Genomic DNA, 69,142 nt, shown 5'->3' on the forward strand with positions numbered 1-69,142 from the left:
CTACAACACAAATACAACATTGAAGCAACATGCTTTTTGACAACGTTTAGTCAATGTTGGGTTCTGACTTTGATTTGATCATTGAAATTTGGTCATTTCTCAACCAATATTCTACAACACAAATACAACGTTGAAACAACATGCTTTTTGACATTTAATCAATGTTGGGTTCTGACAACAATTTGAGCATTGAAATTTGGTCATTTCCCAACCAATATTCTACAACATAAATACAACGTTAAACCAACAAAGTACTTTTTGACAACGTTTAATCACTGTTGGGTTCTGACACTTATTTTTGATTGAAATTTGGTCATTTACCAACCCATATTCTACAACATAAATACTAGGTTAAATCAAAGTACTTTTTGACAACGTTTATTTAATGTCAGGTTGTGACGTTGATTTGATCATTAAAATTTGTTAATTTCCCAACCAATATTCTACAACACAAATACAACGTTGAAACAACATGCTTTTTGACGTTTAATCAATGTTGGGTTCTGACAACGATTTGAGCTTTGAAATTTGGTCATTTCCCAACCAATATTCTACAACACAAATACAACGTTGAAACAACATGCTTTTTGACGTTTAATCAATGTTGGGTTCTGACAACGATTTGAGCTTTGAAATCTGGTCATTTTCCAACCAATATTCTACAACACAAATACAACGTTGAAACAACATGCTTTTTGACGTTTATTCAACGTCCGGTTCAAAAGTTGATTTGACCATTGACATTTGGTCATTTTCCAACCAATATTCTACAACACAAATACAACATTGAAGCAACATGCTTTTTGACAACATTTATTCAATGTTGGGTTCTGACTTTGATTTGATCATTGAAATTTGGTCATTTCTCAACTAATATTCTACAACACAAATACAACGTTGAAACAACATGCTTTTTGACATTTAATCAATGTTGGGTTCTGACAACGATTTGAGCATTGAAATTTGGTCATTTCCCAACCCATATTCTATAACTTAACATAATACAACGTTAAATCAAAGTACTTTTTCACAACGTTTAATCAATGTCAGGTTGTGACGTTGATTTGATCATTAACATTCGGTCATTTTCCAACCAATATTCTACAACACAAATACAACGTTGAAACAACATGCTTTTTGACAACGTTTATTTAATGTCAGATTGTTACGTTGATTTGATCATTAAAATTTGCTAATTTCCCAACTAATATTCTACAACACAAATACAACGTTGAAACAACATGCTTTTTGACAACGTTTAATCAATGTTGGGTTCTGACAATGATTTTATCATTGAAATTTGGTCATTTCCCAACCAAGATTCTACAACTTAAATACAACATTGAAACAACATGCTTTTTTCAGAAGTTGATTTGACCATTGAAATTTGGTAATTTTCCAACCAATATTCCACAACACAAACACAACGTTGAAACAACATGCTATTAGACATTTAATCAATGTTGGGTTGTGACGTTGATTTTACTATTGAAATTTGGTCATTTTCCAACCAATATTCTACAACACAAATACAACGTTGAAACAACATGCTATTAGACATTTAATCAATGTTGGGTTGTGACGTTGATTTTACTATTGAAATTTGGTCATTTTCCAACCAATATTCTACAACACAAATACAACATTGAAACAACATGCTTTTTGACAACGTTTATTCAATGTTGGCTTCTGACTTTGATTTGACCATTGAAATTTGGTCATTTCTCAACTAATATTCTACAACACAAATACAACGTTGAAACAACATGCTTTTAGACATTTAATCAATGTTGGGTTCTGACAACGATTTGAGCATTGAAATTTGGTCATTTCCCAACCAATACTCTACAACATAAATACAACGTTAAATCAAAGTACTTTTTGACAACGTTTATTCAATGTCAGGTTGTGACGTTGATTTGATCATTAAAATTTGCTAATTTCCCAACTAATATTCTACAACACAAATACAACGTTGAAACAACATGCTTTTTGACAACTTTTCAATGTCAGGTTGTGACATTAATTTTACTATTGAAATTTGGTCATTTTCCAACCAATATTCTACAACACAAATATAACGTTGAAACAACATGCTTTTTGACAACATTTATTCAATGTTGGGTTCTGACTTTGATTTGATCATTGAAATGTGGTCATTTCTCAACTAATATTCTACAACACAAATACAACGTTGAAACAACATGCTTTTTGACAACGTTTATTCAATGTCTGGTTCAGAAGTTGATTTGACATTGAAATTTGGTCATTTCCAAACCATTTTTCTACGGCACAAATATAACGTTCAAACAACGTGCTTTTTGACAACGTTTAATCAATGTCAGGTCCAGACGTTGATTTGACCATTAAAATTTGGTCCTTTTCCAACCAATATTCTACGACACAAATACAACGTTGAAACAACATGCTTTTTGACAACGTTTATTCAATGTCTGGTTCAGAAGTTGGTTTTATTATTGAAATCTGGTCATTTTCCAACTAATATTCTACAACATAAATACAACGTTGAAACAACATACTTTTTGACAACGTTTAATCAATGTCCGGTTCTGACGTTTATTCAACCATTCAATCTTGGTCATTTCCCAACCAATATTCTACAACACAATTACAACGTTGAAACAACATGCTTTTTGACAACGTTTATTCAATGTCAGGTTTTGATGTTGATTTGACATTGAAATTTGGATCATTTCCCAACCATTTTTCTACGGCACAAATATAACATTGAAACAACGTGCTTTTTGACGATGTTTAATCAATGTCGGGTTGTGACGTTGATTTGACCATTGAGTTTAGGTCTTTTTTCAACCAATATTCTACAACACAAATACAACGTTGAAACAACGTGCTTTTTGACGACGTTTAATCAATGTCAGGTCCTGACGTTGATTTGACCATTAAAATTTGGTCCTTTTCCAACCAATATTCTACGACACAAATACAGCTCGATGTTTATTTAATGTCAGGTCGTGACGTTGACGTTGATTTAACATTGAAACTTGGTCATTTCATTGGACACCAACGTTGTCTCAATTTACAAGTACTATTTTGCAACTGCCAGGTTCAAACACTGATGACATCTAATAATCAGACAATCTGCGTTCCTTCCTCTTGTCCTCGGTTCCCCGTCAGTCGTCAGATCCCAGCCCGGGTGAAGAAAAAGCAGCTCCTCAATGGGAGATGTGGGTGCCATGGTCTTCTGATTTTACTCACCCGGCTGGAATCATCAGACGTGTTGGAAATCCGGCTCGAAGGACCAAGAAGATGTCAGGTTCAAACACTGATGACATCTAATAATCAAACAAGAAGCAAGGAATCATGCAGAGACAGAGTTCAATTTAGCTCATGAGGAGACACATGTGGCTGTGTTCTAGTTACACAGTTCAGCAGGGTGTAACTGCTGTTGTTGTCGTTGTTATCTTCTATTTTGGTTGTTACAGATTGTAAAACAAAAAACATTTCAGGTCTTTGTTTTTTTGGGACCCTTTTTGATCTTACTGTTGGTTGTTCCGATACACTTTCATTGTATGGCGGTGGATTTTTTAATTTGTTTAACGCTGATCTATGTTTTGTTATTTTTGTAGCGCTGGGTGTGGTGGCTTCTGTCTGTACTTCTTCCTCACTATCTTCCCCTACAATTTGCCTATTTCTTCTCCTAACTGGGCCTATCTCATAAGCTTTTCATCTCTCTTAGGCCTTTCTTTTTGTTCTTCCTTTCTTTGAGCCATCCTCATCCAGCACTCCAAGTATTCCCACCCCATTCTGGCCAGTTTTTGTTATTTCCGCATTTTTGTACTATTGATTCCCGCAGCTTTAATATATCACCTACTTTGAGGCGTCCGGTAAATTCATGTTTTGAGATTGAGAAATTTCAGTAAGTCTGGATTTGTTTTTTCTGCTGCTTTCCAGTCTTTACATTTTAACTCGTCTTTTGGACTAACCTTTGGTTTACTTGTCCCTTTTACCTTTTTGAGAATTCGGAGTGATCCGTCGTCCCCTACAGAGCCGAACTTATAAGGACCACTTTTTCTTTGTTGTAAGATAGTGGTTTAATTTATTATTGTGGTACACGTCGCTTCTGCTGGAGGTTTTTCCCCCAGTGGAGGTGTCTTGCCTAATGCATCCACAATAACCCACTATTACTCTCACGTTCACACATTTTACACTCGTTTTACGGAAGTTTCAGTTTTCGCGGACTCCGGCGTCCTTCTGTGGCCTCTGAATTTCCGGTCCTAAATTTGGCTTATTTTCAATGTTGAATTTTACGGAAGTTTAATTCTTTGCGGACCCCGCCGTCCTTCCGATTCTGGCGTCCTTCTGTGGCCTCTTCTGTTTTAGAATTTTCGGTCCTTAATTCGGCTTATTTTCAATGTTGAATTTTACGGAAGTTTCGTTCTTTGCGGACTCCGCCGTCCTTCCGATTCTGGCGTCCTTCTGCGGCCTCTTCTGTTTTAGAATTTTCGGTCCTAAATTTGGCTTATTTTCAATGTTGAATTTTACGGAAGTTTAATTCTTTGCGGACTCCGCCGTCCTTCCGATTCTGGCGTCCTTCTGTGGCCTCTTCTGTTTTAGAATTTTCGGTCCTTAATTCGGCTTATTTTCAATGTTGAATTTTACGGAAGTTTCGTTCTTTGCGGACTCCGCCGTCCTTCCGATTCTGGCGTCCTTCTGCGGCCTCTTCTGTTTTAGAATTTTCGGTCCTAAATTTGGCTTATTTTCAATGTTGAATTTTACGGAAGTTTAATTCTTTGCGGACTCCGCCGTCCTTCCGATTCTGGCGTCCTTCTGTGGCCTCTTCTGTTTTAGAATTTTCGGTCCTTAATTTGGCTTATTTTCAATGTTGAATTTTACGGAAGTTTCGTTCTTTGCGGACTCAGCCGTCCTTCTGATTCTTAGGCCTTTTTACCTGTTAGAGCCTAGGATTCACAGGGTTTGTCTCTGCGTCGTAACCCTTAGTCACACGCTTTTTCTATGCATCGCAACCCTTAGTTACACGCCTTTTTTATGCGTCGTAACACTCAGTCACACGCTATTTTTCCTTTGTAATTCAAAACGTACTCACTGAAATCTGCGTTCCTTCCTCTTGTCCTCGGTTCCCCGTCAGTCGTCAGATCCCAGCCCGGGTGAAGAAAAATCAGCTCCTCAATGGGAGAGGTGGGTGCCATTGTCTTCTGATTTTACTCACCCGGCTGGAATCATCAGACGTGTTGGAAATCCGGATTGAAGGACCAAGAAGATGTCAGGTTCAAACACTGATGACATCTAATAATCAGACAAAAAGCAAGGAATCATGCTGAGACAGAGTTAAATTTAGCTCATGAGGAGACACACAGGAGTCCAACTCAAGGCCCTTGTTTTCAGCAGGCTGCATGGCAGAATGAATAGCGGCAGATCCACTAAGGAATGGGGCCCGTATCGATCCCTTCACTCGTGTACTTCCAAGTTGTTCCAAATTGAACTTTAATATCTGCTTAATTCTTGTTTTCAAAGGCAAATCAATTGATTATTTTTCATATGCCAAACTATATAGTTCATAACTAGTATTTTAAATAAAAGTTAGAATTTCCAATCCATCCAAAGGCGAAATTGTAAAAAAAAAAATAATTAAAAAATGATTAAAGTAGGGATGGGATTCATATGGCCCCCATTCCTGGGTGGATGTCGTCTGACAGGAAGAGGGGGATGGGGGTGTGTTAGTTTTGCAATGCAGTCTGCTGAAAATTATGGAAAGTGCCACTCTACATAGCAACTGATGCGGTGGTCGAATTTGGAATTGCCACAAAACACATTTTAGGATTATTCAACATTTAAAATGGATGAGTCCCCTTCCTACTTTAGTGTTGGAAGACTTCAGCATGTACAGTAACTTTTAGGTGTGTTAAAAATTAAAAAAAAAAAATTAAAAAAAATATAGTTTCGAATTAATGTCGTTTTTAATTTGATACGGTTATTTTTTTAAAATACATCGATTTTTATTTGTATTTTTTTTTTAAATTTTTTTATCTGTCCTGTCCAGCCACTCAGGCAAATCCAATTGTTGATATAGATGATCTATATCTGCTGTACACATTTACTTTACAAAAGAGAAGTGTTGGGTACTTCTCCTGTTGACTTTATTACATGTTTGGGTAGCATTTTATCAAACAAAACCAGTTTTCTTTTAAATAATGTAGATCTTGATCATACCTATTTTAGGGAGGAATGTAGTTCGTCATAGAACTGTATTAAAAAAGTATTGATTTTAAATCGAGATTTGAATTGCGACTCGATTCTGAATCGAATCGTTACCCCCAAGAATGGAATGGAATGGTGCGGTGCCCAAAGACCCACAGCCCTAGTAAGTGTGTAGAGTAGTTAGTACCAGCCCAAAATTTCTCTTTAGGTTCCTTGCTGCAGTTTTGTGTTGGAAATCCGGATTGAAGGACCAAGAAGATGTCAGGTTCAAACAACTGATGACATCTAATTATCAGACAAAAAGCAAGGAATCGTCCTAAGACAGAGTTAAATTTAGCTCATCAGGAGACACGTGTGGCTGTATACTAGTTACAGATCCGAAATATGTTCTAAAAATCAAGCCCGCGTGCCTCCTCTATTTATTAGGAATGGCCCTATTACATCACTGTCGCTGAGGGAGAGGGGGTAATCTCGACAACTCCAGTTAGACACAATATATGATTATACAAAAATGCAAATATGTTGACACTTGGTGCTATCGCCCAGTCTCTGCTTTGTCTGCGTCCCGGTACCCGATGTTCGGCCTTGGCAGTCAGCAGGCCGAGTCTGGATTGCTAGCTCTGCACAAATACAAAAATACCACTTCAGCATAATTGACAATGCTTTATAGCAACAGCCCTTAAGCATAAAGTTATGATGATAATACAGGTAAAAGCCAGTAAATTAGAATATTTTGAAAAACTTGATTTATTTCAGTAATTGCATTCAAAAGGTGTAACTTGTACATTATATTTATTCATTGCACACAGACTGATGCATTCAAATGTTTATTTCATTTAATTTTGATGATTTGAAGTGGCAACAAATGAAAATCCAAAATTCCGTGTGTCACAAAATTAGAATATTACTTAAGGCTAATACAAAAAAGGGATTTTTAGAAATGTTGGCCAACTGAAAAGTATGAAAATGAAAAATATGAGCATGTACAATACTCAATACTTGGTTGGAGCTCCTTTTGCCTCAATTACTGCGTTAATGCGGCGTGGCATGGAGTCGATGAGTTTCTGGCACTGCTCAGGTGTTATGAGAGCCCAGGTTGCTCTGATAGTGGCCTTCAACTCTTCTGCGTTTTTGGGTCTGGCATTCTGCATCTTCCTTTTCACAATACCCCACAGATTTTCTATGGGGCTAAGGTCAGGGGAGTTGGCGGGCCAATTTAGAACAGAAATACCATGGTCCGTAAACCAGGCACGGGTAGATTTTGCGCTGTGTGCAGGCGCCAAGTCCTGTTGGAACTTGAAATCTCCATCTCCATAGAGCAGGTCAGCAGCAGGAAGCATGAAGTGCTCTAAAACTTGCTGGTAGACGGCTGCGTTGACCCTGGATCTCAGGAAACAGAGTGGACCGACACCAGCAGATGACATGGCACCCCAAACCATCACCCAACCATGCAAATTTTGCATTTCCTTTGGAAATCGAGGTCCCAGAGTCTGGAGGAAGACAGGAGAGGCACAGGATCCACGTTGCCTGAAGTCTAGTGTAAAGTTTCCACCATCAGTGATGGTTTGGGGTGCCATGTCATCTGCTGGTGTCGGTCCACTCTGTTTCCTGAGATCCAGGGTCAACGCAGCCGTCTACCAGCAAGTTTTAGAGCACTTCATGCTTCCTGCTGCTGACCTGCTCTATGGAGATGGAGATTTCAAGTTCCAACAGGACTTGGCGCCTGCACACAGCGCAAAATCTACCCGTGCCTGGTTTACGGACCATGTTATTTCTGTTCTAAATTGGCCCGCCAACTCCCCTGACCTTAGCCCCATAGAAAATCTGTGGGGTATTGTGAAAAGGAAGATGCAGAATGCCAGACCCAAAAACGCAGAAGAGTTGAAGGCCACTATCAGAGCAACCTGGGCTCTCATAACACCTGAGCAGTGCCAGAAACTCATCGACTCCATGCCACGCCGCATTAACGCAGTAATTGAGGCAAAAGGAGCTCCAACCAAGTATTGTGTATTGTACATGCTCATATTTTTCATTTTCATACTTTTCAGTTGGCCAACATTTCTAAAAATCCCTTTTTTGTATTAGCCTTAAGTAATATTCTAATTTTGTGACACACGGAATTTTGGATTTTCATTTGTTGCCACTTCAAATCATCAAAATTAAATGAAATAAACATTTGAATGCATCAGTCTGTGTGCAATGAATAAATATAATGTACAAGTTACACCTTTTGAATGCAATTACTGAAATAAATCAAGTTTTTCAAAATATTCTAATTTACTGGCTTTTACCTGTATATACATAATTATTCTTGTTTCAAAGTCAGTTCGAAAGGACATTTCACGTATGACCAAGGTTGTATCAAAGTCAGCTTGGAAGTATTAACATACTGTATTTATTACCATATCTCATCTTTTCTTCTCCTCAGTATCTGGGCTCTCGTCGGCCTGTCTTTTGCAGCCGTGGTCCTCCTTGCCTTCCTCGTCACCGTGTGTGTCCTTTGCTACCTCGTCATTGTAACCAAACCCAGTCGTCTTGACAACAACATCCTCTTGCGACCACCAGGTTTGTTGGCCCGCGGGCAGGGTACGCAATGTGACTCACGTATGTTGTCCCAATCCATTTCTCCCTTCTTTCCCCCTGTAGCAACCCAACGACGTACAGCGAACGATTCCGTTCGCAACGACCGCTGAAGAGAATAATGAGAATGTCTAAAGTCCCCTTTAAGCTCGGATATGCTTCTTCTGTGTGCGTTCACAGAAGGCGAGGGAGCCGGCGCGTCGAGAGCATCGTGCGTCTCCGGTCCACAGGGTTTCAGACAACACTTCATGAGCAGAAAGCTTCATTGTGACAACCAGTCCGCGGATCCGGAGCGCCTGTTCCAGAGATGCTTCACAGCGACCGCGACAAGTGTCAGAGTGGAGAGCCCCTCATAATCACCAAAGTGCCTGTAAATTCAAACAAAAGACTGACTGGTTGAGGAGATGTAAGTGTAAGTGATTGTATCTTATTATTGACATGCACCAAGCACAGGATATTTACAGTGGATGTATAAAAAAAAAATGGATGTTTGTCAATATTGTGCTGGTATCGGTGCAGAAGTGCCTGTTTACTTTTGTAGACGGGATGTGAGTGATGTCGTCTTTGTAAAGGGCAGAATTGCTGAAGATAATTTTGTGCGGGTGGAACTACCGATGCCTTTCTTTATCAACATTCACTCAGAGTTCAAACTCAAGGTAAAACGCCATTGTGCCAAAGGCCCCCGAATGTTCGCCGGTAGCCCAAGGTTTAACCGTTCAAGCCAGGGGTCGGCAACCCGCGGCTCCGGAGCCGCATCAGGTGGGGTGGCTTCTGTCTGTACTTCTTCCTCATTATCTTCCCCTACAATTTGCCTATTTCTTCTCCTAACTGGGCCTATTTCATAAGCTTTTCATCTCTCTTAGCCCTTTCTTTTTGTTCTTCCTTTCTTTGAGCCATCCTCATCCAGCACTCCAAGTATTCCCACCCCATTCTGGCCAGTTTTTGTTATTTCCGCATTTTTGTACTATTGATTCCCGCAGCTTTAATATATCACCTACTTTGAGGCGTCCGGTAAATTCATGTTTTGAGATTGAGAAATTTCAGTAAGTCTGGATTAGTTTTTTCTACTGCTTTCCAGTCTTTACATTTTAACTCGTCTTTTGGACTAACCTTTGGTTTACTTGTCCCTTTTACCTTTTTGAGAATTCGGAGTGATCCGTCGTCCCCTACAGAGCCGAACTAATAAGGACTACTTTTTCTTTGTTGTAAGATAATGGTTTAATGTATTATTGTGGTACACGTCGCTTCTGCTGGAGGTTTTCCCCCAGTGGAGGTGTCTTGCCTAATGCATCCACAATAACCCACTATTACTCTCACGTTCACACATTTTACACTCGTTTTACGGAAGTTTCAGTTTTCGCGGACTCCGGCGTCCTTCTGTGGCCTCTGAATTTTCGGTCGTAAATTTGGCTTATTTTCAATGTTGAATTTTACGGAAGTTTGATTCTTTGCGGACTCCGCCGTCCTTCCGATTCTGGCGTCCTTCTGTGGCCTCTTCTGTTTTAGAATTTTCGGTCCTCAATTTGGCTTATTTTCAATGTTGAATTTTACGGAAGTTTCGTTCTTTGCGGACTCAGCCGTCCTTCTGATTCTTAGGCCTTTTTACCTGTTAGAGCCTAGGATTTACAGGGTTTGTCTCTGCGTCGTAACCCTTAGTCACACGCTTTTTCTATGCATCGTAACCCTTAGTTACACGCCTTTTTTATGCGTCGTAGCACTCAGTCACACGCTATTTTTCGTTTGTAATTCAAAACGTACTCACTGAAATCTGCGTTCCTTCCTCTTGTCCTCGGTTCCCCGTCAGTCGTCAGATCCCAGCCCGGGTGAAGAAAAAGCAGCTCCTCAATGTGAGATGTGGGTGCCATTGTCTTCTGATTTTAGACACCCGGCTGGAATCATCAGACGTGTTGGAAATCCGGATTGAAGGACCAAGAAGATGTCAGGTTCAAACACTGATGACATCTAATTATCAGACAAAAAGCAAGGAATCATGCTGAGACAGAGTTAAATTTAGCTCATGAGGAGACACGTGTGGCTGTATTCTAGTTACAGATCCGAAATACGTTCTAAAAATCCAGTCGTCTTGACAACAACATCCTCTTGCGACCACCAGGTTTGTTGGCCCGCGGGCAGGGTACGACAGGTTATTAGATAACAAGGCCCACCTGGGCCATCTACTCACCCGTCGCTGTCTTCGAGGCCGGTTCTGGCACACCCCGTTCCGCGACAGGCCCGCAGGCCCCTTGCCTACCCCCCCCCCCCTCCCTCCCGCCCGATTTTCCCGTGAGACTTCCGGATTTCAGTGCCTCTTGCAGAAAACTCCCGGGATTATTATTCTCCGATTTTCACCCTTACATTAATAATAAGGGCCTGCCATGATGGTACAGCATTTAGTAGTGATGGGTCCGGCAACACCGATGCATCGGCGCATGCGTCGAGCTCATAGAGCAAAACCCTGTGTCGGTGCGCGTACCGCTTTTAGAAAGTCACGTGACCGATCATGAGCTGTTTTGGTCACGTGACCGATACGCGAACTGTGCCGCACTGACGCCTCCTCTGTGCCCTGTGAGCGTGTCTTTTCTACAGCCGGTGAAATAATAACTAAGAGAAATAGTCTAAAATGTAATACGTCGGAAAAACTTTTTTTTTTTTTTTTTTATAAAAATGTGTAAAAAAATTAAATTAAAAAAATTCCTGGTCCACAATCATCCACAACACGTTCTCTTAGATTTCCATGTTATGATACATGTTCACATTATTTATTGACTGTATCTAAAAAAGATAAAAAATATATTTTTATTTAAATGAAGATATGAAATAATCCTAAATGAAATACAATGACTTGGTTTATATTATTGTATATACTAGGGCAGGGGTCACCAACGCGGTGCCCGCGGTCACCAGGTAGCCCGAAAAGACCAGATCAGTCGCCCGCTCGCCTGTTCTAAAAATAGCTCAAAGAGCAGCACTTACCAGTGAGCTGCCTCTATTTTTTAAATTTTATTTATTTACTAGCAAGCTGGTCTCGCTTTGCTCGACATTTTTAATTCTAAAAGAGACAAAACTCAAATAGAATTTGAAAATCCAAAAAAATATTTTAAAGACTTTGTCTTCACTTGGAATAAGCGGTAGAAAATGGATGGATGGGTCTTCACTTGTTTAAATAAATTCATTTATTTTTTACTTTGCTTCTTATTACTTTTAGAAATACAATTTTAGAGAAAAATACAACCTTAAAAATGATTTTAGGATTTTTAAACAAATATACCTTTTTACCTTTTAAATTTCTTCCTCTTCTTTCCTGACAATTTAAATCAATGTTCAAGTACATTTTTTTTTTTTTATTGTAAAGAATAATAAATATTTTAGCTTCTGGTTTTTCGACGAAAAATATTTGTGAAATATTTCTTCAAACTTACTATGATTAAAATTCAAAAAAAATTATTCTGGCAAATCTAGAAAATCTGTAGAATCAAATTTAAATCTTATTTCAAAGTATTTTGAATTTCTTTTAAAATTTTTGTTCTGGAAAATCTAGAAGAAATACTGATTTGTCTTTGTTAGAAATATAGCTTGGTCCAATTTGTTAAATATTCTAACAAAGTGCAGATTGGATTTTAACCAATTTAAAACATGTCATCAAAATTCTAAAATGTATCTTAATCAGGAAAAATTACTAATGATGTTCCATAAATTATTTTTTAAATTTTTTCAAAAAGATTCAAATTAGCTAGTTTTTGTCTTCTTTTTGTCGGTTGAATTTTGAACTTTAAAGAGTCGAAAATGAAGATAAACTATGTTTCAAAATTGTATTTTTATTTTTTTCGTGTTTTCTCCTCTTTTAAACCGTTCAATTAAGTGTTTTTTTCATCATTTATTCTCTACAAAAAACCTTCCGTAAAAGGGAAAAAAAATGTACGACGGAATGACAGACAGAAATACCCTTTTTTTTTTATATATAAATTTATTTATTTAGCTATTCTTGTTTAAATCACACTTACGTGTAACTTACAAATGACAATATATTTATTTATTTAAGTGTGTATCAAACTGATAGCCCTTCGCATTAATCAGTACCCAAGAAGTAGTTTTTGGTTTCAAAAAGGTTGGTGACCCCTGTACTAGGGCATCAAATCAGTGTCAGTTGAGTCGGTCCATAGGTTGCCTGTAGGGATTTTTAATGTCCAGCAGATGTCAGTATTTAGTGACACAGTATCGACACAGTATCAATACAGTTTTGCAATGTGTCGAAACGCTTCATGACGCCTCATCAACCCATCACTAGCATTTAGCGCCCTCTACAATCTATATAAACAGCGTGCCTACCCACCCTCTTGTTATATGCATCTTCTGCTTGCACACGTAAGTGACAGCAAGGCATACTTGGTCAACAGCCACACAGGTTACACTGACGGTGGCCATTTAAAACAACTTTAACACTCTTACTAATAATGTGCCACACTTTGAAACAAAACCAAACAAGAATGACAAACACATTCCGGGAGAACATCTGCACCTTAACACAACATAAACACAACAGAACAAATACCCAGAATCCCAAGCAGCCCTGACTCTTCCGGGCTACATTATACACCCATGCTACCACCAACCCTGCTCTCTCACACATCAACCCCCCCCTCTGTGCGTCGGTTGAGGTGAAGAGTTAGGGCTGCATGGGATTCTGGGTATTTGTTCTGTTGTGTTTATGTTGTGTTACGGTGCGGATGTTCTCCCGGAATGTGTTTGTCATTCTTGTTTGATGTGGGTTCACAGTGTGGCGCATTATTAGTAAGAGTGTTAAAGTTTTTTATACAGCCACCGTCAGTGTAACCTGTGTGGTTGTTGACCAAGTATGCCTTGCTGTCACTTACGTGTGCAAGCAGAAGCCCCATACAACGTGTGGCTGGGCCGGCACGCTGATTTTAGTGGGCGCTAAATGCTGTACCATCACGGCAAGTTCAAGAGAACAGTTGCCTTGACAATCATAGTCTGCCGGAAAACTCGGGAGGGTTGACAAGTATGACGCTGTCACGCGCCATTCATATAAAACCCGCGGGCCGCACTAACATTCAATTTTCATATTAAGGTGTGGGCTGCGTGTCTGAGACTCTTGGTTTATACATAGCACAAAGCAAGAAAAAACACTTTCTATGCAGTGTTATTTCATTTTAAATTTCAAAATAATTTTGTGGCTCCCATTGTTTTCTTTAATTTGTGAAACTGGTCAAAATGGCTCTTTGACTGGTAAAGGTTGCCGACCCCTGGTTCAAGCCATCTACTCGGTGGCCTAGTGGTTAGAGTGTCCGCCCTGAGATCTGTAGGTCGTCAGTTCAAACCCCGGGCCGAGTCATACCAAAGACTATAAAAAAATGGGACCTATTACCTCCCTGCTTGGCACTCAGCATCAAGGGTTGGAATCGGGGGTTTGTGGAGGGGGGCGTGGCCTGCGGGCCTGCCGCGGAACGGGGGTGTGCCAGGACCGGCCTCGAAGACAGCGACGGGCATACTTGCCAACCCTCCCGAATTTTCCGGGAGACTCACGAAATTCAGCGCCTCTCCCGAAAACCTCCCGGGACAAATATTCTCCCGAAAATCTCCCGATTTTCAGCCGGAGCTGGAGGCCACGCCCCCTTCAGCTCCATGCGGACCTGAGTGAGGACAGCCTTTTTTCAGGACGGGAGGACAACAGGGTGACAAGAACTAAATCAATCAGACTAGAGACAAATTGTATTATTATGTTTATCTTACCTAAAAATAAATATATTTATTAATTTAAAAAAATAAATAAATAAATACATTTTTATTATATTTTGCTAAAAACATCAAAATGAATTGTATTTTTTTTTTGTATTTTTTCTGACTCCTTATTACATCCAGCCATTGAATTAAAATAAACATATTTGAAATAATTAATTTTAAATGATCATAATAATTCATTTAAAATGACCATATTTAATTATTAAAATAATTGCTTGTTTATCAACAACTTTAGCATTTTATTCATTACATTTTGAAGCTCTCAGAAGCCAAGTTATATTATATCCTTAAGATTTATTTATGCAAGTTTGAAGTATCAATTATCTAAACACAGTTTTGTTTGCATATTTTCAGGATGTAAATTAAATATATATATATATATATATATATATATATATATATATATATATATATATATATATATATATATATATATATATATGTATGAAATACTTGACTTGGTGAATTCTAGCTGTCAATATACTCTTAACCACGCCCCCAACCACGCCCCACCCCACCCCTGACCACGCCCCCACCATCCACCCCCCACCTCCCAAAATCGGAGGTCTCAAGGTTGGCAAGTATGGCGACGGGTGAGTAGATGGCCCAGGTGAGGCCTTGTTATCTAATCACCTGTCGCCTTTATTAGCAGCAGCCGGCATGAGACACGCTGTTGGAGTTGGAGGCGCTGCTGAGCGGACGCAGGAGAGAAAGACAGTTTGCTGGAAAGCAAAAGCCTCTGCACATTGATGAAAATAAAACCAGTGTTATGCCCTTGAATTCCGGGCTCTCCTGGCAGTGTGTGGTGGTCCGAAGAACCCACTATCAGAATCAGAATCAGAATCAGAATACCTTTATTGTCATTGCATGGAAACAACGAAATTGGACAGCAATCCAGCTCAGTGCTTTTAAAACAAACCTACATAAAATAGTCTTAAGACAACAACAATAATACAACTATTTAAAATTTAAAAACATAATAAAATGTAAAAAAAAAAATCCCAGAGGTATGCAAGTAATAAAGTGGTGAGTGTTCAGGTAAGACATCAGTGTGTAAAGGATATCACCACATGGGCTCAGAAAGACTTCAGAAAACCACTGTCAGTAACTACAGTTCGTCGCTACATCTGTAAGTGCAAGTTAAAACTCTACCGTTTATCAACAACACCCAGAAACGCCGCCGGCTTCGCTGGGCCCGAGCTCATCCAAGATGGACTGATGCAAAGTGTAAAAGTGGGGTCTGACGAGTCCACATTTCAAATTGTTTTTGGAAACTGTGGACGTCGTGTCCTCCGGACCAAAGAGGAAAATAAATATCCGGATTGTTCTAGGCGCATAGTGTAAAAGCCAGCATGTGTGATGGTATGGGGGTGTATTAGTGGCCAAGACATGGGTAACTTACACATCTGTGAAGGCACCATTAATGCTGAAAGGTACATACAGGTTTTGGAGCAACATATGTTGCCATCCAAGCAACGTTACCATGGACGCCCCTGCTTATTTCAGCAAGACAATGCCAAGCCACGTGTTTCATCGACGTGGCGTCATAGTAAAAGAGTGCGGGTACTAGACTGGCCTGCCTGTAGTCCAGACCTGTCTCCCATTGAAAATTAAGCCTAAAATACCACAACGGAGACCCCCGTACTGTTGAACAACTTAAGCTGTACATCAAGCAAGGATGGGAAAGAATTCCACCTGAAAAGTTTCAAAAATTGGTCTCCTCAGTTCCCAAACGTTTACTGAGTGTTGTTAAAAGGAAAGGCCATGTATCAGAGGTATGCAAGTAATAAAGTGGTGAGTGTTCAGGTAAGGGCAATAACAGCTCTAGAGGGCAACCTCTACATTTGGCGCCCAAGAAACCGGACAACCTGAGGAGATGGAAGCCCACCCCCGGGCAGCATTTATGAACATTCTTGCAGACCAGTCGCCAACAGCATGTCTCATTCCGGCTGCTGCTAATAAAGGCGACAGGTTATTAGATAACAAGGCCCACCTGGGCCATCTACTCACCCGTCGCTGTCTTTGAGGCTGGTCCTTGCACACCCCGTTCTGCGGCAGGCCCGCAGGCCACGCCCCCCTCCACTGGGTTAAATCACCAAAAATGATTCCCGGGCGCGGCCACCGGTGCTGCCCATTGCTCCCCTCACCTCCCAGGGGGAATTTTGTGGCCCTCTACTGAGCGTCATCGTTTAGTGCACAGGAGTCCAACTCAAGGCCCTTGTTTTCAGCAGGCTGCACGGCAGAATGAATAGCGGCAGATCCACTAAGGAATGGGGCCGTATCGATCCCTTCACTCGTGTACTTCCAAGTTGTTCCAAATTGAACTTTAATATCTACTTAATTCTTGTTTTCAAAGGCAAATCATTTGATTATTTTTCATATTTTTCATAACAAGTATTTTAAATAAAAGTTAAAATTTCCAATCCATCCAAAGGCGAAATTGTAAAAAAATTTTTAAAAATGATTAAAGTAGAGATGGGATTCATTTGGCCCCAATTCCTGGGTGGATCTTGTCTGACAGGAAGAGGGGGATGGGGGTTTATTAGTTTTGCAATGCAGTCTGCTGAAAATTATGGAAAGCGCCACTCTACATAGCAACTGACGCGGTGGTCGAAGCTGGAATCGCCACAAAACACATTTTAGGATTATTCAACATTTAAAATGGATTCGTCACGTTTCATATGTCAGGTAAATCGCGACAAATGGGGCCGTATGAGTCCCCTTTCCACACTAGTGTTGGAAGACTTCAGCATGTACAGTAACTGTTAGGTGTGTTAAAAAAAAAAATTAAATAAAAAAAAAATCAAGTTTCGAATTAATGCCGTTTTTAATTTGCAACGGTTCTTTAAAAAAAATACATCGATTTTTATTTTTATTTATTTTTATTTTTTTATCTGTCCTGTCCAGCCACTCGGGCAAATCATATTGTTGATATAGATGATCTATATCTGCTTTACAAAAGAGAAGTGTTGGGTACTTCTCCTGTTGCCTTGTTTGTATTTGACTTTATTACATGTTTGGGTAGCATTTTATCAAACAAAACCAGTTTTCTTTTAAATAATGTAGAACTTGGTCATACCTATTTTAGGGAGGAATGTAGTTCGTCATAGAACTGTATTAAAAAAGTAATGATTTTAAATCGAGATTTGAATTGCGACTCGATTCTGAATCGAATCGTTACCCCCTAGAATGGTGCGGTGCCCAAAGACCCACAGCCCTAGTAAGTGTGTAGAGTAGTTAGTACCAGCCCAAAAGTTCTCTTTAGGTTCCATGCTGCAGTTTTGAAGCCACATCGTTGACCTTTTTGCTCAGGGACTGAATGGTATGTACAGATTTTCTGTAAAGCCAGAACAAAAAGTGACCTGGGAACCAAACACTTTCTAATCAATTCTGTCAATTCTGCTTTTAAATTGTGCTTTTTATCTGCTTTGTCGTTCATTTGTCACGGGGAAACAGATACCATGTACTTCACACTGTGTGTATTCAATACACGGGACAAACACACCAGATGTACTGACTACAGCCAGTGTTCCAGCAAAGTGTAGCAAATCTATAACCCAGACCTGGGCAAATTAAGGACCGGGGGCCACATGCGGCCTCTCAATCTGGCCGGCCGGACATTCCCAAAGGACATTCCCAAATATAAAAAAGATGCCTCGGGCTTGGGCTAGTCTTCGATGGCAATAGATAACCCCCCTCCCGTCTCCTCCCATCGTACACAATGGAATTTTCCAAGCCTTTGCTTGGTGCAACAAAAACAGCCTCTTGTCTGTTCATTGGGAACTTAGAGAACGGAAAGTTTTTTGATAATTTACATAACATTTTTCTGACAGTTGGAATCTGCGATTTTGCACGATGCCCCAGTTACTACATACTTGCCAACCCTCCCGAATTTTCCGGGAGACTCCCGAAATTCAGCGCCTCTCCCGAAAACCTCCCGGGACAAATATTCTCCCGAAAATCTCCCGATTTTCAGCCGGAGCTGGAAGCCACGCCCCCCTCCAGCTCCATGCGGACCTGAGTGAGGACAGTCTTTTCTCATGACGGGAGGACAACAGGGTGACAAGAACTAAATCGTCCAGACTAGAGATAAATTGTAGTATTATGTTTATCTTACCTAAAAATATAAATATATTTATTAATAAAAAAATAAAAATAAAAATAAATACATGTTTACTATATTTTGCTAAAAACATCAAAATTAATTGTATTTTTATTTGTATTTTTTCCTGACTCCTCATTACATCCAGCCATAGAATTACACATTAAAATAAACATATTTGAAATAATTGATTTTAAATGATCATAATAATTCATTTAAAATGACCATATTTAAATATTAAAATAATTGCTTGTTTATCAACAACTTTATCATTTTATTCATTACATTTTGAAACTCTCAGAAGCCAAGTTATGTTATATTCCTTAATATTTATTTATGCAAGTTTGAAGTATCAATTATATAAACACAGTTTTGTTTGCATATTTTCAGGATGTAGATATATATATATATATATATATATATATATATATATATATATATATATATATGTCTTAATAAGGTTATCCAAAAAATAGTGCTCGATACCGTAGTAGAGCGCAATATATGTATGTGTGGGAAAAAAATCACAAGACTATTTCATCTCTACAGGCCTGTTTCATGAGGGGGGGTTCCCTCAATCATCAGGAGATGATCTCCTGATGATTTTTTTATCTTTATTTTTATTTTTTTATTTTTTTTAATACATACACATACACACATATACACACGCATGCATATACATATAAACATACACATCCACACATATATACACATTAATACACCCACACACATATACATAAGCCCACATATACACAAACACATACATACACAACACACACAAAAAAAAAAAAAAAAAAATCTCCTGATGATTGAGGGGAACCCCCCCCCCTCATGAAACAGGCCTGTAGAGATGAAATAGTCTTGTGATTTTTTTCCCACACATACATTTATATATATGTATATATATATATATATATATATATATATATATATATATATATATATATATATATATATATATATATATATATATATATATATATATATATATATATATGTATGTATGTATGTATGTATGTATGTATGTATGTATGTATGTATATATGTATGTATGTATATATGTATGTATGAAATACTTGACTCGGTGAATTCTAGCTGTCAATATACTCCTCCCCTCTTAACCACGCCCCCAACCACGCCCCACCACGCCCCCACCCCCCACCTCCCGAAATCGGAGGTCTCAAGGTTGGCAAGTATGAGTTACTATGGTCATCTAATCAGTTAGTATCGTAATCTACGTCACAGCAGCTCGGACGAGGCACCAAGCAGTGTGGGCGGGGAGCGTTTCCACAGAGTGTTTCCAGATGTATCCGATTGTAGGTGGGTTTGTTTTGTTTACCCTTTGCGTACATATCTCGCCGTTTGTTGCATTTTCGTTGCGTTTCGCTGGATTGTAAAATATGCCGATCGAGAGAGGGTGTGACGTCAATATTCAGTGTTTTATTGTTTATAGTTAATATTTATTTTCATGTACATTCTGGGTGTCTCATTCAGTAAAAAAAAAAAAAGTAAATTCCATTCCGTTTTTTCATAACGTTTTTAGCTTTCAATCAGACATTATTGGGAGGTTTTGTAGTAGTGTTCCGAAAAATACATATCGTGTCCCCAAACGCATTTTTTTCTCTAAATTTGGCCCCCCGAGTCAAAATAATTGCCCAGGCCTGCCATAGACCACCTCAAGATATGCAATGAAATGGTGTGGATTTTCCACAATGCAGTCTTTTTGACAACACCCGGATCATAAAAAGATAAAAACTACATCTCGACAATCGCCACAATGACGACGTAACGCATGAACCAATTTGCGCTACATACATCCTGTACATACTGTACATACTGTACGTCATGCAGCTGTGTTACTGACGACATGTGTCAACGGTCCGTCCTGAACCAGAATGTGTCTGCTTTTGTAACCTAAAACTGAACTCGGTTTTTCAATTGATTTAATTTGTGTTGTCACAGCAACCAACTTCCCATTCTAATCTATAATAATTAAGGTTTCCTCATTTTCGACATGAACGTTTCCAGATTGAAAAGAAAACGTGTTTGTCTGCAACAAAAGATTAAATAATGCATCTCGAAAGTTAATGAATTTTTTAGTCATGTTTTTCATGGGAACTCTCGTGGGTAGAATGTGGGCTTCCCAGGTAGAAGATATGTAAATGATTGGGATAATGAAATAATTACAGCATATGTATTATTTGGATGTGTCTGTATACCGAGTGAACCAATTACAGAACATGCTACCCATGTTTACATCGTACTCTTTGTGTTTATTCATTTTGAAATAGTCAAATATTTGTGTGAGCAAATTGTCCAAACAGTTTAAGAACAACATTTCTCAACCAGCTATTGCAAGGAATTTAGGGATTTCACCATCTACGGTCCGTAATATCATCAAAAAGGTTCAGAGAAATCACTGCACGTATGACCTTGGATCCGTCAGGCGGTACTGCATCAAAAAGCGACATCGGTGTGTAAAGGATATCACCACATGGGCTCAGGAAGACTTCGGGAAAACCACTGTCAGTAACTGCAGTTCGTCGCTACATCTGTAAGTGCAAGTTAAAACTCCTACCATTTATCAACAACACCCAGAAACGCCGCCGGCTTCGCTGGGCCCGAGCTCATCCAAGACGGACTGATGCAAAGTGTAAAAGTGTGGTCTGACGAGTCCACATTTCAAATTGTTTTTTGGAAACTGTGGACGTCGTGTCTTCCGGACCAAAGAGGAAAAGAACCATCCGGATTGTTCTAGGCGAAAAGTTGAAAAGCCAGTATGGGGGTGTATTAGTGCCCAAGGCATGGGTAACTTACACATCTGTGAAGGCACCATTAATGCAGGTTTTAGAGCAACATATGTTGCCATCTAAGCAGTGAAGTGAAGTGAAGTGAATTATATTTATATAGCGCTTTTCTCTAGTGACTCAAAGCGCTTTACATGGTGAAACCCAATATCTAAGTTACATTTAAACCAGTGTGGGTAGCACTGGGAGCAGGTGGGTAAAGTGTCTTGCCCAAGGACACAACGGCAGTAACTAGGATGGCGGATGCGGGAATCGAACCTGCAACCCTCAAGTTGATGGCACGGCCGCTCTACCAACCGAGCTATACCGCCCCAACGTTGTCATGGACGCCCCTGCTTATTTCAGCAAGACAATACAAAGCCACGTGTTACAACAGCGTGGCTTGATAGTAAAAGAGTGCGGGTACTAGACTGGCCTGCCTGTAGTCCAGACCTGTCCCCCGTTGAAAATGTGTGGCGCATTATGAAGCCTAAAATAGCACAACGGAGACCCCCGGACTGTTGAACAACTTAAGCTGTACATCAAGCAAGAATGGGAAAGAATTCCACCTGAGAAGCTTAAAAAATGTGTCTCCTCAGTTCCCAAACATTTACTGAGTGTTGTTAAAAGGAAAGGCCATGTAACACAGTGGTAAACATGCCCCTGTGACAACTATTTTGCAATGTGTTGCTGCCATTACATTTTAAGTAAATGATTATTTGCCAAACAAAAAATTCAGTTTTTCAGTTGGAACATTAAACATCTTGTCTTTGCAGTCTATTTAATTGAATATAAGTTGAAAATGATTTGCAAATTATTGTATTCTGTTTTTATTTACCATTTATACAACGTGCCAACTTCTCAAGTTTTGGGTTTTGTATATATATATATACAGGTAAAAGCCAGTAAATTAGAATATTTTGAAAAACTTGATTTATTTCAGTAATTGCATTCAAAAGGTGTAACTTGTACATTATATTTATTCATTGCACACAGACTGATGCATTCAAATGTTTATTTCATTTAATTTTGATGATTTGAAGTGGCAACAAATGAAAATCCAAAATTCCGTGTGTCACAAAATTAGAATATTGTGTAAGGGTTAAATTTTGAAGACACCTGGTGCCACAAACTAATCAGCTGATTAACTCAAAACACCTGCAAAGGGCTTTAAATGGTCTCTCAGTCCAGTTCTGAAGCCTACACAAACATGTGGAAGACTTCAGATTTGACAGCTGTCCAAAAGGCAACCATCGACACATTGCACAAGGAGGGAAAGACACAAAAGGTTATTGCTGAAGAGGCTGGCTGTTCTCAGAGCTCTGTGTCCAAACACATTAATGGAGAGGCAAAGGGAAGGAAAAACTGTGGTCAGAAAAAGTGTACAAGCGATAGGGATCACCGCGCCCTGGTCAAGATTGTGAAAAAAAACCCATTCAAAAATGTGGGGGAGATTCAGAAGGAGTGGACAGCTGCTGGAGTCAGTGCTTCAAGATCCACCACCAAGAGACGCTTGAAAGACATGGGTTTCAACTGCCGCATACCTCGTGTCAAGCCACTGTTGACCAAGAAACAGCGCGCAAAGCGTCTCACCTGGGCTAAGGAAAAAAAGAGCTGGACTGCTGCTGAGTGGTCCAAAGTCATGTTTTCTGACGAAAGCAAATTTTGCATTTCCTTTGGAAATCGAGGTCCCAGAGTCTGGAGGAAGACAGGAGAGGCACAGGATCCACGTTGCCTGAAGTCTAGTGTAAAGTTTCCACCATCAGTGATGGTTTGGGGTGCCATGTCATCTGCTGGTGTCGGTCCACTCTGTTTCCTGAGATCCAGGGTCAACGCAGCCGTCTACCAGCAAGTTTTAGAGCACTTCATGCTTCCTGCTGCTGACCTGCTCTATGGAGATGGAGATTTCAAGTTCCAACAGGACTTGGCGCCTGCACACAGCGCAAAATCTACCCGTGCCTGGTTTACGGACCATGGTATTTCTGTTCTAAATTGGCCCGCCAACTCCCCTGACCTTAGCCCCATAAAAAATCTGTGGGGTATTGTGAAAAGGAAGATGCAGAATGCCAGATCCAAAAACGCAGAAGAGTTGAAGGCCACTATCAGAGCAACCTGGGCTCTCATAACACCTGAGCAGTGCCAGAAACTCATCGACTCCATGCCACGCCGCATTAACGCAGTAATTGAGGCAAAAGGAGCTCCAACCAAGTAGTTGAGTATTGTACATGCTCATATTTTTCATTTTCATACTTTTCAGTTGGCCAACATTTCTAAAAATCCCTTTTTTGTATTAGCCTTAAGTAATATTCTAATTTTGTGACACACGGAATTTTGGATTTTCATTTGTTGCCACTTCAAATCATCAAAATTAAATGAAATAAACATTTGAATGCATCAGTCTGTGTGCAATGAATAAATATAATGTACAAGTTACACCTTTTGAATGCAATTACTGAAATAAATCAAGTTTTTCAAAATATTCTAATTTACTGGCTTTTACCTGTATCTATATATATATATACACACACACACACACACACACACACACACACATATATACATATACATATACATATATATATATATATATATATACATACACAGACACTGGCTCCCAGACTCATTTTACCGACAGTAACCTCATGACCAGACCTGGGCAATTATTTTGCTTCGCAGACCACATTGATCGGTAAAAGTTTGAGGCAGTTTTTCTCATACAATGTGACATGCGAGTCAAAATAATTGCCCAGGTTTATGGTCTGGAATCTAGGGGTCTATCCCATCCCATCAGGCTACGGTTTACTTACCTGCACCAGTGCAGATTTGGGCTTATTTTGAAAGGTTTAAAGGCAACTGTATAAGCGATCATGAAAAAAATTTAAACTATTTAAACTATTCATCATCACCAAGATGTTACTGCTCACTAGGACCTCACTTTATTTGGAGAACAAAAGATTTATATAGATAGAGAAAAATAGATTGGAGGAACACCTTGTCTTTACATCTGAGGGATACACAACTTAAGCATTAATCGGTGAAAGACCATCCATCTTCTTCCGCTTTTCGAGGTCGGGTCGCGTAGGCATCAACCTAAGGAGAGAAGCCCAGACTTCCTTCTCTCCAGCTCCTCCCGGTGGATCCCGAGGCGTTCCCTGGCCAACTGGGAGACATAGTCCCCCCCAAAATGTCCTGGGTCTTCCCCGTGGCCTCCTACCAGTCGGATGTGCCTTTGATACCTCCCCACGGAGGCGTCTGGGGGGCATCCTGACCAAATGCTCGAACCACCTAATTTGGCTCCTCTTGGTTGACAGAGGTTCTCATCCTATCTCTAAGGGAGAGGTCCGCCCACTGACGGAGGAAACTAATTTCAGCTGCTTGTACCCGTGATCTTGTTCTTATGGTCATAACCCAAAGCTCATGACCATAGATGAAGATAGGAACGTAGATTGACCGGTAAATTAAGGGCTTTGCCTTCCGGCTTAGCTCCTTCTTCACAACGGCGGATGGATACAGAGTCCCGCATTCCTTGACTTGGGGAAAGGTCTCCTCCCCAACTCGGAGATGGCACTCCAACCTTTTACGGGCAAGAACCATGGACTCGGACTTGGGGGTGCTGATTCTCATCCCAGTCGTTTCACACTCGACTGCGAACCGATCTAGTGAGAGCTGAAGATCCTGGTCAGATGAAGCCATCAGCCACAAAACCGGATCCCGTCAACGCCCTGAGTGCGTCTAGAATTTCTGTCCATAAAGATTATGAACAGATTTGGCTCCTCTTGGTTGACAGAGGTTCTCATCCTATCTCTAAGGGAGAGGTCCGCCCACTGACGGAGGAAACTAATTTCAGCCGCTTGTACCCGTGATCTTGTTCTTACGGTCATAACCCAAAGCTCATGACCATAGATGAAGATAGGAACGTAGATTGACCGATAAATTAAGAGCTTTGCCTTCCAGCTTAGCTCCTTCTTCACAACGACGGATGGATACAGAGTCCCGCATTCCTTGACTTGGGGAAAGGTCTCCTCCCCAACCCGGAGATGGCACTCCAACCTTTTACGGGCAAGAACCATGGACTCGGACTTGGGGGTGCTGATTCTCATCCCAGTCGTTTCACACTCGACTGCGAACCGATCTAGTGAGAGTTGAAGATCCTGGTCATATGAAGCCATCAGCCACAAAACCGGATCCTGTCAACGCCCTGAGTACGCCTAGAATTTCTGTCCATAAAGATTATGAACAGATTTGGCTCCTCTTAGTTGACAGAGGTTCTCATCCTATCTCTAAGGGAGAGGTCCGCCCACTGACGGAGGAAACTAATTTCAGCCGCTTGTACCCGTGATCTTGTTCTTACGGTCATAACCCAAAGCTCATGACCATAGATGAAGATAGGAACGTAGATTGACCGGTAAATTAAGAGCTTTGCCTTCCGGCTTAGCTCCTTCTTCACAACGACGGATGGATACAGAGTCCCGCATTCCTTGACTTGGGGAAAGGTCTCCTCCCCAACCCGGAGATGGCACTCCAACCTTTTCCGGGCAAGAACCATGGACTCAGACTTGGGGGTGCTGATTCTCATCCCAGTCGTTTCACACTCGACTGCGAACCGATCTAGTGAGAGGTGAAGATCCTGGTCAGATGAAGCCATCAGCCACCAAACCGGATCCCCTCAACGCCCTGAGTGCGCCTAGAATTTCTGTCCATAAAGGTTATGAACAGAACCGGTGACAAAGGGCAGCCGTGGTGGAGTCCAACCCTAACTGAAAACGTGTCCGACCTACCTAATGCGGACCAAGCTTTCCCGAGGGACACGGTCGAATGCCTTCTCCAAGTTCAGAAAGCACATGTAGACTGGTTGGGCAAACTCCCATGCACCCTCGAGGATCTTGCCGAGAGTACAGAGCTGGTCCACAGTTCCACGACCAGAACGAAAACCACACTGCTCTTCCTGGATCTGAGGTTTGGCTATCCGGTGTAGACTTCTCTCCACTACACCTGCATAAACCTTACAGAGAAAGCTGAGCAGCGTGATCCCACGATAGTTGGAGCACACACACTAAAAAATGCTGGGTTATTTTGGTAGCCCAATTTACGGGTTGCTAGTGTTGGGTTCAATTTTGCAGTTATTTTTATGAAGAGCAACCCATTTTTGGGGTTTCTAAGGGTATTATTTTAAATCAATTTCTGGGTTTTCAAATTTATGAACCATTTTTTGGGTTGTTTTTCAATGAGTAACCCATTTTTGAGTCAGAGGCTTTTTTTTAATGTTTCTTAAAAAGTTACTTTTCTCTTGAAGGGGATTTTATCACGGATTAATCTCATTAACAATATTCACAATCACACATTTTATGTACATGAAACGTGTCCTTTACCTTTTAAAGAGGTACTAAATATTTGAGCATGCTGTATAGCAGTGGTCCCCGACCTTTATTGCACCACGGGCCGGTTTAATGTTGGCATTATTTTCAGGCACCGCCTTTCCACTTGTGCCAGATAAATACAGCATAAGTACGTGCATGAAAAATACAACTCACTGTAACGCTGAATTATTGGTAGCCCTGGGCTTGTTTCTTTGCAATGACATGCAGATGGAAATCAGCCTCCGGCTACAATCTATCACGTTTATATTTTATATGTTCATTAATGTGCATTGTATCATGTCACAAAGTGACAAGAAGTCGATAAACAAGCTTAATAGTGTGTCTAGTGCAGGGATCGGCAACCCGCGGCTCCAGAGCCGCATGCGGCTCTTTGATCACTCTGATGCGGCTCAGCTGCATACTTGCCGACCCCCTCCCGATTTTCCCGGGAGACTTCCGGATTTCAGTGCCTCTCGCAGAAAACATCAACAATCCCATGCAGTTAGGGCTGCATGGGATTCTGGGTATTTGTTCTGTTGTGTTTATGTTGTGTTACAGTGCAGATGTTCTCCCGAAATGTGTTTGTCATTCTTGTTTGGTGTGGGTCCACAGTGTGGCGCATTATTAGTAAGAGTGTTAAAGTTTTTTTATACCGCCACTGTCAGTGTAATTGTCGGAGGCAGATATTTACATATATCCGAATTTAAGTTGTACTTCTTCCATTTCTTTGTCATATTTGAAAACAGCTCGTGTTTTCCATTTCTTCTCTTGATGCTCTGTCAGCAAGTATACTGTGTGTGTTAACCTTGAGTTCTTTGGAATGTGTTTTGACTAGCATTTGTTTTGTCTACAGAGATGGGACGAGAGAGAGGGTGGTGGGATCGGGAAGACAGACCATTTTGGGAGGCGCAATAGAATGTTCTAGGGTTAGACTGGTCTCAATCAATGTATATTGGCAAAGCTTTGAGAATATACAACAAAATACCTATTCTGTCTCTGGTGGTTTTTCAACTCAGCTTTAAATGTCGGAAAGAACTTGGGAGCGAATTGTGACTTGAATTCCCTGGGAGGAACAACTGGTCCAAAACGCAACAAACCTGTGTGGTTGTTGACCAAGTATGCCTTACTGTCACTTACATAAGTAAGCAGAAGCCCCATACAACGTGTGGCTCGGCCGGCACGCTGGTTGTGGTGGGCGCTAAATGCTGTACCATCACGGCACGCTCGAGAGAATAGTTGCCCTGATATTCGTAGTCTGCCGGAAAACTCGGGAGGGTTGACAAGTATGATGCTGTCAAGCGCCATTCATATAAAACTTGTGGCTCCCATTGTTTTCTTTAATTTGTGAAACTGGTCAAAATGGCTCTTTGAGCGGTAAAGGTTGCCGACCCCTGGTCTAGTGGGACAGGCGAACGTTAAGCCGGACAAAATGCAGTCGTTTATCAATTATTTATTGTTTCTCTGCGGCCCGGTAGCAAATGCGTCACAAACCGGTGCCGGTCCCCGGACCGGTCTTTGGGGACCACTGGTTTAGGGCCTCAAAAAGGCGATCCAATGTATAGAAGAAAAAACATAGCAATTTCAATAGGGCCCTTGCTTTGCTACTCGGGCCCTGATAAAAGTAAATATTATCAATCAATCAATCAGTCAATCAAATTTGACTTATATAGCCCTTAATCACTTATATCTCAAAGGGCTGCACAAGCCACAACAACATCCTTGGCTCAGATCCAGCATCAGGGCAAGAAAAAACTCAACCCAATGGGAACGAGAAACCTTGGAAGGGACCGGTGCAATGGATGCTGAGTGGATACAGTTAGTATAGTGACAGTCCAGTCCATAGTGGGGCCAGCAGGGTATCCTCTTGCATGTAGGCACGTCGGGGCGCAGAGACGTCACCCCGGGTCCCGACTTCATGTGAAAGTCCAGTCCATTGGGAGACCAGCAGGGGATCATCTTGAACTGAGACAAGTCAGCAGCACAGAGACATCACCGACTGATGCAAAGAGGAGTGGTCCATCCTGGGTCCCAACTTTGAACCGCTACCGCCTCATCCGTGGAGGCTGATCCGTGGTCACCTGATAACAACTCCACGCAGGAGAGGAGGACAGAGCAGAAAAGAGAGACAGCAGATCAACTGGTCTAAAAAGGGGTCTATTTAAAGGCTAGAGTATACAATTGAGTTTTACGATGTGACTTAAATGCTTCTACTGAGGTAGCATTTGTAACGTTCAAAAGCCTGCAGACTCTTTTTGGGCTCTGGGAATCACTAACAAGCCGGAGTTCTTTGAACGCAGATTTCTGGCCGGGACATATGGTACAATGCAATCGGCAAGATAGGATGGAGCTAGACCGTTTTTATACGTAAGTAGTAAAACTTTATAGTCGCATATTAAGTGCACAGGAAGCCAGTGCAGGTGAGCCAGTATAGATATATAGATAGATATATATATATGTATGTATATATGTATATAGGTATACGAAGGTATGTATATACCTATGTATATAAGGTTTTCATTTTTAGAACAAAAAAAAATATTTTTCCCAAGCTTTGAACCCTGCGATTTATACAAAGGTGTGGCTAATCTGTGGATTTTTCTTCGCCAAAGGCTAAAGTATGGAATGGATTCAGCCTCGAGAAACTGTTCCAACTCAAAGTGTTTACAAAGTACAAGAGAGAAGAATCTTGATAAACATCTTGAACCTTAATTAAAAAAAAGGATGAATAAAGATTTTTTTATTCTAATTTAAGTCCCATCTTAAAACTCATTTGTATACTCTAGCCTTTAAATAGACCCCGTTTTTAGACCAGTTGATCTGCCGTTTCTCTCTTCTTCATGGAGTGGGGGGACACAGATTCGGTGACCACAGATGAGGCGCTAGCTGTCCAAAGTCGGGACCCAGGGTGGACCACTCATCTGTGCATCAGTTGCTGACCTGTCTCCACTCAAGATGATCTCCTACTGGACTCCTACTATTATGTTAGATCCACTATGGACTGGACTCTCACACTATTATGTTAGATCCACTGTGGACTGGACTCTCACAATATTATGTTAGATCCACTATGGACTGGACACTCACTATTATGTTAGATCCACTATGGACTGGACTCTCACACTATTATGTTAGATCCACTATGGACTGGACTCACACTATTATGTTAGATCCACTATTGACTGGACTCTCACAATATTATGCTAGATCCACTATGGACTGGACTCACACTATTATGTTAGATCCACTATAGACTGGACTCTCACAATATTATGATAGATCCACTATGGACTGGGCTCTCACAATATTATGTTAGATCCACTATGGACTGGACTCTCACTATTATGTTAGATCCACTATGGACTGGACTCACAATATTATTCATTTCACAACACGGCGGTAAATATCTGCGGCTTGTCGTCAGTCTGGTGCGGCTAATCTATGAAAGAAAAAGAAAAAAAGGTGTGGGTACGGTTTATTTACCGGCTTATTACCTGTAATTATTATTGTTTGACGATGTGTTCTCACATTGGCCTTGATGGAAGGTCCCGCTCTGTTACTTTCCCTCTCACCAGTTGTCATGGCAACAGAGTAAGGCGGGAAAGCCTGAGCGTACCTGGCTGCAATCACTGTCCCCTTTTTAATACGATCCCTTGCATCACTGCTGCTATTTGTTTTAATTGCTGCTTTGTTCCTTGTACTCAGCCTTTTACCGGCCTTCTACTATTCACACTTTGTATTTTTTAATTTTTTTTTTCTTCAAACTGGTACCTCGACTTAGTTCCATAGTTTTGTTGTTGTTAAATAATAAATACTTTTGTGACCGTCACCGATGTCTCGCTCTGTTTCTTAAATCCCGTTAGAATAATTTTATCACAAAAACTTTGTGTTGAAATGAGTTCCCGGCGAGAAGACCAAAATCTGTCTTTGAACCTACCAAGAAGGCTTGTAAAACTCCACTGTGTAGGGAGGGGATTAAAATGAAGGTGTTCTGTTTCTTTCATGTATTGTAATCAACTGACCCAAGAACTACAAAAGCGAAGAGGAAGCAGGACCAGACTCCCCCCCCAGGCACCGCTTCTTTGAACTGTTTTACGACCTTTTCTGTGAACTGTTTACGACCTTTTCTTTTGAACTGTTCTGTAACCAAAGACAACGCTGTTTACGACCCACGTCCCTTTAAAAGCAGCTGTTGCCATGTGGTCAGGGAAAGTCCAAATAAAGGAGGAGGTGTACAATCTTTCGCCAGAGCGTGCTGAGACACTGTGCAAGGGTACAGTGTCCATGCGTCTCTCCTCAAATTGAGCCAATTTTAATTCTGTCTTTGTTTAATTCTTTGCTTCTTCAGCAGTGTTTTGAACCTGATAGTAACACACATATTTCTGTTAAATATACACATCATTCTGTAGCTCTCAGAAGGGCAAACAATTCCGAATAATATCGTAAACTCGATATTGTCATGACTTGGTCCTGGGTGTTTGCTTTTCCGGGATGCAACGGAAAGTTGGCACGGGCGAGACGGGAATGAAGGTACATGATTTATTTATATTTATCAAAAAAAAAGGAATAAACAAAAAGCGCGCACAGAGGCAGAGAATAAACTATGAAACCAAAAGACTATAGCAAAAAAGTACAAACGAAAAAACACGCACAATTGGCGGAAAACAAACTATGAAACCAAAAAGACTATAAACATGGAACAAAAACTTACTTGGCTTGGACAAAAATAGTTGCTTGAGGAATGGACATGGAAAGAATGGACAGAGCATAAATGTGGTGAGGTCGTCAGGGCGAACAACAGAAAATGAAAAGCTTAAATAACAGACATGTTTAACGAAAACAGGTGCGTGACTCAAAACGTGAAACTATGGACTGGACTCACAATATAATGTTAGATCCACTATGGACTGGACTCACACTATTATGTTAGATCCACTATGAACTGGACTCACACTATTATGTTAGATCCACTATGGACTGGACTCTCACAATATTATGTTAGATCCACTATGGACTGGACTCTCACAATATTATGTTAGATCCACTATGGACTGGACTTTCACTATATTATGTTAGATCCACTATGGACTGGACTCACACTATTATGTTAGATCCACTATGGACTGGACTCACACTATTATGTTAGATCCACTATGGACTGGACTCTCATAATATTATGTTAGATCCACTATGGACTGGACTCTCACAATATTATGTTAGATCCACTATGGACTGGACTCTCACACTATTATGTTAGATCCACTATGGACTGGACTCCCACTATTATGCTAGATCCACAATGGACTGGACTCACACTATTATGTTAGATCCACTATAGACTGGACTCTCACAATATTATGTTAGATCCACTATGGACTGGACTCACAATATTATGTTAGATCCACTATGGACTGGAATCTCACAATTTTATGTTAGATCCACTATGGACTGGACTCTCACACTATTATGCTAGATCAACTATAGACTGGACTCTCACAATATTATGTTCGATCCACTATGGACTGGACACTCACAATATTATGTTAGATCCACTATGGACTGGACTCTCACTATTATGTTAGATCCACTATGGACTGGACTCACAATATTATGTTAGATCCACTATGGACTGGAATCTCACAATTTTATGTTAGATCCACTATGGACTGGACTCTCACACTATTATGCTAGATCAACTATAGACTGGACTCTCACAATATTATGTTCGATCCACTAGGGACTGGACACTCACAATATTATGTTAGATCCACTATGGACTGGACTCTCACTATTATGTTAGATCCACTATGGACTGGACTCACAATATTATGTTAGATCCAGTATGGACTGGAATCTCACAATTTTATGTTAGATCCACTATGGACTGGACTCTCACACTATTATGCTAGATCAACTATAGACTGGACTCTCACAATATTATGTTCGATCCACTATGGACTGGACTCTCACACTATTATGCTAGATCAGACATGATTAACGAAAACAGGTGCGTGACTCAAAACGTGAAACAGGTGCGTGACGTGACAGGTGAAAACTAATGGGTTGCTATGGTGACAAACAAGAGTGCACAATGAGTCCAAACGTGGAACAGGTGAAACTAATGGGTAATCATGCAAACAAGACAAGGGAGTGAAAAGCCAGAAACTAAACAAAACATGACTTAAAACAAAACATGATTACACAGACATGACAGATATAGCATTTAAGTATGTCCTTTGTGGGTTAATATATAAAACATGAAAAAATATTGTTGGCGATGATGTCACCGACGTTTAAAATTGACATCCAATTAATCTGTTCTGGGCTCAAAAAACCAGGTCTGATAGTACCATACACAATTCGAAAATATACTAGGCCTGATGGGTAATATGTTTGACGCATTTTAGTTGCTGGAGAAACATCGATAGAAAATGGATGGATGGCTTCAAGGAAGTTGTCAAGGAAGTAAACAAAGTAGGAATGGAAAATAATGTTGGCGATGTCACCCAAATTTAGGATTTAAATCAAATTATTTTGGTCTGGGCTCAAAAAACCAGCAACATTTTAAAATAGTTTTTAACAAGAATAACGTTTCTGCAAAGAAATTATTGCACTTTTCTACTTTCAAGGTATGCAAAGCGCTTTGACACTATTTCCACATTCACCCATTCACCCACACATTCACACACTGATGGCGGGAGCTGCCATGCAAGGCCCTAACCAGGACCCATCAGGAGCAAGGGTGAAGTGTCTTGCTCAAGGACACAACGGAAGTGACTAGGGTGGTAGAAGCTGGGGGTTTGAACCAGGAACCCTCAGGTTGCCGGCACAGCCACTCTCCCAACCGTGCCACGCCATCCCCACGTGGTAGACTGTATTACAAACAAGGACCGTATGAGTCAGGGGTCTATATACAGTATATATATACTGTATATATATATATATATATATATATATGTATATATATATATATATATATATATATATATATATATATATATATATATATATATATATATATATATATATATATGTATGTGTGGGGAAAAAAATCACAAGACTATTTCATTTCTACAGGCCTGTTTCATGAGGGGGGGTTCCCTCAATCATCAGGAGATTTTAATGGGAGCATTCACATACCATGGTTTATATAGGGCACAGAGTGGGTGGGTACAGGCTGGCGTAGGGGCGTGGTGATTGGCTCATGTGTTACCTAGGAGGTGTTTCCGTCTGTGGCGGCATGCTGTTACAATTTCGCTGCGCTTGTTGAGGGATGACAGGTCTGGACGGTAAATAATAAACAGTTTCTCTTTCAAGCATAGGTTGCATCTTTTATTACCACTATTGTAAGGTGTGCTGGATGCAAGAATTTGCCATGTTATTGAATATTCAACATTATTGTCTTTGAGGTCCCAAATGTGTTTGCTGAGTTCTGTGGTATTTTCCGCAGGTTTTGGTTCCTGAAAGAAGCCTTGTGATTGTTCCATCTGGTTTTGAATTCTCCCTCGGTTAATCCTACATATGTGTCGGATGTGTTAATGTCCTTGCGTGTTACCTTAGATTGGTAGACAACTGATGTTTGTAAGCACCCCCCGTTGAGAGGGCAATCAGGTTTCTTTCGACAGTTACAGCCTTTGTTGGTTTTGGAGTCGCTCTGTCTGGGGGCCGACGGCTCATTTGAAATTGTTTTGTTGTGGTTTGAGATGATTTGTCGTATATTGTTCATACAACTGTAGCTCAATTTAATGTTGTTCTTGTTGAATACTTTTCTTAGGGTGTTGTCTTTGGGAAAGTGTTTGTCAATCAGATTGAGGAATTTGTGTCCAATGTTAGTTGAGACGTTTTTGCTGTATGGGGGGTTGTACCAGATGATGTCGTTTCGTTTTCTGTTCTTTTTTGGCTGGTTTCCTGGCGTGGGTTCATAGGTGAGGGTGAAATTGTATCCGCTTTCATCAAGGGCTTTTTGGTACGGGGGGGTTGGTTGGTCAAATTCAGCTTTGCTAGATGACAGCATCGATAGCCTTTTATTAATTCCGGTAGGTATTCTTTTCGTGGTGGTGGGTGGGTGGTTGCTGCTCAATGTCCAGTTCAGCCGCGATCCTTTTATTTTCCAGGTGGATGTTCTGTAAGGTGTTGGGTTGTGCTTTTTTGTATGATTTGGTGATGCTTCTGTCCAGTAAGGTGTGATGTTCTGGTATGTCCATTCTGTAGAAGTTTGTGGTTTTATCGGCAGCTATGATGAGGTTGTTTACTTTCTTGATGCGCTCCTTGTCATTTTTCAACTTGGTGAGGAGTGGGTTGCGGATTGGCTTGAATTTGACTGATTGTATCATTTTGAGCATGTTGATATATATATATATATATATATATATATATATATATATATATATATATATATATATATATATATATATATCCAATCCACTTTATTTATATAGCACATTTAAACAACAAAATGTTTCCAAAGTGCTGCACAACAATATTAAACACAATTAAAAACAATATAAAAATAAATATGATTAAAAACAATTTTAAAGGGTAAAACCAATTAAAACAGTAAATAGAAATCAAAATTTTAAAACACAGAGGACAACAGAGGACCACACAACTCACGTAGTGTTAAAAGCCAAAGAATAAAAGTGGGTCTCAAGACGAGACTTAAAACACTCCACTGTGGGAGCAGTTCGAACATGGAGGGGGCAGCTTACCAAAGTCCTACTAAAACATTTTGATAGGTTTTTGAGCGGCGTGTGTAATGTTCTATATTTTCAATGGAACATGTATCATTTTGGTGTTGTTTACTTGAGTCATATTGCAGTCTACACATAAACCATACCATACCAACTTTATTCATAAAGCCCTTTAAAAACAACCAAAGTTGAAGAAAAAATCTCTTATGTTTGACTGCCATCATATTGCAGTCTACACGTATCTCTTATGTGTGACTGCCATCTACTGCTCACACTTATCATTTCACCATGTACCAAATAAAATAGCTTCGAGGTTGGTAAGCACGACCAAAATTATTCCGTAAATTAGGCGAGCCGGGTTATAAGGCGCATTGTCGATTTTAAGTGCGACTTATAGTCAGAAAAATATGGTCTATAATTGTTGCATATTATATTCGGATAATGAATTGAGTATTTGAGTACATCGTAAAACAATTAAATAATGACATAATGAAAACATGAAATGAGTACTGAAATTGTGAAATAATTAATTAATTAAAACTTTTATTTCAATTAAGAAATAAATTAATCACAACATAATTAAATATGTAAACAAATATTGAAATACCTAATGAAATAGTTGAATACATATAATTGTACATTTAATTAATGACATTTTAAATAACACGTGTTTATTCATTTAAAATGTTAACTAAGTAATGACAAACGTAAGCAATTATTGAACTATTTTTCCCGTACTGTCCCACTGAGTTATTGACATACTTGCCAACTCTCCCGGATTTTCCGGGAGACTCCCGAAATTCAGCGCCTCTCCCGAAAACCTCCCGGGACAAATTTTCTCCCGAAAATCTCCCGAAATTCAGGCGGATTCAGGTCCTCCACAATATAAAAAAGCGTACCTGCCCAATCACGTTATAACTATAGAATGATGGAGGGCGAGTTCTTGGTTTCTTATGTGGGTTTATTGTTAGGCAGTTTCATTAACGTCCTCCCAGCGCGGCAACAACACACAACAACAGCAGTCACTTTTTTGTATACCGTAAAGCAGTTCGTCTGCCGTAAACAGCAATGTTGTGACACTCTTAAAACAGGACAATACTGCCATCTAGTGCATTTGATGAAAGCACTTTTGTGCGTGCCACACATCAATGCATCATCAGAGAGGGTGTTCAGCATGGTTCGAAAAATAGTGACAGAGAATAGAACAAGAATGGACAATTCAACCCTTAACTCAACAATGAGTAGATGAGTGTTATGTGTGTGTATATGTGTAAATAAATGAACACTGAAATTCAAGTATTTATTTTATATATATATATATATATATATATATATATATATATATATATATATATATATATATATATATATATATATATATATATATATATATATATATATATATATATATATGTATATATATATACACAACCGCGGAGTCCGCGGATTATCCGCGGATCGGGCGGATGAAATTAAAAAAAATTAGATTTTATCCGCGGGTCGGGTCGGGCGGTTAAAATAAAAAAAAATTAGATTCTAAATAGATTCAGGCGGGTGGCAGTTAAACCAATTGGGAAATATATATACATAGTTAAATGTTGTTACCCACATACGAAAAACGAGCAGGCACCTGCAGCATATGCCACAACAGAAGAAAAAAAAAGAAAAGAGATGGACACTTTTACGGAGCAGAGAAGGGACGCCTCGCCGGGGTCCGGGACCGAGGCCCCTTCCCCCGAGAGGGCCCCACCGGGAGCCGTAGCTGAGGCGATCCGCGAGAAGGGCCCGACGCACGTCCAGGGTCACCACCGCGCCCACCGCACCGACACCCCGCCTCGTCCGCCTTCGCCGCAGCCGGCGTCACGCGCAGCAGGTAAGCAGCTTACCTGCCCATCCACCCCCGTGGCCGGGGGCTCGTACGTAACAGGGGTCACTCCGCACGCTCCGCCCGCGCAGCTTACCTGCCCGCCACCCCTGTTGCCGGGGGCGCGTAACAGGGGTCACTTCGCGCGCAGTGCGCTCACGAAAGGGGTGGGGCTCACCCTGGTTGATATAGACAGCAGGACGGTGGCCATGGAAGTCGGAACACGCTAAGGAGTGTGTAACAACCCACCTGCCGAAACAACTAGCCCTGAAAATGGATGGCGCTGGAGCGTCGGGCCCATATACCCGGCCGTCGCCGGCAGCGAGACGCGCTTGGAGGTGCGCTCAGCGCGGCTCCCATATGATTGCGCACTGGTGTGCGTCTGGGTCGTGTCAGCGTGGCACGCGAATGTCTGTGCTGCATTGGATCAGTCTCCTTTCTTTAACAGGCAAAAGCTTTATAACCTCACTAATGCCTTGCATCGTCTATATTAGATATATAACAACGGGCGGGTGCGGGCGGGTGCGGTTCTGATCAAATGTTAGGTCGGGTGGATGGCGGATGGTTGACGACTTTCTGATGCGGTTGCGGATGAAATAATTGCCTATCCGCGCATCTCTAATATGTATATATACATATATAATAATATATATATATATATATATATATATATATATATATATATATATATATATATATATATATATATAGCTAGATATCACTGAACGTCAAGTATTTCCTATATATATATATATATATATAGGAAATACTTGACTTGGTGAATTCTAGCTGTAAATATACTCCTCCCCGTTTAGCCACGCCCCCGTCCCACCCCGACCACGCCCACCCCTCCCCCCACCTCCCGAAATCGGAGGTCTCAAGGTTGGCAAGTATGGTTATTGAATACAAATCAAATCAAAAGTAAGCAATCCGACTCGGTCGGCCCCTCTGTACCGGAAAGGTCGGGCCCCCCAAGGTCAAAACGATTACCAACCTCTGCACTATTCCACATGCGTGTTTTCAGTGGTTCCAATGTGATCACTAATGGTCTGCAGAGGGATGAATTAGTCATATGGTTCCGTCCTTCGACAACACTCAGTTGAGAGCGAAAAGACAAATACCGGTAAATCCATGACGCAATTAGACACCCTCAAACATGGCGGAGTCAAGAAAACACAGGGGCAGAGAGAAAGCACAAGGCTGTTGAAAAATGCCCAACGCAAAATCAGGTTATTCATTAACACCTGTGGCTTAAGGTCACGCTGCAGCATTATGGCGTCTGCTGCAACCTTTGATCGTCAACATTCTTCGTCCTCAGAAGGAGCGGCGAGGCAGGAAGAAAACACAAGTCTTAAAGTCTGGAGCAGGAACCTTGAGAATACTTCTAGACGAGATCTTTCCCTGAAAGGTAAGTCAGGCTTAGTTGCCACCTGTGTGTTTAAGTGTGTTTGTTCATTCTTGTCATGTCTGTGTAATCATGTTTTGTTTTAAGTCATGTTTTGTTTAGTTTCTGGCTTTTCACTCCCTTGTCTTGTTTGCATGATTACCCATTAGTTTCACCTGTTCCACGTTTAGACTCATTGTGCACTCTTGTTTGTCACCATAGCAACCATTAGTTTTCACCTGTCACGTCACGCACCTGTTTCATGTTTTGAGTCACGCACCTGTTTTCGTTAATCATGTCTGTGTTATTTAAGCTTTTCATTTTCTGTTGTTCGTCCTGGAGTCATATCTTTTCTAAACCTGCTATCCCCTCGTTTCAAGCCACAGCAAGTGTTTTCATTTCGTGTTCAGTTTCTGCCTTTGTGCAAGTTTTGTTTTCATTCGCCAAGTTTTTTTTACCTCCGCCAAAGTGCGCGCTTTTCGTTTATTTATTTTTGGATAAATAAATCATGTACCCACCTTCAAGCCATGTCCGATCCAAATTCTCTTGCATCTTGGGAAAACAAAAACACCATTGTCCAAGTCATGACAATTCTAAAACACATGAATCCTAACAAAGGTTCCGCAATAAGAGAAGAATTGTGTATTTTTGGGCCCATAAGGCGCATTAAAGGGGTCCTATTAGGATTTATTTCCTACATGTAAACACTGGTCTAATGATGGTCAAAATGTTGCATAGGTGATGTTTTACAGACCATCTTCAAGTCGCTTTCTCTTCAGACCTACTCAGTGGCCTAGTGGTTAGAGTGTCCGCCCTGAGATCGGTAGGTTGTGAGTTCAAATCCCGGCCGAGTCATACCAAAGACTATAAAAATGGGACCCATTACCTCCCTGCTTGGCACTCAGCATCAAGGGTTGGAATTGGGGGTTAAATCACCAAAATGATTCCCGGGCGCGGCCACCGCTGCTGCCCACTGCTCCCCTCACCTCCCAGGGGGTGATCAAGGGTGATGGGTCAAATGCAGAGAATAATCTCGCCACACCTAGTGTGTGTGTGACAATCATTGGTACTTTAACTTTAACTTTTTAACTTAGAATGTGTCGTTTTGTCTTGTTTACGTGCCTCCACTTTGACAGCGTCTTCTCCCCGTCGACCTTTTTAGCGCGAGTCTACTGGCGGATTCGTATTGCAAACCCCGTTTCCATATGAGTTGGGAAATTGTGTTAGATGTAAATATAAACGGAATACAATGATTTGCAAATCCTTTTCAACCCATATTCAGTTGAATATGCTACAAAGACAACATATTTGATGTTCAAACTGATAAAAAAAAAATTTTGTTATTGCAAATAATCATTAACTTTAGAATTTGATGCCAGCAACACGTGACAAAGAAGTTGGGAAAGGTGGCAATAAATACTGATAAAGTTGAGGAATGCTCATCAAACACTTAATTGGAACATCCCACAGGTGTGCAGGCTAATTGGGAACAGGTGGGTGCCATGATTGTGCATGAGGTCACTATACACACATGGTCATATGCATGTGGCCAGTACATACATGTGGCCAAAATAGGCTGTGGTCACTATATGCAGGTGGTCACTATATACAGGTGGCCACTATATGCAGGCGGTCACTATATGCTGGTGGTCACTATATGCAGGTGGTCAGTATATGCTGGTGGTCACTATATGCAGGTGGTCAGTATATGCTGGTGGTCACTATATGCAGGTGGTCACTATATGCTGGTGGTCACTATATGCAGGTGGTCACTATATGCAGGTGGTCAATATATAGAGGTGGTCACTATATACATGTGGCCTCTATATGCAGGTGGTCACTATATGCTGGTGGTCACTATATGCAGGTGGTCACTATATACAAGTGGCCTCTATATGCAGGTGGTCACTATATACAGGTGGCCACTATATGCAGGTGGTCACTATATACAGGTGGCCACTATATGCAGGTGGTCACTATATACAGGTGGTCACTATATGCAGGAGGTCACTATACACACATGGTCACTATATGCAGGTGGTCAGTACATACATGTGGCTAAAATATGCAGGTGGCCAGTACATACATGTGGTCAAAATATACAGGTGGTTACTATATGCAGGAGGTCACTATACACACATGGTCACTATATGCAAGTGGCCAGTACATACATGTGGCCAAAATATGCAGGTGGTCACTATATGCAGGTGGTCAGTACATACATGTGGCCAAAATATGCAGGTGGTCACTATATGCAGGTGGTCAGTACATACATGTGGCCCAAATATGCAGGTGGTCAGTACATACATGTGCCCAAAATATGCAGGTGGTCACTATATGCATGTGGTCACCATATACTGGAGGCCACTATAAGCAAGTGGTCACTATATACAGGTGGTCACTATATGCAAGAGGTCACTATACACACATGGTCACTATATGTAGGTGGCCAGGACATACATGTGGCCAAAATATGCAGGTGGTCACTATATGCAGGTGGTCACTATATGCAGGTGGTCAGTGCATACATGTGGCCAAATTATGCAGGTGGTCACTATATGCAGGTGGTCAGTGCATACATGTGGCCAACATATGCAAGTGGTCACTATATGCAGGTGGTCAGTACATACATGTGGCCAAAATATGCAGGTGGTCACTATATGCAGGTGGCCAGTACATACATGTGGCCAAAATATGCAGGTGGTCATTATATGCAGGTGGTCAGTGCATACATGTGGCCAACATATGCAAGTGGTCACTATATGCAGGTGGTCAGTACATACATGTGGCCAACATATGCAGGTAGTCAGTACATACATGTGGCCAACATATGCAAGTGGTCACTATATGCAGGTGGTCAGTACATACATGTGGCCAAAATATGCAGGTAGTCAGTACATACATGTGGCCAACATATGCAAGTGGTCACTATATGCAGGTGGTCAGTGCATACATGTGGCCAAATTATGCAGGTGGTCACTATATGCAGGTGGTCAGTGCATACATGTGGCCAACATATGCAAGTGGTCACTATATGCAGGTGGTCAGTACATACATGTGGCCAAAATATGCAGGTGGTCACTATATGCAGGTGGCCAGTACATACATGTGGCCAAAATATGCAGGTGGTCATTATATGCAGGTGGTCAGTGCATACATGTGGCCAACATATGCAAGTGGTCACTATATGCAGGTGGTCAGTACATACATGTGGCCAACATATGCAGGTAGTCAGTACATACATGTGGCCAACATATGCAAGTGGTCACTATATGCAGGTGGTCAGTACATACATGTGGCCAAAATATGCAGGTGGTCACTATATGCAGGTGGCCTGTACATACATGTGGCCAAAATATGCAGGTGGTCAGTTCATATGTGTGGACAGGATACATTAAAAGCTTTCCAGATTTGTCTCCTTGTAATGCAGTGGTTCTCAAACTTTTTTTGTCATCCCCCACTTTGGACAAGGGGGAGTTTTCAAGCCCCACCTGCCTCCATCGCCCCAACAGAGCGCTAATGCCAAGCTTTAACATTTTCAAATTTATTGAACATCAAGTTGTATACATTCGAACTCAATAACATAAAATAACATTAAGTTCAATAATAAATAAAATAACTGTGCAGCTGTGGTATAACTTGCATCAAGTTCAATAATAAATAAAATAACTTCCATCAAGTTCAATAATAAATAAAACAAAAGTGTTATAACTTGCATCAAGTTCAATAATAAATTAAAAAAAGTGTTATAACTTGCATCAAGTTCAATAATAAATCAAAAAAAGTGTTATAACTTGCATCAAGTTCAATAATTAATCAAATAACTTGCATCAAGTTCAATAATAAATCAAAAAAAGTGTTATAACTTGCATCAAGTTCAATAATAAATAAAACAAAAGTGTTATAACTTGCATCAAGTTCAATAAAAAAAAAAGTGTTATAACTTGCATCAAGTTCAATAATAAATCAAATAAAAGTGTTATAACTTGCATCAAGTTCAATAATAAATCAAATAACTTGCATCAAGTTCAATAATAAATCCAAAAAAGTGTTATAACTTGCATCAAGTTCAATAATAAATAAAGAAAAAGTGTTATAACTTGCATCAAGTTCAATAATAAATCCAAAAAAGTGTTATAACTTGCATCAAGTTCAATAATATATCAAAAAAAGTGTTATAACTTGCATCAAGTTCAATAATAAATCAAACAAAAGTGTTATAACTTGCATCAAGTTCAATAATAAATCAAAAAAAGTGTTATAACTTGCATCAAGTTCAATAATAAATAAAACAGAAGTGTTATAACTTGCATCAAGTTCAATAATTTAAAAAAAAGTGTTATAACTTGCATCGAGTTCAATAATAAATCAAATAAAAGTGTTATAACTTGCATCAAGTTCAATAATAAATCAAATAACTTGCATCAAGTTCAATAATAAATCAAAAAAAGTGTTGTAACTTGCATCAAGTTCAATAATGAATAAAACAAAAGTGTTATAACTTGCATCAAGTTCAATAATAAATCAAAAAAAGTGTTATAACTTGCATCAAGTTCAATAATAAAAAAAAAGTGTTATAACTTGCATCAAGTTCAATAATAAATAAAACAAAAGTGTTATAACTTGCATCAAGTTCAATAAAAAAAGTGTTATAACTTGCATCAAGTTCAATAATAAATCAAAAAAAGTGTTATAACTTGCATCAAGTTCAATAATAAATAAAACAAAAGTGTTATAACTTGCATCAAGTTCAATAATAAATCAAAAAAAGTGTTATAACTTGCATCAAGTTCAATAATAAATCAAAAAAAGTGTTATAACTTGCATCAAGTTCAATAATAAATAAAACAAAAGTGTTATAACTTGCATCAAGTTCAATAAAAAAAAAGTGTTATAACTTGCATCAAGTTCAATAATAAATAAAACAAAAGTGGTATAACTTGCATCAAGTTCAATAATAAATCAAAAAAAGTGTTCTAACTTGCATCAAGTTCAATAATAAATCAAAGAAAGTGTTATAACTTGCATCAAGTTCAATAATAAATCAAAAAAAGTGTTATAACTTGCATCAAGTTCAATAATAAATAAAACAAAAGTGTTATAACTTGCATCAAGTTCAATACAAAAAAAGTGTTATAACTTGCATCAAGTTCAATAATAAATAAAACAAAAGTGTTATAACTTGCATCAAGTTCAATAATAAATCAAAAAAAGTGTTATAACTTGCATCAAGTTCAATAATAAATCAAAAAAAGTGTTATAACTTGCATCAAGTTCAATAATAAATAAAACAAAAGTGTTATAACTTGCATCAAGTTCAATAATAAATAAAACAAAAATGTTATAACTTGCATCAAGTTCAATAAAAAAAAAAGTGTTATAACTTGCATCAAGTTCAATAATAAATAAAACAAAAGTGTTATAACTTGCATCAAGTTCAATAATAAATAAAAAAAAAGTGTTATAACTTGCATCAAGTTCAATAATAAATCAAAAAAAGTGTTATAACCTGCATCAAGTTCAATAATAAATCAAATAACTTGCATCAAGTTCAATAATAAATACAATAAAAGTGCCACTTTGCAATCTTTGCAACAAAAAAAAGGAGGAGCTATGCATTTGGCAAGACAGGGCAAGTGACAGCACTTTCCCCCAGGAGAGCCACCTTGCTTCACTGTGAAACAGCACGGCTGTATGATCAGCTCCCATTTCCTCACACAGTGCAGAGAACAGTCGCACTTTCAGTGGTCGTGTTTTGATCAAATTTACCGCGCTCACAACATCTGTTAAAACCTCATTGAGTTCGGGGCTGAGCTGCCTTGACGCGAGTGCTTCCCGGTGAATGACACAGTGTGTGCCCGTCACATTTTTGTTTCTCTGCAGGCGCTGGCTCTGGCTCGACGACCTTTGAGGTGCGAGTCACAAATGTATATATTTGTGTAATTGTGATCCACACATTAGCCTGCTACCCATCTGCGCGAAAGTTTGTTCCGCTTAGCCCCGCCCCCATTAGTTACTGTTGCTATGTCTGTCAAACTTTCGCTCGTACCGAGAAATATAAAGCCTACAGTAAAAATAAGTACCGGTAATTTCCATTTATTTATATAGCGGATTTCACAGACAGAATCACAAAGTGATTTACAGTGTGTGAAAATGAAAGCATAGTAAAAAAAATAATCTAAGAATATAATAATTTTAAAAAAAAATTTCAAGTGAAATTTCCTCCCGTTCCTGTCATGTCTCTATTCCCCACCAGTGGGGCGCCCCCCACACTTTGAGAAACGCTGTTGTAATGTATGTCTGCTATTGTGCTGAAAGTCTATTTCCGAATTTTAATATATGAACCAAGCAAAACAACCTTCCCTAATCATGGTCTAAAAAATTTCAAATGCAACCAACAAAAAAAATCAACACAGTAAGTCACAAATCACACAAGCTGATATTAAAAAAACACCCAAGCACCATAATACATTCAAAATGACACCCATTTAAATCCGTTACAATGCATGATGGGAAAAGTGCAAAACACTCCATGTTTGGTGCACTTTAGCTACTATTGACTACAAAACCTTCAGAAAGGGCCTTGGCTAGAATGTCATCAACAAGATGCTTTTCACTGGCCTCCATATTTCCTTGTAATGGAAACAGAAATTAATGAAGAGGCACTTCCATTTTCCTCTGTCAATACGTTTTTGTTTGTTTTTTTTCCCATGCTCGGTTTTCTCGCAGGCTGCAGAAATGTTCCAGTGGAGCAGCAGCGTCATTATCTTCCTCTCCTTTTGTCAAGCCTCTCTGAGAAGAGCACAATGTGCATCCGTGCAGGACTCGGAGGCACCGAGAGGCTCCCAAAGACGCCTCCTGATGGAGGAAGAGCCGGCCAACATGACTGGCGCCGACACAAGAAGTAAGCAGGAAGTAAGCTGCGAGTATTTGACGAGCTGCGTGGAACTTTGAGCTCAATAACACCGAGTTTACGAGAACCCGGTTGATTGTACTCTTGACAGTTTTGTGTCTGTCATCCAAGGTCTTTCCAATGAAGACGACAGCCCTAAGTCCATGGAGTGGTCCTATTTGCTGGCCGGACTGGGCACGGCCGTCGCTCTTTCGCTCGTCATCGTGACCGCCGTCAAGTTCCGCGTCTTCCGCCGCTTCCTGGCCAGCTACAGGCACTCGCTGCTGCAGGAGTCCGACGGGGTCAGCCAGTACGGCCAGGAGGGGGCGCCCTTCCCCAGCAGCGTGTCGGGCAGACTCGGAGTGCTGAGACTGCCGGAGGAGGATGACGACGGCTTCATCGAAGACAACTACATCCAGACCGGGGACAAAGAGCGGGCGCAGAGGGAAGAGGAGGAGGGGTACGGGATGGAGGACAGTGATGAGGATCTGCAGTTCACCATAGGGTGAAAATCAAAGGACAGGGAGAGTAGTTTGAGAACATCCATGGACATATGTCCAGTCATTCAGGTCCTTGTAGTCTCAGGGCCTTCAATCCATCACAACTGGACTGTTTGGTTTGTCTTAAAAGAACGTTCCCCTCTCATCCGAGTAGGCGTCATCAAGTCATGAACATAGACTTACATTGGTCAGATCTAGTCTTAAACTAAGACTAAGTCTAAGACTAAATCTGACCAATCTAAGTTGGAAACTACATCTGACCATTCTAAGTCTAAGACTGGATGTGACCAATCTAAGACTGAGAATAGATCTGACCATTCTAAGTCTCATACTACATCTGATCAATCTAATTCTAAGACTAGATCTGACCAATCTAAGACTAAATATGACCAATCTAAGACTTAATGTGACCAATCTAAGTCTAAGACTAGATTTGACCAATCTAAGTTTGAGACTACATCTGACCATTCTAAGTCTATGACTGGATGTGACCAATCTAAGACTAGATGTGACCAATCTAAGTCTAAGACTAGATTTGACCAATCTAAGTTTGAGACTACATCTGACCATTCTAAGTCTAAGACAGGATGTGACCAATCTAAGACTAGATGTGACCAATCTAAGTCTGAGACTAGATCTGACCATTCTAAGTCTCATACTGCATCTGACCAATCAAAGTCTAAGACTGGATGTGACCAATCTAAGACTAGATGTGACCAATCTAAGTCTAAGACTAGATCTGACCAATCTAAGTTTGAGTCTACATCTGACCATTCTAAGTCTAAGACTGGATCTGACCAATCTAAGACTAGATGTGACCAATCTAAGTCTGAGACTAGATCTGACCATTCTAAGTATCATACTACATCTGACCGATCTAATTCTAAGACTAAATGTGACCAATCTAAGTCTAAGACTAGATGTGACCAATCTAAGTCTAAAACTAGATTTAACCAATCTAAGTTTGAGACTACATCTGACCATTGTAAGTCTAAGACTGGATGTGACCAATCTAAGACTAGAAGTGACCAATCTAAGTCTGAGACTAGATCTGACCAATCTAAGTCTCATACTGCATCTGACCAATCTAAGTCTAAGACTAGATGTGACCAATCTAAGACTAAATGTGACCAATCTAAGACTAGATGTGACCAATTTAAGTCTAAGACTAGATTTGACCAATCTAAATTTGAGACTACATCTGACCATTCTAAGTCTAAGACTGGATGTGACCAATCTAAGCCTGAGACTAGATCTGACCATTCTAAGTCTCATACTGCATCTGACCAATCTAATTCTAAGACTAGATGTGACCAATCTAAGACTAGATGTGACCAATCTAAGTCTAAGACTAGATCTAATCAATCTAAGTTTGAGATTTCATCTGACCATTCTAAGTTTAAGACTGGATGTGACCAATCTAAGACTAGATGTGACCAATATAAGTCTGACACTAGATCTGACCATTCTAAGTATCATACTGCATCTGACCAATCTAATTCTAAGACTAGATGTGACCAATCTAAGTCTAAGACTAGATCTGACCAATCTAAGTTTGAGACTACATCTGACCATTCTAAGTCTAAGACTGGATCTGAGCAATCTAAGACTAAATGTGACCAATCTAAGTCTGAGACTAGATCTGACCATTCAAAGTCTCATACTGCATCTGACCAATCTAATTCTAAGACTAGATGTGACCAATCTAAGACTAGATGTGACCAATCTAAGTCTAAGACTAGATCTGATCAATCTAAGTTTGAGATTTCATCTGACCATTCTAAGTCTAAGACTGGATGTGACCAATCTAAGACTAGATGTGACCAATCTAAGTCTAAGACTAGATCTGACCAATCTAAGTTTGAGTCTACATCTGACCATTCTAAGTCTAAGACTGGATCTGACCAATCTAAGACTAGATGTGACCAATCTAAGTCTGAGACTAGATCTGACCATTCTAAGTATCATACTACATCTGACCGATCTAATTCTAAGACTAAATGTGACCAATCTAAGTCTAAGACTAGATGTGACCAATCTAAGTCTAAAACTAGATTTAACCAATCTAAGTTTGAGACTACATCTGACCATTGTAAGTCTAAGACTGGATGTGACCAATCTAAGACTAGAAGTGACCAATCTAAGTCTGAGACTAGATCTGGCCAATCTAAGTCTCATACTGCATCTGACCAATCTAATTCTAAGACTAGATGTGACCAATCTAAGACTAAATGTGACCAATCTAAGACTAGATGTGACCAATTTAAGTCTAAGACTAGATTTGACCAATCTAAATTTGAGACTACATCTGACCATTCTAAGTCTAAGACTGGATGTGACCAATCTAAGCCTGAGACTAGATCTGACCATTCTAAGTCTCATACTGCATCTGACCAATCTAATTCTAAGACTAGATGTGACCAATCTAAGACTAGATGTGACCAATCTAAGTCTAAGACTAGATCTAATCAATCTAAGTTTGAGATTTCATCTGACCATTCTAAGTTTAAGACTGGATGTGACCAATCTAAGACTAGATGTGACCAATATAAGTCTGAGACTAGATCTGACCATTCTAAGTATCATACTGCATCTGACCAATCTAATTCTAAGACTAGATGTGACCAATCTAAGTCTAAGACTAGATCTGACCAATCTAAGTTTGAGACTACATCTGACCATTCTAAGTCTAAGACTGGATCTGAGCAATCTAAGACTAAATGTGACCAATCTAAGTCTGGGACTAGATCTGACCATTCTAAGTCTCATACTACATTTGACCAATCTAATTCTAAGACTAAATGTGACCAATCTAAGTCTAAGACTAGATCTGACCAATCTAAGTTTGAGACTACATCTGACCATTCTAAGTCTAAGACTGGATACGTTTGAGACTACATCTGACCATTCCAAGTCTATGACTGGATGTGACCAATCTAAGACTAGATGTGAACAATCTAAGTCTAAGACGAGATCTGACCAATCTAAGTTGGAGACTACATCTGACCATTCTAAGTCTAAGACTGGATGTGACCAATCTAAGACTAGATGTGACCAATCTAAGTCTGAGACTAGATCTGACCATTCAAAGTCTCATACTGCATCTGACCAATCTAATTCTAAGACTAGATGTGACCAATCTAAGACTAGATGTGACCAATCTAAGTCTAAGACTAGATCTGATCAATCTAAGTTTGCGATTTCATCTGACCATTCAAAGTCTCATACTGCATCTGACCAATCTAATTCTAAGACTAGATATGACCAATCTAAGTCTAAGACTAGATCTGACCAATCTAAGTTTGAGACTACATCTGACCATTCTAAGTCTAAGACTGGATGTGACCAATCTAAGACTGGATGTGACCAATCTAAGTCTAAAACTAAATCTGGCCAATCTAAGTTTGAGACTACATCTGACCATTCTAAGTTTAAGACTGGATACGTTTGAGACTACATCTGACCATTCCAAGTCTATGACTGGATGTGACCAATCTAAGACTAGATGTGACCAATCTAACTCTGAGACTACATCTGACCATTGTAAGTCTAAGACTGGATCTGACCAATCTAAGACTAGATGTGACCAATCTAAGTCTTGGACTAGATCTGATCATTCTAAGTCTAAGACTAGATGTGACCAATCTAAGTCTAAGACTAGATGTGACCAATCTAAGTCTAAGACTAGATCTGACCAATCTAAGTTTGAGACTACATCTGACCATTCTAAGTCTAAGACTGGATCTGAGCAATCTAAGACTAGATGTGACCAATCTAAGTCTAAGACTAGATCTGATCAATCTAAGTTTGAGATTTCATCTGACCATTCTATGTCTAAGACTGGATGTGACCAATCTAAGTCTAAGACTAGATCTGATCAATCTAAGTTTGAGATTCCATCTGACCATTCTAAGTCTAAGACTGGATGTGACCAATCTAAGACTGGATGTGACCAATCTAAGTCTAAGACTAAATCTGGCCAATCTAAGTTTGAGACTACATCTGACCATTCTAAGTTTAAGACTGGATACGTTTGAGACTACATCTGACCATTCCAAGTCTATGACTGGATGTGACCAATCTAAGACTAGATGTGACCAATCTAAGTCTGAGACTACATCTGACCATTGTAAGTCTAAGACTGGATCTGACCAATCTAAGACTAGATGTGACCAATCTAAGTCTGGGACTAGATCTGATCATTCTAAGTCTCATACTGCATCTGACCAATCTAATTCTAAGACTAGATGTGACCAATCTAAGACTAGATGTGACCAATCTAAGTCTAAGACTAGATCTGATCAATCTAAGTTTGAGATTTCATCTGACCATTCTAAGTCTAAGACTGGATGTGACCAATCTAAGACTAGATGTGACCAATATAAGTCTGAGACTAGATCTGACCATTCTAAGTATCATACTGCATCTGACCAATCTAATTCTAAGACTAGATGTGACCAATCTAAGTCTAAGACTAGATGTGACCAATCTAAGTCTAAGACTAGATCTGACCAATCTAAGTTTGAGACTACATCTGACCATTCTAAGTCTAAGACTGGATCTGAGCAATCTAAGACTAGATGTGACCAATCTAAGTCTAAGACTAGATCTGATCAATCTAAGTTTGAGATTTCATCTGACCATTCTATGTCTAAGACTGGATGTGACCAATCTAAGTCTAAGACTAGATCTGATCAATCTAAGTTTGAGATTTCATCTGACCATTCTAAGTCTAAGACTGGATGTGACCAATCTAAGACTAGATGTGACCAATATAAGTCTGAGACTAGATCTGACCATTCTAAGTATCATACTGCATCTGACCAATCTAATTCTAAGACTAGATGCGACCAATCTAAGTTTGAGACTACATCTGACCATTCTAAGTCTAAGACTGGATCTGAGCAATCTAAGACTAAATGTGACCAATCTAAGTCTAAGACTAGATCTGACCAATCTAAGTTTGAGACTACATCTGACCATTCTAAGTCTAAGACTGGATACGTTTGAGACTACATCTGACCATTCCAAGTCTATGACTGGATGTGACCAATCTAAGACTAGATGTGAACAATCTAAGTCTAAGACGAGATCTGACCAATCTAAGTTTGAGACTACATCTGACCATTGTAAGTCTAAGACTGGATGTGACCAATCTAAGACTAGATGTGACCAATCTAAGTCTGGGACTAGATCTGATCATTCTAAGTCTCATACTGCATCTGACCAATCTAATTCTAAGACTAGATGTGACCAATCTAAGACTAGATGTGACCAATCTAAGTCTAAGACTAGATCTGATCAATCTAAGTTTGAGATTTCATCTGACCATTCTACGTCTAAGACTGGATGTGACCAATCTAAGTCTAAGACTAGATCTGATCAATCTAAGTTTGAGATTTCATCTGACCATTCTAAGTCTAAGACTGGATGTGACCAATCTAAGACTAGATGTGACCAATATAAGTCTGAGACTAGATCTGACCATTCTAAGTATCATACTGCATCTGACCAATCTAATTCTAAGACTAGATGTGACCAATCTAATTCTAAGACTAGATGCGACCAATCTAAGTTTGAGACTACATCTGACCATTCTAAGTCTAAGACTGGATCTGAGCAATCTAAGACTAAATGTGACCAATCTAAGTCTAAGACTAGATCTGACCAATCTAAGTTTGAGACTACATCTGACCATTCTAAGTCTAAGACTGGATACGTTTGAGACTACATCTGACCATTCCAAGTCTATGACTGGATGTGACCAATCTAAGACTAGATGTGAACAATCTAAGTCTAAGACGAGATCTGACCAATCTAAGTTGGAGACTACATCTGACCATTCTAAGTCTAAGACTGGATGTGACCAATCTAAGACTAGATGTGACCAATCTAAGTCTGAGACTAGATCTGACCATTCAAAGTCTCATACTGCATCTGACCAATCTAATTCTAAGACTAGATGTGACCAATCTAAGACTAGATGTGACCAATCTAAGTCTAAGACTAGATCTGATCAATCTAAGTTTGAGATTTCATCTGACCATTCGAAGTCTAAGACTGGATGTGACCAATCTAAGACTAGATGTGACCAATCTAAGTCTGAGACTAGATCTGACCATTCTAAGTCTCATACTGCATCTGACCAATCTAATTCTAAGACTAGATATGACCAATCTAAGTCTAAGACTAGATCTGACCAATCTAAGTTTGAGACTACATCTGACCATTCTAAGTCTAAGACTGGATGTGACCAATCTAAGACTGGATGTGACCAATCTAAGTCTAAGACTAAATCTGGCCAATCTAAGTTTGAGACTACATCTGACCATTCTAAGTTTAAGACTGGATACGTTTGAGACTACATCTGACCATTCCAAGTCTATGACTGGATGTGACCAATCTAAGACTAGATGTGACCAATCTAAGTCTGAGACTACATCTGACCTTTGTAAGTCTAAGACTGGATCTGACCAATCTAAGACTAGATGTGACCAATCTAAGTCTGGGACTAGATCTGATCATTCTAAGTCTCATACTGCATCTGACCAATCTAATTCTAAGACTAGATGTGACCAATCTAAGACTAGATGTGACCAATCTAAGTCTAAGACTAGATCTGATCAATCTAAGTTTGAGATTTCATCTGACCATTCTAAGTCTAAGACTGGATGTGACCAATCTAAGACTAGATGTGACCAACATAGGTCTGAGACTAGATCTGACCATTCAAAGTATCATACTGCATCTGACCAATCTAATTCTAAGACTAGATGTGACCAATCTAAGTCTAAGACTAGATCTGACCAATCTAAGTCTAAGACTAGATCTGACCAATCTAAGTTTGAGACTACATCTGACCATTCTAAGTCTAAGACTGGATCTGAGCAATCTAAGACTAGATGTGACCAATCTAAGACTAGATGTGACCAATCTAAGTCTAAGACTAGATCTGATCAATCTAAGTTTGAGATTTCATCTGACCATTCTAAGTCTAAGACTGGATGTGACCAATCTAAGACTAGATGTGACCAATATAAGTCTGAGACTAGATCTGACCATTCTAAGTATCATACTGCATCTGACCAATCTAATTCTAAGACTAGATGTGACCAATCTAATTCTAAGACTAGATGCGACCAATCTATTTTGAGACTACATCTGACCATTCTAAGTCTAAGACTGGATCTGAGCAATCTAAGACTAAATGTGACCAATCTAAGTCTAAGACTAGATCTGACCAATCTAAGTTTGAGACTACATCTGACCATTCTAAGGCTAAGACTGGATACGTTTGAGACTACATCTGACCATTCCAAGTCTATGACTGGATGTGACCAATCTAAGACTAGATGTGAACAATCTAAGTCTAAGACGAGATCTGACCAATCTAAGTTGGAGACTACATCTGACCATTCTAAGTCTAAGACTGGATGTGACCAATCTAAGACTAGATGTGACCAATCTAAGTCTGAGACTAGATCTGACCATTCTAAGTCTCATACTGCATCTGACCAATATAAGTCTAAGACTAGATGTGACCAATCTAAGACTAGATGTGACCAATCTAAGTCTAAGACTAGATTTGACCAATCTAAGTTTGAGACTACATCTGACCATTGTAAGTCTAAGACTGGATGTGACCAATCTAAGACTAGATGTGACCAATATAAGTCTGAGACTAGATCTGACCATTCTAAGTCTCATACTGCATCTGACCAATATAAGTCTAAGACTAGATGTGACCAATCTAAGACTAGAAGTGACCAATCTAAGTCTAAGACTAGATCTGACCAATCTAAGTTTGAGACTACATCTGACCATTCTAAGTCTAAGACTGGATGTGACCAATCTAAGACTAGATGTGACCAATCTAAGTCTGAGACTAGATCTGACCATTCTAAGTCTCATACTGCATCTGACCAATCTAAGTCTAAGACTAGATGTGACCAATCTAAGGCTAGATGTGACCAATCTAAGACTAGATCAGACCAATCTAAGTTTGAGACTACATCTGACCATTCAAAGTCTAAGACTGGATGTGACCAATCTAAGTCTAAGACTAGATCTGACCAATCTAAGTCTCAGACTAGTTGTGACCATCTAAGTCTAAGACTAGATGTGGCCAATCTAAGTTTAAGAATAGATCTGACCAATCTAAGTCAAAGACTATATCTAATCAATCTAAGTCTCAGACTAGATCTGACCAATCTAATTCGAACACTAGATCTGATCAATCTAAGTCTCAGACTAGTTGTAACTAATGTAAATCTAAGACTGGATCTGACCAATATAAGTCTCAGACTAGTTGTGACCAATGTAAATCTAAGACTAGATCTGACCAATAAAAGCCTCAGGCTAGAGCTGACCAATTTAAGTCTTGAACTAGATTTGACCAAACTAAGTCTATGAGCATGAACTAATGAAGTCTATTCAGATGAGAGACCAAACGTCTTCTAAGACTAACCAAAAAGTCCAGTTGTGATTGATTGAGTGACATCTACTGTAAATATACAGGTGTGTCTCCCAAAAATTAAATATTGTGTAAACGTTTGATCAACAGAAACTCAATTAAAGGCTCAGGATTGCTTGTTTTTGTTTTGCTGACCAGACCATGAAGTAGACCTTTATGACATTGAACTTTTATAGAACTTGGTTATGGCCCTGAACATACCCTTTGTGGATATATAAACTCCCAAGCATCATAACAAATTCAAAATTACACCAATTAAAATCCATTACAATGCATGATGGGAAAAATGCAAAAAAACTCTCTACTCTTATCCATGTTTGGTACATTTTAGCTGCTTGATATTTCTGATTGATCAAAAAACTTTAAGAAGGTCATCATTGAAGTAAATATTATATTAATTATCTAGTCAGACTTTATGTGACCAATCTAACTCTAAGACTAGATATGAATAACCTAAGTCTAAGACTAGATCTGACCAATCTAAGTCTAAGATTAGATCTGACCAAACTAAGTCTAAGACTAGACATGACCTATCTAAATCTAAGACTAGATCTGACCAATCTAAGTATCAGACTAGACGTGACCAATGTAAGTCTAAGACTAGATCTGACCAATTTAAGTCTCAGACTGGATCTGACCAATATAAGTCTCACACTAGATGTGACCAATGTAAGTCTAAGACTAGATCTGATCAAATTAAGTCTCAGACTAGATTTGACCAATCTAAGTCAAAGACTAGATCTGACCAATCTAAGTCTAAGACTAGATCTGGCCAAGCAAAGTCTAAGACAAGATCTGACCAGTCTAGTCTAAGACTAGATGGGACCAATCTAAGTCTAAGACTGGATCTGACCAATCTAAGTCTCACACTTGATGTGACCAATGTAAGTCTAAGACTAGATCTGACCAATTAAAGTCTCAGACTGGATCTGACCAATCTATGTCTGGGATTAGCTTTGACCAATCTAAGTCTAAGACTGGATGTGACCATTCTAAGTCTCATACTACATCTGATCAATCTAATTCTAAGACTAAATGTGACCAATCTAAGTCTAAGACTAGATCTGACCAATCTAAGTTTGAGTCTACATCTGACCATTCTAAGTCTAAGACTGGATACGTTTGAGACTACATCTGACCATTCCAAGTCTATGACTGGATGTGACCAATCTAAGACTAGATGTGAACAATCTAAGTCTAAGACGAGATCTGACCAATCTAAGTTGGAGACTACATCTGACCATTCTAAGTCTAAGACTGGATGTGACCAATCTAAGACTAGATGTGACCAATCTAAGTCTGAGACTAGATCTGACCATTCTAAGTCTCATACTGCATCTGATCAATCTAAGTCTAAGACTAGATGTGACCAATCTAAGACTAGATGTGACCAATCTAAGTCTAAGAATAAATCTGACCAATCTAAGTTTGAGAATACATCTGACCATTCTAAGTCTAAGACTGGATGTGACCAATCTAAGACTATATGTGACCAATCTAAGTCTGAGACTAGATCAAGCCATTCTAAGTCTCATACTGCATCTGACCAATCTAAGTCTAAGACTAGATGTGACCAATCTAAGACTAGATGTGACCAATCTAAGACTAGATCAGACCAATCTAAGTTTGAGACTACATCTGACCATTCAAAGTTTAAGACTGGATGTGACCAATCTAAGTCTAAGACTAGATCTGACCAATCTAAGTCTAAGACTAGATCTGACCAATCTAAGTCTCAGACTAGTTGTGACCATCTAAGTCTAAGACTAGATGTGGCCAATCTAAGTTTAAGAATAGATCTGACCAATCTAAGTCAAAGACTATATCTAATCAATCTAAGTCTCAGACTAGATCTGACCAATCTAATTCGTAGACTAGATCTGATCAATCTAAGTCTCAGACTAGTTGTAACTAATGTAAATCTAAGACTGGATCTGACCAATATAAGTCTCAGACTAGTTGTGACCAATGTAAATCTAAGACTAGATCTGACCAATATAAGTCTCAGGCTAGAGTTGACCAATCTTAGTCTAAGACTAGATTAGACCAATCTAAATCTAAGACTAGATTTGACCAATCTAAGTCTGTGATCATGAACTAATGAAGTCTATTCAGATTAGAGACCAAACGTCTTCTAAGACTAACCAAAAAGTCCAGTTGTGATCGATTGAGTGACATCTACTGTAAATATACAGGTGTGTCTCCCAAAAATTAAATATTGTGTAAAAGTTTGATCAACCGAAACTCAATTAAAGGCTCAGGATTGCTTGTTTTTGTTTTGCTGACCAGACCATGAAGCAGACTTTTATGACATTGAACTTTTATAGAACTTGGTTATGGCCCTGAACACAACCTTTGTGGATATATAAACTCCCAAGCACCATAACAAATTCAAAATTACACCCATTAAAATCCATTAAAATGCATGATGGGAAAAATGCTAAAAACTCTCTACTCTTATCCATGTTTGGCACATTTTAGCTGCTTGATATTTCTGATTGATCAAACAACTTTAAGAAGGTCATCATTGAATTAAATATTATATTAATTATCTAGTCAGACTTTATGTGACCAATCTAAGTCTAAGACTAGATATGAATAACCTAAATCTAAGACTAGATCTGACCAATCTAAGTCTAAGATTAGATCTGACCAAACTAAGTCTAAGACTAGACATGACCTATATAAATCTAAGACTAGAATTGACCAATCTAAGTATCAGACTAGACGTGACCAATGTAAGTCTAAGACTAGATCTGACCAATTTAAGTCTCAGACTGGATCTGACCAATATAAGTCTCACACTAGATGTGACCAATGTAAGTCTAAGACTAGATCTGATCAAATTAAGTCTCAGACTAGATCTGACCAATCTAAGTCAAAGACTAGATCTGACCAATCTAAGTCTAAGACTAGATCTGGCCAATCTAAGTTTGAGACTACATCTGACCATTCAAAGTTTAAGACTGGATGTGACCAATCTAAGTCTAAGACTAGATCTGACCAATCTAAGTCTAAGACTAGATCTGACCAATCTAAGTCTAAGATTAGATCTGACCAAACTAAGTCTAAGACTAGACATGACCTATATAAATCTAAGACTAGAATTGACCAATCTAAGTATCAGACTAGACGTGACCAATGTAAGTCTAAGACTAGATCTGACCAATTTAAGTCTCAGACTGGATCTGACCAATATAAGTCTCACACTAGATGTGACCAATGTAAGTCTAAGACTAGATCTGATCAAATTAAGTCTCAGACTAGATCTGACCAATCTAAGTCAAAGACTAGATCTGACCAATCTAAGTCTAAGACTAGATCTGGCCAATCTAAGTTTGAGACTACATCTGACCATTCAAAGTTTAAGACTGAATGTGACCAATCTAAGTCTAAGACTAGATCTGACCAATCTAAGTCTAAGACTAGATCTGACCAATCTAAGTTTGAGACTACATCTGACCATTCAAAGTTTAAGACTGGATGTGACCAATCTAAGTCTAAGACTAGATCTGACCAATCTAAGTCTAAGACTAGATCTGACCAATCTAAGTCTAAGACTAGATCTGACCAATCTAAGTCTCAGACTAGTTGTGACCACCTAAGTCTAAGACTAGATGTGGCCAATCTAAGTCGCAGACTCGATCTGACCAACGTGAATCTAAGACTAGATCTGACCAATCTAAGTCTAAGACTAGATATGACCAATCTAAGTCTAGGACTAGATGTGACCAATCTAAGTTTAAGAATAGATCTGACCAATCTAAGTCAAAGACTTTATCTGATCAATCTAAGTCTCAGAGTTGTAACTAATGTAAATCTAAGACTAGATCTGACCAATATAAGTCTCAGACTAGTTGTGACCAATGTAAATCTAAGACTAGGTCTGACCAATATAAGTCTCAAACTAGAGCTGACCAATCTTAGTCCAAGACTAGTTTTGACCAATCTAAACCTAAAACTAGATTTGACCAAACTAAGTCTATGAGCATGAACTAATGAAGTCTATTCAGATGAGAGACCAAACGTCTTCTAAGACTAATCAAAAAGTCCAGTTGTGATTGATTGAGTGACATCTACTGTAAATATACAGGTGTGTCTCACAAAAATTAAATGTTGTGTAAAAGTTTGATCAACAGAAACTCAATTAAAGGCTCAGGATTGCTTGTTTTTGTTTTGCTGACCAGACCATGAAGCAGACTTTTATGACATTGAACTTTTATAGAACTTGGTTATGGCCCTGAACACAACCTTTGTGGATATATAAACTCCCAAGCACCATAACAAATTCAAAATTACACCCATTAAAATCCATTACAATGCATGATGGGAAAAATGCTAAAAACTCTCTACTCTTATCCATGTTTGGCACATTTTAGCTGCTTGATATTTCTGATTGATCAAAAAACCTTAAGAAGGTCATCATTGAAGTAAACAAGGTAGGAGTCAAACTTTTGCGTACTCTTAATTACCAATTATATTAGATATTATATTAATTATCTAGTCAGACTTTATGTGACCAATCTAAATCTAAGACTAGTCGTGAATAATCTAAGTCTAAGACTAGATATGAATAATCTAAGTCTAAGACGAGATCTGACCAATCTAAGTCTAAGATTAGATCTGACCAAACTAAGTCTAAGACTAGACATGACCTATATAAATCTAAGACTAGAATTGACCAATCTAAGTATCAGACTAGACGTGACCAATGTAAGTCTAAGACTAGATCTGACCAATTTAAGTCTCAGACTGGATCTGACCAATCTAAGTCTGGGACTGGCTTTGACCAATTTAAGTCTAAGACTGGATGTGACCAATATAAGTCTCACACTAGATGTGACCAATGTAAGTCTAAGACTAGATCTGATCAAATTAAGTCTCAGACTAGATCTGACCAATCTAAGTCAAAGACTAGATCTGACCAATCTAAGTCTAAGACTAGATCTGGCCAAGCAAAGTCTAAGACAAGATCTGACCAGTCTAGTCTAAGACTAGATGGGATCAATCTAAGTTTAAGACTGGATCTGACCAATCTAAGTCTCACACTAGATGTGACCAATGTAAGTCTAAGACTAGATCAGACCAATTAAAGTCTCAGACTGGATCTGACCAATCTAAGTCTGGGATTAGCTTTGACCAATCTAAGTCTAAGACTGGATGTGACCAATTTAAGTCTAAGACTAGATGTGACCAATGTAAGTCTAAGACTAGATCTGATCAAATTAAGTCTCAGACTAGATCTGACCAATCTAAGTCAAAGACTAGATCTGACCAATCTAAGTCTAAGACTAGATCTGACCAAACTAAATCTAAGACAAGATCTGACCAGTCTAGTCTAAGACTAGATGGGCCCAATCTAAGTCTAAGACTGGATCTGACCAATCTAAGTCTCACACTAGCTGTGACCAATGTAAGTCTAAGACTAGATCTGACCAATTAAAGTCTCAGACTGGATCTGACCAATCTAAGTCTAAGACTGGATGTGACCAATCTAAGTCTAAGACTGGATGTGACCAATCTAAGTCTCACACTAGATGTGACCAATGTAAGTCTAAGACTAGATGTGACCAATGTAAGTTTAAGACTAGATCTGATCAACTTAAGTCTCAGACTAGATCTGACCAATCTAAGTCAAAGACTAAATCTGACCAATCTAAGTCTAAGACTAGATCTGACCAATCTAAGTCTAAGACTGGATCTGACCAATCTAAGTCTCACACTAGATGTGACCAATGTAAGTCTAAGACTAGATCTGACCAATTAAAGTCTCAGACTGGATCTGACCAATCTAAGTCTGGGATTAGCTTTGACCAATCTAAGTCTAAGACTGGATGTGACCAATTTAAGTCTCACACTAGATGTGACCAATGTAAGTCTAATACTAGATCTGATCAAATTAAGTCTAAGACTAGACATGACCTATATTAATCTAAGACTAGAATTGACCAATTTAAGTCTCACACTAGATGTGGCCAATGTAAGTCTAAGAGTAGATCTGAACAATTTAAGTCTCAGACTAGATCTGACCAATCTAAGTCTAAGACAAGATCTGACCAGTCTAGTCTAAGACTAGATGGGACCAATCTAAGTCTAAGACTGGATCTGACCAATCTAAGTCTCACACTAGATGTGACCAATGTAAGTCTAAGACTAGATCTGACCAATTAAAGTCTCAGACTGGATCTGACCAATCTAAGTCTGGGATTAGCTTTGACCAGTCTAAGTCTAAGACTGGATGTGACCAATTTAAGTCTCACACTAGATGTGACCAATGTAAGTCTAAGACTAGATCTGATCAAATAAAGTCTCAGACTAGATCTGACCAATCTAAGTCTAAGACTAGATCTGACCAAGCTAAGTCTAAGACTAGATCTGACCAAGCTAAGTCTAAGACTAGACATGACCAATGTAAGTCTAAGACTAGATCTGACCAATTTAAGTCTCAGACTGGATCTGACCAGTCTAGTCTAAGACTAGATGGGACCAATCTAAGTATAAGACTGGATCTGACCAATCTAAGTCTCACACTAGATGTGACCAATTTAAGTCTAAGACTAGATCTGACCAATTTAAGTCTTAGACTGGAGCTGACCAATCTAAGTCTGGGACTAGCTTTGACCAATCTAAGTCTAAGACTGGATGTGACCAATATAAGTCTAAGACTAGATGTGATCAATCTAAGTCTCACACTAGATGTGACCAATGTAAGTCTAAGACTAGATCTGAACAATTTAAGTCTCAGACTAGATCTGACCAATCTAAGTCAAAGACTAGATCTGACCAATCTAAGTCTAAGAATATATCTGACCAGTCTAGTCTAAGACTAGATGGGATCAATCTAAGTCTAAGACTGGATCTGACCAATCTAAGTCTCACACTAGATGTGACCAATGTATGTTTAACACTAGATCTGAACAATTTAAGTCTCAGACTAGATCTGACCAATCTAAGTCAAAGACTAGATCTGACCAATCTAAGTCTAAGAATATTGCTGACCAATCTAAGTCTAAGAATATATCTGACCAATCTAAGTCTAAGAATATATCTGACCAGTCTAGTCTAAGACTAGATGGGATCAATCTAAGTCTAAGACTGGATCTGACCAATCTAAGTCTCACACTAGATGTGACCAATGTAAGTCTAAGACTAGATCTGAACAATTTAAGTCTCTGACTAGATCTGACCAATCTAAGTCAAAGACTAGATCTGACCAATCTAAGTCTAAGAATATATCTGACCAATCTAAGTCTAAGAATATATCTGACCAGTCTAGTCTAAGACTAGATGGGATCAATCAAAGTCTAAGACTGGATCTGACCAATCTAAGTCTCACACTAGATGTGACCAATTTAAGTCTCAGACTAAATCAGACCAATGTAGATCTAAGACTAGATCAGACCAATCTACAAACGTAAGTCTAGAACTAGATCTGACCAATCTAAGTCTGAGACTGGATCTGACCAATCTAATTCTATGATCCCATAATACACCTGCTGTGATCCTGTTTTTATGTTTTTATGTTTTTATTAATTCTATTTTAATTATTTATTTTTTATCGTGTTCTGTTTGTGTTGTGTTGTGTTTGCTCGGTACTCGTTTTATCTTTTAACCTGCTCATTGTACAGCACTTTGGCTACCCCTGTGGTAAATTTTAAATGTGCTCTATAAATAAAGTTGATTTGATTTGATTTGATCATGAACTGATGAAGTCTACTCAGATGAGAGACCAAATGACTGTCCTGAGATGACAATCAGTAAATATACAGTTTTGAATATTGTGTAAAAGTTTGATTTCATAAACTCAATTAAAGGCTCAGGATTGTTTTGTTGTTTTGCTGACAAGAGCGGGAAGCAGACGTTTATGATACTGAACTTTTATACAATGTTCTACATTTTATGAGCTACGAAACATGCCGGAGGTAGGAATGACTAATCCAGGAGGATTAGTTTACATGTGTAGATAACAGACATGGCACAAAACAGCAGTTATTTCAAACGGCAACGTTCACCTTTATCTACAAACCCCGTTTTCATATGAGTTGGGAAGTTGTCCATCCATCCATCCATCTTCTTCCGCTTATCCGAGGTCGGGTCGCGGGGGCAGCAGCCTAAGCAGGGAAGCCCAGACTTTCCTCTCCCCAGCCACTTCGTCCAGCTCCTCCCGGGGGATCTCGAGGCGTTCTCAGGCCAGCCGGGAGACATAGTCTTCCCAACGTGTCCTGGGTCTTCCCCGTGGCCTCCTACCGGTTGGACGTGCCCTAAACACCTCCCGAGGGAGGCGTTCGGGTGGCATCCTGACCAGATGCCCGAACCACCTCATCTGGCTCCTCTCGATGTGGAGGAGCAGTGGTTTTACTTTGAGCTGCCCCCGGATGGCAGAGCTTCTCACCCTATCTCTAAGGGAGAGCCCCGCCACCCGGCGGAGGAAACTCATTTCGGCCGCCTGTACCCGTGATCTTGTCCTTTCGGTCATAACCCAAAGCTCATGACCATCGGTGAGGATGGGAACGTAGATCGACCGGTAAATTGAGAGCTTTGCCTTCCGGCTCAGCTCCTTCTTCACCACAACGGATCGATACAGCGTCCCCATTACTGAAGATGCCGCACCGATCCGCCTGTCGATCTCACGATCCACTTTTCCCTCACTCGTGAACAAGACTCCTAGGTACTTGAACTCCTCCACTTGGGGCAGGGTCTCTTCCCCAACCCGGAGATGGCACTCCACCCTTTTCCGGGCGAGAACCATGGACTCGGACTTGGAGGTGCTGATTCTCATCCCAGTCGCTTCACACTTGGCTGCAAACCGATCCAGCGAGAGCTGAAGATCCTGGCCAGATGAAGCCATCAGGACCACATCATCTGCAAAAAGCAGAGACCTAATCCTGCATCCACCAAACCGGATCCCCTCAACGCCTTGACTGCGCCTAGAAATTCTGTCCATAAAAGTTATGAACAGAATCGGTGACAAAGGGCAGCCTTGGCGGAGTCCAACCCTCACTGGAAACGCGTCCGACTTACTGCCGGCATTGCGGACCAAGCTCTGACACTGATCGTACAGGGAGCGGACAGCCACAATCAGACAGTCCGATACCCCATACTCTCTGAGCACTCCCCACAGGACTTCCCGAGGGACATGGTCAAATGCCTTCTCCAAGTCCACAAAGCACATGTAGACTGGTTGGGCAAACTCCCATGCACCCTCAAGGACCCTGCCGAGAGTATAGAGCTGGTCCACAGTTCCACGACCAGGACGAAAACCAAACTGTTCCTCCTGAATCAGAGGTTCGACTGTCCGGCGTAGCCTCCTCTCCAGTACACCTGAATAGACCTTACCGGGAAGGCTGAGGAGTGTGATCCCACGATAGTTGGAACACACCCTCCGGTTCCCCTTCTTAAAGAGAGGAACCACCACCCCGGTCTGCCAATCCAGAGGTACCGCCCCCGATGTCCACGCGATGCTGCAGAGTCTTGTCAACCAAGACAGCCCCACAGCCTCCAGAGCCTTAAGGAACTCCGGGCGGATCTCATCCACCCCCGGGGCCTTGCCACCGAGGAGCTTTTTAACTACCTCAGCAACCTCAGCCCCAGAAATAGAAGAGCCCACCACAGATTCCCCAGGCACTGCTTCCTCATAGGAAGACGTGTCGGTGGGATTGAGGAGGTCTTCGAAGTATTCCCTCCACCGACCCACAACATCCGCAGTCGAGGTCAGCAGAACACCATCCTCACCATACACGGTGTTGACAGTGCACTGCTTCCCCTTCCTGAGGCGCCGGATGGTGGTCCAGAATCGCTTCGAAGTCGTCCGGAAGTCGTTTTCGCCGAACTCCTCCCATGTCCGAGTTTTTGCCTCCGCGACCGCTGAAGCCGCACACCGCCTGGCCTGTCGGTACCTGTCCGCTGCCTCCGGAGTCCTATGAGCCAAAAGAACCCGATAGGACTCCTTCTTCAGCTTGACGGCATCCCTCACCGCCGGTGTCCACCAACGGGTTCTAGGATTACCGCCATGACAGGCACCAACCACCTAGCGGCCACAGCTCCAATCAGCCGCCTCAACAATAGAGGTTGGGAAGTTGTGTTAGATGTAAATATAAACGGAATACAATGATTTGCAAATCATTGTATTCCGTTTATATTTACATCTAACACAATTTCCCAACTCATATGGAAACGGTGTTTGTAACACTGAAAGAATCCACGACTATAAATTGCGGTAGACAGTTACGGCGGTGAAAATGATGGAATCGTGAGCAACAGACAAACAACACAACACTACAACACAGCACGAGTACTTTGTTGCACCACCTCTGGCTTTCATAACAATTTATAACCAATCAAACAGAGCCAGGCGGTCACATGATTAACTGAACATAAAGTTTCAGCGACAAACAACAAGCTTAAGCTTACATGAACTCAACATCAAATTTGAGGAAGCACATGGCGGTAAGTAACGTTAGTAGATATTTTGGCTGTCACCGTAGGCTGGTGTTGGCTTCCCTGCTATGAATCACTGTCAAATGTACATCGTGTGGTGACATTTATTAACGCACTGCAGCCTCATAGACACACACACACACACACACACACACACACACACACACACACACACACACACATACAGACACACACACATGCATGCATAGAAACACCAATCAGTGTGTTCCCAGGTGCAGCCCACACCTATCAGTTAATGGTTTGCGTAAAGGCTAACTTGTTATTTTCCTTTGTAATCTCTGCCTACTGAGCCTATGGTGCTGTTAAGTTATTGTGGCTCAATTTGCCTTCATTTTTTATGTTAATGTATTATTATTTAATATATATTATTGTTTTAGTTGCTTAAGAGATATTCCTGGCTCTGAATCTGCTCATTGCTATTTTTTTTTTTGTGTGCATTATTTGTTGCCGTCATCATTAAACGAACAGTTTACTCATCAGTTACTCAGTACTTGAGTAGTTTTTTCACAACATACTTTTTACTTTTACTCAAGTAAATATTTGGGTGACTACTCCTTACTTTTACTTGAGTAATAAATCTCTAAAGTAACAGTACTCTTACTTGAGTACAATTTCTGGCTACTCTACCCACCTCTGAACATTGATCTGGAATTGATTGATTGACGGAATTGATTGATTGATTCAACTGATCTGAATGTTTGGGAAAAAATATTGATCTGAAACTGATTGATTGATTCATTGATCGAGAATTGATGGACTGATTGGAATTGATTGGGATTGATTGGAATTGATTGGAATTCATTGATTGATTGATGGGAATTCATTGATTGATTCAATTGAACTGAATGATTTGGAAAAATGATTGAACACAAATTGATTGATTGATTCAATTGATCGAGAATTGATTGATTGATTGGAAATTATTGGAATTGATTGATTGGAATTGATTGATTGATTTAATTGATATGGAATTGATTGATTAATTGAATTGATTCAATTGATCTCAATGATTTGGAATAATGCATACGACCCATTAGAAGGCCATTTTATTTTGATTTCAATGATTTGGAAAAATGATTGATCTCATTGATTGATTGGAATTGATTGGAATTTATTGGAATTCATTGATTGATTGGAATTCATTGATTAATTGATTGGAATTCATTGATTGATTCAGTTGATCTGAATGATTTGGAAAAATTATTGAACACAAATTGATTGATTGATTCATTTGATTGAGAATTGATTGATTGATTGGAAATGATTGGAATTGATTGATTGGAATTGATTGATGGAATTGACTGATTGATTTAATTGGTCTGGAATTGATTGATTAATGGAATTAATTGATTGATTTAGTCAATTGATCTCAATGATTTGAAACAATGCATATGGCCCATTAGAAGGCCATTTTATTTTGATTTCAATGATTTGGAAAAATGATTGATCTCATTGATTGATTGGAATTTATTGGAATTTATTGGAATTCATTGATTGATTGGAATTAATTGATTAATTGATTGGAATTCATTGATTGATTCAGTTGATCTGAATGATTTGGAAAAATGATTGAACACAAATTGATTGATTGATTCAATTGATTGAAAATTGATTGATTGATTGGAAATGATTGGAATTGATTGATTGGAATTGATTGCTGGAATTGACTGATTGATTTAATTGGTCTGGAATTGATTGATTAATGGAATTAATTGATTGATTGAGTCAATTGATCTCAATGATTTGAAACAATGCATATGGCCCATTAGAACGCCATTTTATTTTGATTTCAATGATTTGGAAAAATGATTGATCTCAAATTGATTAATTGATTGGAATTGGTTGGAATTGGTTGGAATTGATTGGAATTGATTGGAATTCATTGATTGATTGGAATTCATTGATTAATTGATTGGAATTCATTAATTGATTCAGTTGATCTGAATGATTTGGAAAAATGATTGAACACAAATTGATTGATTGATTCAATTGATTGAGAAATGATTGATTGATTGATTGATTGGAAATGATTGGAATTGACTGAGTGGAATTGATTGATTGGAATTGACTGATTGATTTAATTGATCTGGAATTGATTGATTAATGGAATTAATTGATTGATTGAGTCAATTGATCTCAATGATTTGGAACAATACATATGGCCCAATAGAAGGCCATTTTATTTTGATTTCAATGATTTGGAAAAATGATTGATCTCAAATTGATTGATTGATTGATTGATTGATTGGAATTGATTGGAATTTATTGGAACTCATTGATTGATTGGAATTCTTTGATTAATTTATTGGAATTCATTGATTGATTCAATTGATCTGAATGATTTGGAAAAATTATTGAACACAAATTTATTGATTGATTCAATTGATTGAGAATTCATTGACTGATTGATTGGAAATGATTGGAATTGATTGATTGGAATTGAATGATTGGAATGGACTGATTGATTTATTTGATCTGGAATTGATTGATTAATGGAATTGATTGATTGATTGATTGATTGATTCAAAGGATCTCAATGATTTTGAACAATGCATATGGCCCAATAGAAGGGGCATTTTATTTTGATTTCAATGATTTGGAAAAATGATTGATCTCAAATTGATTGATTGATTGGAATTTATTGGAATTCATTGATTGATTGGAATTAATTGATTAATTGATTGGAATTCATTGATTGATTCAATTGATATGAATGATTTGGAAAAATGATTGAACACAAATTGATTGATTGATTCAATTGATTGAGAATTGATTGATTGATTGATTGATTGATTGCTTGCTTGCTTGCTTGCTTGCTTGCTTGATTGATTGATTGATTGATTGATTGATTGATTGATTGATTGATTGATTGATTGATTGGAAATGATTGGAATTGATTGATTGGAATTGATTGATGGAATTGACTGATTGATTTAATTGGTCTGGAATTGATTGATTAATGGAATTAATTGATTGATTGAGTCAATTGATCTCAATGATTTGAAGCAATGCATATGGCCCATTAGAACGCCATTTTATTTTGATTTCAATGATTTGGAAAAATGATTGATCTCAAATTGATTGATTGATTGGAATTGGTTGGAATTGATTGGAATTTATTGGAATTCATTGATTGATTGGAATTCATTGATTAATTGATTGGAATTCATTGATTGGTTCAGTTGATCTGAATGATTTGGAAAAATGATTGAACACAAATTGATTGATTGATTCAATTGATTGAGAAATAATTGATTGATTGATTGGAAATTATTGGAATTGATTGATTGGAATTGATTGATGGAATTGACTGATTGATTTAATTGGTCTGGAATTGATTGATTAATGGAATTAATTGATTGATTGATTCAATTGATCTCAATGATTTGAAGCAATGTATATGGCCCATTAGAAGGCCATTTTATTTTGATTTCAATGATTTGGAAAAATTATTGATCTCAAATTGATTGATTTATTGGAATTCATTGATTGATTGGAATATGTGGGCTTTGTACCGAGGATGTCGTTGTGGCTTGTGCAGCCCTTTGAGACACTTGTGATTTAGGGCTATATAAATAAAGATTGATTGATTGATTGATTGATTAAATTCATTTATTAATTGATTGGAATTCATTGATTGATTCAATTCACAATCCACAAACAAATTCACAACAAATGAGGTTGGACTGTGTAGTCTTATCGCAGTGTCCCGGTTTTTTGGGACTCCGGAATATTAGAAGTAGAACTGAAAAAAAAAAAGGATGGAGTCTTTTCATCTCCCTTTGACTCATTTCGATGCCTAAGCGGAAATTCAATTTAGACAGCAACAAAGCCCGAGTCCCAAAGGGGTCGGCAGCGTTCATAGCTGTAGAAATTCGAGCAGAAATTGAGATGCATTTTTTTAACCACGTGGTTGTGACTCAAGTCATGTCTGTCATTTGTCCTCATGCAGCCGTGATGAGCCAAAGGGATGGATGATTGCATTCACGCACGCAGGGTGTCGGAAAAAGAAAATACATTTCTGCATGGATAATTAGTTCATTGGCTGTTCTAAGTAAATATGTTCTTCTTTTTTTTTAAGAACAATTCAATCTTGCCCTGCAA

At 39.4% G+C, this 69,142-nt stretch overlaps 2 protein-coding genes across 2 annotated transcripts in view; both read left to right on the top strand.

The window, feature by feature from the left end:
- Positions 1 to 9,276, top strand: part of LOC133607196 (protein shisa-like-2A) — a 23,852-nt gene extending 14,576 nt beyond the window's left edge. Inside the window, exons 2-3 of the mRNA XM_061961666.1 lie at positions 8,627 to 8,763; positions 8,959 to 9,276. Coding sequence (XP_061817650.1) covers positions 8,627 to 8,763; positions 8,959 to 9,134 — 313 coding nt within the window. The 3' untranslated portion in view covers positions 9,135 to 9,276. The remainder of the gene's footprint in view (positions 1 to 8,626; positions 8,764 to 8,958) is intronic.
- A 29,375-nt stretch (positions 9,277 to 38,651) lies between these two features.
- LOC140679015 (leucine-rich repeat-containing protein 19-like) lies at positions 38,652 to 46,808 on the top strand. Its single transcript, XM_072913753.1, has 3 exons — positions 38,652 to 38,739; positions 45,445 to 45,619; positions 45,740 to 46,808. Exons 2-3 carry the CDS (start codon positions 45,454 to 45,456, stop codon positions 46,114 to 46,116), a joined length of 543 nt encoding a protein of 180 aa, XP_072769854.1. The 5' UTR covers positions 38,652 to 38,739; positions 45,445 to 45,453; the 3' UTR covers positions 46,117 to 46,808.
- Positions 46,809 to 69,142: the final 22,334 nt, after the last annotated feature.

This window comes from Nerophis lumbriciformis, linkage group LG09 (genome assembly GCF_033978685.3).
Source record: "Nerophis lumbriciformis linkage group LG09, RoL_Nlum_v2.1, whole genome shotgun sequence".
Classification (NCBI taxonomy): Eukaryota; Metazoa; Chordata; class Actinopteri; order Syngnathiformes; family Syngnathidae; genus Nerophis; species Nerophis lumbriciformis.

Excerpts from the sequence above, each read along its gene's own strand:
- LOC140679015 (XM_072913753.1), top strand. The coding sequence starts at position 45,454 with ATGTTCCAGTGGAGCAGCAGCGTCATTATCTTCCTCTCCTTTTGTCAA. Across the intron at positions 45,620-45,739 it reads GACTGGCGCCGACACAAGAA|GTCTTTCCAATGAAGACGAC; the intron begins GTAAGCAGGAAG and ends CTGTCATCCAAG.